The sequence below is a fragment of the Molossus molossus genome, unplaced genomic scaffold, assembly GCF_014108415.1.
Source record: "Molossus molossus isolate mMolMol1 unplaced genomic scaffold, mMolMol1.p scaffold_m16_p_23, whole genome shotgun sequence".
NCBI classification, from domain to species: domain Eukaryota; kingdom Metazoa; phylum Chordata; class Mammalia; order Chiroptera; family Molossidae; genus Molossus; species Molossus molossus.
In genome coordinates, this window is record NW_023425359.1 from 2,511,663 (window position 1) to 2,564,284 (window position 52,622).

Below are 52,622 nucleotides of genomic sequence, written 5' to 3' on the forward strand. Positions count from 1 at the left end.
AGTCGTTTTTAAGAACCAATCCAGCATTTCCGAGAGAACCGCAGCTCTTTCTCCGGAGAGGCCGCGCGAGTGTGCGGGCGTGGCCTTCCCTTGGGTAGCGCTCGCCCCGCAGGTCTTGGGGGAACGAATGCCAGAGAAGCCACGGTACAAGTCACTAGCGTGTGCCGTCTTGCAGCGGCTCGGTCTTCCCCGAGATCGGGACGCTGTGTGGCCGCGAGCGCCCGCGGGCATCTCTGCCCGGGCCTGCGCGCCGGGTGTCCCGGCTGGCGGACAGGGGCGGCTGCGTGGGTTTTACGGTTCACGTCCTTAGCCCGCCGGGGACGCAATCGCGTGAGCTCGGGGACCTGCCCCGGGACCGGGACGCGGGCAAGAGGGACCGCGGGGCTTGGAGGCACGGGCACCGGGCCGGTCCCCGCGCCCGGCCCCGCCCGCCTGTCGCAGGAGGAACCCGGGCCCGCGGAGAAGGGTCTCCGCTGGCTGCCGAGCAGGAAGTGAGCGCGAGGCCGGGCGGAGGAGGAGAGGAGGACGAGGAGAGGGAGGAGGAGGAGGAGAGGGCGGAGGAGGAGGAGAGGAGGAGAGGGAGGAGCGGGAGCCAGAGCTGGAGGCGGGGCGCAGGGCCGGGCGCGTGCTCCGCGCGGCCGTCCCGCAGGCTCTCGGTCCCCGCCGTGCGCTCCCTCCGCCCGGAGGCTGCCAGCCCCGCTCGGGCGCTCGTCTGCCCACCCGCCCCATGGCTTCTCCGGACGACCCTCTGCGCGCAGGTAAAGTGGCACCGCGCCGCGCGCTCACGTGGAGGCGCCCGGCCGCGGCGGGGGGTCGGGGCCAAGCCTCCGGTGACCCTGAGACGTGCCCGGCCGGGGTCCGCTTGGGGTCGGCAGGGGACAGTGGCACAAGGTCCCTACCCCCACCCGACCCTTTCCCCATCACCCACGCGTGCACCGGGCGCCCTTCCGCTCTCCACCTCCCAGCGCTTTTGTTCGGGACTCCTCCGCCAGGTTGGGACAAGTCCCTCCAACCTCTGGCAAAGAGCGAAGGGGTGGATTCCCCTTGTCTTCCAGGCTCTCCTTTTCCCTCTCCTGGGCCCTTGTTTCTCCTCGTCTCACTTCACTTGGAGTAAATACGTTTGTGCTAAATATTGGCCCTCGAGCTATTTCATAAACTTCCCCAAACCAAGAGCCCCATCCACCTGTGGAACCCACCTGTGGGGTCTCCGACTAGAGGGCCTCTAGTCCTGTCCTTACTTTAAAACACCGTGTTTGTGCCTAAGGCCAGAATCTGGATTTTCTCCCGTCTCACTTGAAGTTTAAAATTCTCTTCAGGCCTCACCTCCCAGGAGTCCTCTGCCCTTGCTCTCCCACAAGGTGGGCCCAGTCCGCAGTGAATGTTTGAGAAACACAGGAATGAATGAGCGCCGGAGGCTTGTCTAGGTTTGTGGAGGTTGAAAAGGGTGGGGGAGACCAGATACCCAGATACAGAACCGCATGTAACTGCTTAGGTAAATGTATTTCATATTCTGTTTCTTGGGCTTGGGCAGGGACAGAGACAGAACTTGAATGTTTCATCATTAATTTGTGGCTTGAGCAGTTAGGAGGAAACAGTTTCTGGAGATGACAGCCACATTGGCATGGTGACGTGCTGGGTTTGAACATTTTAAAGAACTAAATTCTTCAAGTGGGAATGGTAAACAGTTTATCTATGGGAGATGTAAAATAAATACACTGTCTGAATGGCCTTCCCCTCCCTCCATACCCATTGTTTGGAAAAACAGAAGGGACATAAAGGGAGAAACCCCCCACTCCCCACCTCCACATCCACCTCCCCTCTGAGAACCTAATTGACATGGTGCACGAGGTCTTAGGCCAGACTTGACTAACAGTGGTCTCAGGTCTCATTAAATGATGATGGTGAGAGGAATTCAAAAGGATCTTGATAGGGTTGCATCAAATGGGGATAAATGTAAAATCTGCCTGCGCCCTCTACCCCCCAATCAAAGGCACCGGGGAAGGTGGTGCTGGGAAGCACAGCTTCATCTGCACACATGTATAAAAAGCCTCAGTGAGTCAATAGTGTAATGAGGCCACCACTGTGGAATTTAGAGTCTGGGATGGTCTCTGAGTGGCCTTGGCCCAACCAAACGGGGGCTCCCAACCTGGAAAAAGGGGTTTGGAAATCCCAGCACCTGTGGCATGATGGCAGACTGAGGATATGATGATAGCTGGGTGTCTACAGAAGGAATGTCTCCTTGACTTTGCCAAGCAGCGCCTGGAGGTGAAATCTTTGCCTCCTAAGGTAGAGATATCTTGTCACTTGCAGAGAGTGAAGAACTTATTCAGGCATCTGAAAGATGTCCTCATGCCCATGCCCACTCTGGAATTTATCAATAAGATGAGGGTTCCCCCATTTTAAAAAGATTTAAAAATTACTCCCCCTCAAACATCTCATTTAGTGTCTGTAACCTCCAGGACATACCCACCTACCCCTTCCACTTTTGTAATGAAGCCACAGGGGTGCCAATACGTGGAACTTGGTACCTCCCCATCCCACACTAGGTTTCCATCCTCCCTCCCCTGATTTCCTACACTCATCTCCCAACTGGGGTTTCACACCCACTAGTGCATTCCGTCAACTCATTCACCAAAAGGTGGGCAGAGTGGCTTTTCAACACAACTCAGAGCCTGTCATTCTCTACCTAGAAACCTGCACCGACTTTCCAACAAATCCTCTGGCTTAAATTGCTTCCGTACCTGTGAACTGGCCTCTGTCCCTGCCGCTCCGTCCTGCAGCCTCACTGCCTCCTTGGGTTTCCTGGAGAGCCCTTGTACCTCTGCCTCCTGGCTTTTGCACAGGCCGTTCCTGCTGCCTGGAAGGCTCCCTTCACCTGTCCCCACTCCAGTACCTCCTTCAGCTTTCAGCTCAGAAGTCACATAGATCAGGCCTGTGATACACACGCTCGTGGGCCCTGGACCTTTTCTTTGAGCTCGTGTCAGTTCCTAACCATGATTATTACGCACTGCCTCCCCCGTTGGACGATATGCTCTTGGACAGAGTGTGCATCTGCCTTGCTCCGCAGATACCTGCCACACCTGCGCAGCACCCAGCACGCAGTGCTGGCCGGCTCCCTGCCTCAGTGAGGGAGAGAGTGTGACCACTTGTGCTTCAAACTCTGGGCGCAAAAGCTCTTCCCATCCTGGCGCCCTGGAAGGTTAGATATGGGGACTGAAGTTACCTTGTATAAAAAGATGTTTAATAAAGGTGTGTGTATATGGTTATACTTTGTTCTGAACGCAGTTAAATCAACACCTTTTTACCAAGAACACTGACAGGATTGCTGAGGTCACATGGGAGGAAATGCTGGTCACAGTGTGGCTGTCTCACTACACCACTAGTCAACAGTCCAGCACGGAGGGAGTCTGTCAGATGTGAATAAAGGCTGGGTTGTGTTCATACAGAAGTTAAGACAAAGAAAAGGCTTTGAAAGGCTGGGCTGAGGGGTGGCACTGTTCACTGCCTTCACTGCGGTGAGCAGAGGGCCTGGCCGGAGCAGCATGCCCTTTACCCCTCCCCCAGCCCGGTTCCAGAGACCAGCTCAGGAGGGCCCTGGGGTGGCAGCTCAGCTCTCGGCCCTCCCACCCCTCCTGTGTGCTCAGATGGGTCCGAGGTGCCACCTGCCCCCTCACACGCTGCAGCAGCACCCTTCGGAACGCGGGACAGCTAGTTCTCCAGACCACCGCTCGCGAACCCCTCCCTCCCCGTGGGGTTCTCCAGTGCCCACTTCATTTCTTTTTTGTTCTTACAATGCCTGTTTTCTCCTCTCTACCCTTGTCTGAACCTCCTCCTGTGACCCATTGTTCCATCTTTCTCCCCTGCCCCTCTGAAGCCCCATGGACATGACTGACACACGGAATGTTAGAAGCCTCCTGGCTTGATCCCCGGTCCTTTCTCGGCTCGTTCAGCCCCTGCTATGAGGTCCGAGGATGACAGACGGCTGCTGAAAACAGGAGGAGGAATAACTTAGTGTCAGCACCACCCACGGCGGTTCTGCCTCTCCGAGGGCTTTGGTAATCCTGAGTGCGGTTAGCACGCTCCGAGTTTTATAGTCAGTAATGCAAACAGCTATGGGTCAAAAGAAAAGCTGTCGTATGCAAAATAATAACAGGAGAAGTAAATTAACTCTGAAATCACTAGGTCAAAGAATCAGCTTTAATTCTTCATCAGAAAGCATGAAGGCCCCCTCCCTTTTGGCTCAAGATGCTGGGAATTTGGGGAACTCGGACATGCTTCCCTGTTTTCTCTGAAAGGACACCATTAGAGCAGATCTTTGAACTTCCTTGAAGAAACTGTCCCAAGGAACTATTGGCCTTTATGCAACGTGACTAATAAAGGCAGATGTCACAACTCGACAGTGCGGCCACGGGCGCATGCGATGATTGTTCGCTGCGCGGTCCCGGGCTCCTGAGAGGTCCCGTTCCACAGGTGATGAGATGTGGGTCTTCGAATGGATGATGAGTAGATGAGATTGTGGATTTAGGGTTGATGCTGGAGTGATTCTGGGGATGTCAGATGAATGTATTTTACATGTGGGAAGGACATGAATTTGGGGAGACAGAGAGTGGACTGTTATGGGTGGAACAGTGTTCTTCCCCCAAATTTTGTTGGCATCCTAACTTTCAGTACCTTAGGATGTGACCTTATTTAGAAACAGAGTCTTTACAGAATTCATCAAGTTTAAACAAGGTTGTTAGAGTAGGCTAGTACCCTAATAAAAAGGGGACATTTGGACACAGATTGTCCCCAGAGAGTCTGTCAGGTGGGCTGTACATGACGGTCGTGGAAATAGGCAGCATTTCAAGCTAGACAGTCCCAGATCCAAATTCTGGCTCTTCCTTTGCCCTGTGACTTCGGACACTCAGTATGTAAACAGGGGGACACTTGTACCTTTCCCAGAGTCACCCTAAGGATGAACTGAGACTGTGAACTGCACAGCGCAGGTGGGCACCAGCTCAGTGGGAGCTCTGCTTGTCATCGATGAGATTTGGGTCTCTCAGTGGGTGACAAGTGCTGTGAACCGGGCTTCTTCTGTCACAGTGGCCTTCAACCTGAAGGTGCCCTCTTACCTGCCAGGCCCCTGCTTCTCACCACTCATGGACTTCTTTTTTTAATCCTCACTGGAGGATATTTTTCCATTTATCTTCAGATAGAGCAGGAGGGAGAAAGGGGGAGAGAGAGAGAGAAACATTGATGTGAGAGAGACACATCGACTGGTTGCCTCCCACATGACCCGACCAAGGCCGGGGATGAACTGCAACCTAGGTACATGCCCTTGACCGGAATCAAACCCCTGACTCACTGGCCCGCAGGGCAACACTCCAACCGCAGAGCCAACTGGCAAAGGCCACTCATGGACCTTTTTTTTTTTTTAATCCTTACCCGAGGGCACCTTTCCATTTTTTGTGCAGATAGAGTGGGGGAGAGAGAGAGGAAGAGAGAGAGAGAAACATCGATGTAAAAGGGACACATCGAGTGACTGCCTCCCGCATGTACTACCCAACCAGGGCCGGGAACGAACTGCAACTGAGGTACGTGCCCTTAGCAGGAACCAAACCCGGGTCTCTCTGGACCGCAGACCAACACTCTAACCGCTGAGCCAAGCTGCCAGAGCCATTCATGGACTTTTAAAGCTGGACAAGTATGTGGAGGTTCTCTGTTCATCCCTGAATACTACAAGCAAGGGACATGAGGTCCAGAGAAACAATGACCATGTGCTCTCACCTGAGGCCTCTGAGAGCCAGGCCAGGGGCCGGTTCAGGGCATCAGGTCACCGTGGGTGGGTTTCTCTCGTGCCTGTTGAGGAACTCCCCAGAAGATGCTCATGTGGATAAACATCACTCTCACTGCCGTCAATGAGATCCCCTTGGTCGGCTGCCCACTACTTTGGGGTGATCTATGCATTGTTTATTTCTTCATATTTTTTCTTTATTCTCGTAGACATTTGGGTCTATTTCTAGATTCTCCATTCTATTTATTCAGTCTATGCTAGGATCAAACTTTTTTTTTTTCTTTTTTTTTTTCCTCACCCAAGGAATAGAGTGGGTGGGAGAGCGAGGAAGAGAGAGAGAGAAACATCGATGTGAAAGGGACACATCGAGTGGCTGCCACCCGCACGACCAACCAGGGCCGGGGACAAACTGCAAACTGAGGTACGTGCCCTTAGCGGGAACCGAACCTGGGTCTCTCTGGACCGTAGGCAGATACTCTAACCGCTGAGCCAAACCGGCCAGGGGGCTAGCCTCAAACTTTTAATTGCTGTAGTTTATTTTTGAGAATTTACTGGTTTATTTTTCATATGAACTAAGAACTTGTCTGTCCCTACCCCCACCACAGAAGATCCAGCTCTGTGTACCTACCTGCCTCTTGCGTAGTTCGTAGCCAGCACGGCTGTGAACAGGTTACATTTACAAGTAGTGTGAAAACAGCACCTTCAGTTTGTACTCGTAACCAAGAGCAGCATGTCTTCCCGTTGGTGTCAGCCAGGCTCTGCAAAACGGCCGTCACACCGCAGCAGTGCTTCCCGGCTTCCGGGGACCCGGCCACCCTGCAGTTCAGCTCTGAGCCAGTTTCTCACCACTGGATAGTCTGGATTAATCCTGCTCAAGTTTGGGCTTTTTTCTTTTGACCTTTTGACTCCTTTGTTTAGAGTGACCCGTCCAGGAAGTAGAGGCAGCTTAGGGAGCAAGCTGTTGCCCGAGACAGCAGAGCTGTGGCCCGGAGCAGCCAGAAGGTCCCCTGTGCCCCCCGAACCCGCTGCCCCTATCCCCCGAACCCGCCGCCCCTGACCCCCAAACCCGCCGCCTCTGCCACCTGAACATGGTGCCTGTCCCAATGGCCTTCTCATTTGGCTGTCATGATTCAGAAAACAGGAAACTTAAATTCTTTGTTCTTCCCAACTGTGCCTCCATTTATTCTAGGGGATCTCAGACCAGAGCAAGACTCTGGTGCCCCCAAACCCTGCTGTCATCTGCTTGTGTCTTCCCGGTCAGCTCAGAGCCCTCTGAGACATGCCCCGCTGTCAGCGCTCGGTCAGCTTGGAGGCCACTGGAAGTTCATCCCGCCTGGTAGTTCCCAACCCTGACCAGAGTGACCGTGATCAGCTGGGTGTGGGCCCCAGAGACCGGGACCTCTCACCTTACGGAGGCAGAGCCTGAGGCTGCAAACCCTTCCCCCAGCCAGCCAAGGTCACACCGCTGGGTTTGTCCCAGGCCAGACCACTAGCTTTCAGTAGCATGCAGAGAGGACGCAGGCAGCGCCCCAAGCCCAGTGTGTGCCTTCCTGTCAACTGTCCTGCTTTCGTCCTCTCTGCACCTCCGCTGCCGTCGGCCTCTCTAGCCGTCTCCCCCACTGTCCTCCTCTGCGTCTCTTCTCTTCGCTTCCTCACCACGCTCCTTTGTGTGTAGGAAACAGGGCTAGCTTGTCATGAACACAGGATGCTGCCCAGGTCATTTAGAACCCTCCCCCCACCCACCCAGCACCCCAGTCCTGCACAGCTATTGACCTGAAACTCCATCGTTCATACCTGTTCCAACTGCTCAGTGGCGGGGGAGTGTTTCAAAACGGGGTCATCCAGGTACACTTCAGTGAAGAGGAGGTGGTTGAGATGAGGCTGTGATCGCAGAGAAGAAGGGCCTGAGGCTACTTAGTGTGGCTCCCACCACCCTCTGCCCAGCCAGGAGCCAGGCGGGAGAAGTAGGGAAAGAACAGCCCACGGGTGTGCCTGGCTGGGCCTGTCGAACCACACTAACTGCCGTGTCCGTTCTCCTTCCTAGCACTTTGCCTGTGCTGTTCCTCTGCCTAGAATGCTTTTCCTCCGACCTTTCTCCTGGCTAGCTTCAACACATGTGAAATCCTCGGCAGGCCCTTCTCCAGCCCTGCCCAGCCGTGCCCCAGGCTGGGCATCCACTCATCCTGTTTCCACGTCGTCAATCCAGAGTGCTCATGTTGTCCTCAATTGCCTGCTTCGTGGGCATCAGGAGTTCCGCAAACTCAGGATGGCGTTAACAACACAGCTTGTTCTTATTTTCTTTGTGTTGACTTAAATCCAAATCGGAGTCTATATTCCACTGGGCTGGCAGGAATTCCATTTCAGTCCAAATTGGGGGCCCGGCCCCCTCCTTAGGGTCACATAGGAATCTGAGAGGGTGATGTTGTGCTTGGAAAACGAGGGAGGGGTCTAGAAATTTTGGTGCATCAGGGTGGGAACCATTGTCTTCCTTGTCCAAGCTGAGGGGACCCTGAGATCCGGCAGCCCTCTGTTCCTGGGCAGGCACACGCCGTCACTGTCAGGCCTGGGACCGGAGTTAGCCCTCTGTGCGTTCCCTCCGGTGGCCGTGCCACCCCTGGGCTCTGCTCGTGAGGCTGCAGGCGTCTGCCCCTACTCCGTGAGAGGCCACTCGCTGGGTCCCCCCTTTGATCTCCCCAGGGACTGTAGGCTGTCACCTTTCACACGCTTCTCCTTGGGCGTTGTCAGGAACTGTGGAAAGGCCGCTCTCAGATAGGCAGGCTCTGCCCGTCTCAGTGGATTGTCCTGCTCTGCTCGTTTGGACCCGGTCCGGTGCGGTGTGCCCGTGGTGAGGATGGGGACAGTGGGAGTTGACCCTTGGCTGGCTAAGGCTGCCACTTAGAGTTTTGCAGGTCACACAGTGCAGATCTGCAGATCCCACTCAAACAGATAAGGTCATTCATTAAGATTTGTTTTTTTGGCAGATGTTTTGTGAAGTGTCTCGGAAAGGAGGAATTTTTTCTAATTTGCACAAATTCATAAGATCCAGTGGTAGCCTGTTCCTTTTCTAAATTTCCTCATTAAATTCCTTAACCAGTGATAAAACACAAGCAAAATATTGCAAAATCAAAATCACTTTTTGTTTGATAAAGATTCTGGGAGGTGCCCCGGCCGGGTGGCTGGATTGGTTAGCGTGTCACCTCATACACCAAAAAGGTTGCAGTTTCGATCCCCAGTCAGGGCACATGCCTAGGTCGTGGGTTCAACCCCTGGTCAGGGCACACACGAGAGGCAACTGATAGATGTTTCTCTCTTACATTGATTCTCCTTCTCCCTTCCTCTCTCTCTAAACTCAGTAAAAAATAATATATATCCTTGGGGTGATTAAAAAAATAACTAGTCTGAGGGTAGTTTTACTTTAGCAGTTCACATGAACCACGTTCAGATGCTTAATATTTTAATATGATAGAAACAGATTGCAGAAGAATAGGGGACGAAGCAGAAATCTGAGTTAAATGATTTCCACTCCAAGTTACAATCAGAGCCAATATGTAAGGGAGTCGTTCGTGTCCCATCGGCACGGTTTGTGGTTATTTGTAACTCTGAGTACTTGTAGATACTTATACATAAATTGTTTTAAAAAATAAAGTGCGTCCTAATCTCTTTCTGATGCAGTCTGAACCCATCCCTTCTTACTTTGTCCCACTGATGACTGAAAGCAGGATTTCCTCAGCCGGACAGTGGCTGTCCGCACCCACACGAGGACAGTTTCCGAAGGGCACCGTGGTGCTCTTACAGCAAGGAAAATTCTCTGTGCTTGTTTTCCACAGATCGCGTGGCCGAGGAGCCCGTGGAGGACACGGACCCAAGCACCTTCTCCTTCACCGTGGTAGGTTACAGATTTTCACTGACGGTGACACCTCTTGTTTTTCCTTTTTTCCCTTTGTTATTTCTTTACATTTTTTACTACTTGATATTTACATAAATGTCAGAAACCCCCAAATGAGACTTTCTCAAGGTGAGTTTCTTTACCGTGGTAATTGCTGTGGCCATAATGAGCTTTGGGTTCCTCCAGGCTCAAAGTGGCTTTAGACTCTGCTCCTGTTTGGCACCGGGCAGAAGTGATCTTAGATCATGCAAGGCCTTGGTGTACTCGGCCCCCTTTAATACTGTCTCTGTTTAATGACCCCTTCTTCAAAATATCTAACTAGAGATTGAAGGAAAAAGTAGGAACAGCTTTCGGTGACTGAGTGCTGCCCATGTACCAGCTGGGCACCATGTTTAATCCCCACAGCTGCCCTAGATGGTGGGCACTGCCCACTGCATAGATGAAACTGAGGCCCAGGGAGCGAGGTCAGCTGCCCAACTTGGAAGCAATCCAGGAGGGACTCAGACCTGCCCCTGCTTCAGAACTCTGCCCACCCTCCCTGGCCACTCTGTGGACATCTGCCGCTTCTGCTTCAGACCCGTCTCTGGCCCTGGCCTTGCTCCACTGTGTCCACCGTCTGCAGTCACCATGTCCTTCCCCTCAGTCACCTAGTCCTAGGCACCCTCTAGGCCTGGTTCAGATGTCCATCTCCCCAGATAACCTACACTTGATGTTTAATTAACACGGAGTCAGAGTCTGGGACTCAGAGATTATAGTCCCTTCTCTTCTCTCTGAACAAACAGACAGTACTTTACAGAGAAGCCTGGGAAGTGTTGCGAGACAGGTGCTTTTTCTGGGGAGCAGAGCGTCAAGATTTAGTCGGGGAAAACTGTTTGACTTTTAAGTTCTCTGTGATTGGTTGGTTGGTTGGTTGATTGATTTCTTTTGTGGAAAGGGGCTGGAGGCTTCTAGAGGTCCTGAAACTTTACTGCCCAGCTCCAGAGAAGCTCCAAGGAAAGAAATTTAAAACAAAACCCTTGGTTTCATATTTGTTTCTTTTTCTCTTCCATCCAAGGAAGACATGGGTGAGGCCCGCGGGAGATTTGGTGTACAGCTTAGGTCTGGCTGGAGGACAGTGGACCCAAAGGCCCAGATGCCGGGCTAGTGGGAGCTGAGCTGGGTTAGGGACCGGATGGGGAAAGTTCTCATGTAAGTCTTCCGAGAATGACTGCATTGTATAATCAGAAGTCAGTGTTCCCAGAACTTTGGCCGCTGGCATGCTGTAGGTGCCAACAACGAAATGTGTCATTATAAGAGTGCTGCTGTTGTTGGGCCCGGTACCAGCGCTGGGAACTGCGGAATCGTGCTGGTGACTGATTTGTAGGCCCTGCTGGAGTAGGGTGTGACTTAATCCAGTGTGACTTCTGAATCCATTCTGGTCAATGCAGGACAGAGCCCTGGAACGGAGAATACGGCCCAGGACACATGCTTACTGACCCAAACAAATGACACAGAAATGGCAGGACAGAATGGGTCTGCACCCAGAATTCATGAAAACAAATGCTCCTCATTTTAAACTACAGGAAATAGGGAGGAAGACCAGCACAGCACACAAGAGAGGACATGTGGGGTAGTGGTCAGAGCTGAGAAAATTAGGAAGGCTCATTCTGTTCCCTGTTCCAACATTAACTTCTCGTCAACCTTGATTTCATTTCTATAACTTGAGAATACAAACAAGTTACGGGTCAGCCCTGATGATGAGTCCAAGGCTAAAAGCGTGCAACGTTTTAATTAAAATCATGACTCTCCCAAGACAAAGCTTTCTTTTTACTTTGATCATATAATTGACTGTGGTGTTTAAAAATAACTTTCCTCTCTTGTTGGTTTCTGCAGTCAGACAAATATCCTATTCAAGACACGGGACTCCCTAAAGGTATGTACAGTTAATATAAGTCCTTGAACTTGTGATTATTTTAATATCCTGAATGAAGCACTAGTCAAAGTAATTTTTTATTATTTAAAATTGTGAAACAGAAACATACCAATCATTTAGTTCATGGCTTTTTGGATGATTGTCTCAGGCATGAATTTACTTATTAAAATCTGTAAATTATAACATTATATTTAAAATTCCTACCCTGGCCGGTTTGGCTCAGCGGTTAGAGCATCGGCCTGTGGTCCAGAGAGACCTGGGTTCGGTTCCCACTAAGGGCATGTACCTCGGTTGCAGTTTGTCCCTGGCCCTGGTTGGTCATGTGGGTGGCAGCCACTCGATGTGTCCCTTTCACATCGATGTTTCTCTCTCTCTCTCTCTTCCTCTCTCTCCCTCCCACTCTATTTGAACAAAAAATGGAAAAAAATGTCCTCAGGTGAGGATAAAAAAAAAAATTCCTGTGGTGCTTTTTTCGTTTTGTTTTTTGGTAATCCTCACCCAGGGATAACTTGTTCATTGTTTTCTAGAGAGAGAAGGGAGGGAGGGAGAGGGAGGGGGAGAGGCACTTCAGTTGGTTGCCTCTCATGCTCTGCTCAGGTTCTCCCCATGTGGTGGGAAAGATGGTCCCCAACACCTTTAGCTTCACCTCGCGCTGCTGGAGATGGTGGAGAGAGGGACCTCCCCCCAGCACCCACAGCACAATTGCAGGGACATCTGTTACATGAGCAGTTTGGCCACGCAGCCATCACTGAATTGGTTGTGGTTACCAGGACGCTGGAGGACTTTGGCTGGGGCTGAGCCTTGAGGTTGGGTGGGTGGGGAGGGTATACAGTCATTTCCGCCCAAACCACAGGAAAGTCCGTTCTGTTACCAAGGGAGGGATGCTTGTCAGGCCCCAAGGCAAAAACAGCACTCTCTCCCAGCCCATAGATGCTTGGGGACGGTGCAGACCTCAAAGGGGGCTGAGCCTTTGTCTGTCCTAGTGTCCCCTGCAGGGCAGCCTGTGGGGCTGTGTCCCTCCTGGAGGCCAGGCTGCTGGCTGTCACACTGGAGCCTTTACCTTTACCGTGTGTTCTGCTGACACCCCAGAGAGGAGGGGAGGGGAACAATCAGCTCTGACCAACTTCAGAGCTGCCCCTCTTCCCCCGCTTCCTGGAGAGGGAGGACTTCCCTCTCCAGGAGGGAAGCACACACTGTGGGTGCCCAGTGAGGTCTGCAGTACTAGGTAACTAGGGTCACTGACAAGGTGGGCAAGAGCTCCTGCCAGGGCCCACCTGTGCTTAAGTCGGGAGCTCTGCCAAGTTTCCCCTCCCCTCCAGTCCCTGCTCACCAGACTCTTCCCCTGCTCCCTGAAATTACACCTCTGGAGTTTTATTCCGTGTGCCTCCTGTGCGTGTCCCAGGAATGGTGGTAGGCTAGGAAAGACCAGGTGTGAGCCCCACCTGGCTATTAGGGAGGCTCTGCGAGCTCACTGCCCTCCCCTCTCCAGGGATGACTTTGAATGTCCCGAATCCCCCAGCCTGTGGTTCTCTGGTTCTGCAGGGGACTGGACGGTGCAAGCCTGGACCCCAGGCAGCTAGGACTCAGACCTGGGTGGCACTGAGGACTTCAGGGTGCGGTGAAGAATCCTCATGAGCCCTGGCCAGTTTGGCTCAGCGGTTAGAGAGACCCGGGTTCGGTTCCCGCTAAGGGCATGTACCTCGGTTGCAGTTTGTCCCCGGCCCTGGTTGGGGTTGTGTGGGTGGCAACTAGTTGATGTATCTCTCTCACATCGATGTTTCTCTCTCTCTCTCTCTCTCTCTCTCTCTCTTCCTCCTGCTTTATCTTAAGATAAATGCAAAAAAAAAAAAAAGTCCTCGGGTGAGGATAAAATAATGCAGACCTTGGCCTCGCTGCTCTGAAATCATGAGGGTGGGTCTGGGGTCAGGCCAGGTAACCTGCATGTTCACACTTACCTAACTGGCTGGGACCCAGACCTCACTCTGAGAGCCAGACTGAGAAGCTTCAAGAACTTGCTATGCCTGCCATTTAGGCGTGCAGGAGAGAGACCAGAACTCGGCCCCGCTCCCAGTGGACCCAGTGGTGACTTCAGCCCGGGGTCTCAGTTTCCTGTCTGTAGTGCAAGGAGGACATGTTAGCACCCACCACCTCCCAGGGTGCTTGTCAGTGGACCGAGTCCAGGACGGTGCCTGACATACTCAAACATCAGAAGGGTACAGGGAATCTCGCAAAAGAGCTGTGAAGATCAGCGTTGAAGACTGTTGAAAGCTTTCTTAGCAGAGCAGCAGAATGGGACTATATTAGACAAAGAATGAGCTGCAGAGACTCCAGGAATGCACCATCATGGTTTGATCTATCTAAAGATCTTTTTTTTTTTTTTATCTTCACCCGAAGACATTTTTCCATTTTTTACTCAGATAGAGCGTGAGGGAGAGAGAGAGAAACATCGACGTGAAAGGGACACATCGAGTGGCCGCCACCTGCATGACCAACCAGGGCTGGGGACAAACTGCAACCGAGGTACATGTCCTTAGCGGGAATGAAACCCGGATCTCTGTGGACCGCAGGTCGACACTCTTAACTGCTGAGCCAAACCGGACAGGGCATATCTAGAGATCTTTTTTATCACCCTTGACCAAGACTTCCTGTTTTGAAAGAAAAAGATTGTTGCTTAGCAACCTAGTACTACAGCAACTGTACTATTGGGTTCCTCCTAGAATTTGATTTTATAAAACCTTAATTAAAATGATGATGAGTTGACAAGTAACATGACAGTAAAAGCCATACACTAGATCTTTCTTCTGCCTTTATTTACGGGGAGAAGTGTTGTTAGGCACATACTTTCTTATCTCCAAAGCAATACATCATCTTACATATAATGAACCATATCCAGAAGTCTAAACACTTACTCCAATATTTGCATTCAATAATTTAACAATTTAATGTCTACTAGTATTTTTTTAATATACCATAATAGGGCCAATATCATCATTAAATGTTTCTGGTAATTTTCTCATTGATGTTTTTAGAGAGAGAAAACCCATATGAATTAGTGAAGAGACTAATTTATAGATTTAAAAGTAAATGTAATCAGCCCTGGCCGGTTTGGCTCAGCAGTGAGAGCATCAGCTCTTAGACCAAAGAGTACCGGGTTCGATTCCTGTCAAGGCCATGTGCCTTGGCTGCAGTTCGGTCCCTGGCCCTGGTTGGGGTCAGGTTCATGCGGGAGGTGGCCAGTCGATGTGTCTCTCTCACATCGATGTTTCTCTCTCTCTCTCTCTCTCTCTCTCTCTCTCTCTCTCCCCCTCTGTCTTTCCCTTCCACTCTGCCTGAAAATAAATGGAAAAATATCCTTGGGTGAGGATTTAAAAAAAAGTAAATGAAATCAAATTAAGTACAAACTCAGACTCCAGCATTTAGATGATTTTAGGGGGGGGGCCTACTTATTTAGTAAATGAGTCCTTTGTAATTAGGTTTAGCAATTTCCATATGGTTAAGAAGTCCTCAAAATTTATTTTCTTAAACAGATTAACATGTTTTCACAAAATCTTTATTATACTGCCAGTATATTCCTACTTATTCATCGACAGTAGAAAGCTAATTCCTTAACACGGTCCCAACTGGAGTGGTTTGAGTAATGCGGTTTGATCGTAAATCAGCTGTGGAAATGGAGCACGTTTAGTGATGAGCATGTTTTCAGGTGGAGTGTTAGAAGGCCTGTTTCCTCGCTGGAGCAGGTGTGTGGCTTCTGCCCCCACGGGCTGTGCAGACTTCAGGGCTCACGCTCTCAGGACCCTTCCTGGTAGGACATGTGTCCTGTGACTGTCTGAGGCCGAACTCAGGACTAATATGAGATCGGACAGAATTCCTGGACCCTCACAGAAAATGCTGGCTCAGGGGTTCTGAAGGGAATGTCACTCCACATTTTGAGAGAAAAATGTCTTTGGAAAAGGAATTCTGATTTTTGAGCCACTATTCATAGCGAGGGGAAATTGCACGTAAATGCATCACAAATCCATCAGCAGTCTATCATCTTCATTTTTGCTGATGTTATTGCTCTTTTCTTTCATTTTCAATTTTACAGTGAATATAAAGTTAAAAGAGAAGTAGACTGATTTTATTTTTAATAATTTTGAGGAATTTGAACTTAAGCATAGATGATATTTGGGGGCCTTTAGAACAATTTGTTAACTAAATGTAGAAGTAGTAGTTCAATTTGAAAAAGTTAGGAGAAGGTAAGCAGGTACTAAGGAAATCACTAAAATAATTCAGAAGTGAAAATGTGCCCTCAAACGCAAGCTGACCTGTGGTGTTTACATGCTGTCTTACCTTACACAGTGACAGTATTTTGTTAACAGGTTTTCTTGTTCACACTTACACTGAACACCTGACCACCTGCATGATTTTCTGTGCATCCCTGTCCTGCTCATTCCATACCTATGCTCCCTCCCACCCACCTTGACCCAGACTCTCTTGGGAATCTCTTGTTATAATAAACCCAAAACTAGCCCTCCTCCCCAAATTGTGATCTGAATACAAAGATGACCATTCTGCAATTTTTTTTTCTTTTGCAGAGAGCAAGGGAGAGGGTACCACATAAGAAAAGTTTCTATTTAAATTCAAGTTATCATTATATTGGGGGGAAATGCCCCAATTTTACAAAACTGTGGAGTTGACAGTCTGACATGAGCCATTGTGAGAAGTCGAAGGACTTAAAATCACAGGTCCTTGGCTTTTACTGTGGACCACAACTCGCACGTTAGTCTGCATCAGGATCCGCAGGGTGCTTGTTGGATGTCAGAATCCTGGGGCCTGATATTCCAGGTTAGGCCTGGGGTGGAGCCCAGGACCCACTAACCCCATGAGGCCTGTATCTCGAGAAACACACGCCTAAGCAGGGTCTCCACTGCTCTAGCTTAAAAGATGCCGCATAGAATCTCAGAAAAGGACCACGTTTACTTAAAAGTTCTCAGGTAATACCACTAAGGAAAGAACCCTGTTCTCTAGTCAGAACTATGCAGGAGGCCGCGAGTACAGCCCTTATTTGAACAAACCTGCAGCCAGCCTAGCACACAGTAGGTGAATGAACGAATGTTAACGAAGGTAAGAAATAAACAGATGGATCAATCTTTCATTCACTTTTCACTTTTGAACCCCGAGTTAAATGATTCTCTATTTAGGGCTTTATAACTCTAAAAATGTACATGACACGAAACATTTCTTTTATAACACTGCATTTCTGTCAGCTCTCAAGTTCAGGGCACTGCATGGGATTCTGAGCTTAAAGATAAAAAGCGATGGAGCACCCTGTCTGGGTGGCTCAGTTGGGCAGAGCGTTGTCCCGTACACTAAAATGTTGGGGGTTCAATTACCAGTCAGGGCACAAACCTAGGTTGTGGTTTTGATCCCTAGTCAGGGTGCTTATGGGAGGCAATCAACTGATGTTTCTCTCTCACATCGGTGTTTCTCTCTCTTTCTCTCTCCCTTCCTCTCTCTGAAATCAATAAATATATCCTTGGACGAGGATTTAAAAAAATCTAACGTAGCCCTGGCCAGTTTGGCTCAGCAGTTAGAGCGTCGGCCTGCGGTCCGGAGAGACCCGGGTTCGGTCCCGCTAAGGGCATGTACCTCGGTTGCAGTCTGTCCCCGGCCCTGGTTGGTCGTGCGGGTGGCAGCCACTCGATGTGTCCCTTCACGTCGATGTTTCTCTCTCTCTCTCCCTTCCTCTTTCTCCCTCCCACTCTATCTGTATAAAAAATGGAAAAATATCCTCGGGTGAGGATAAAAAAAAAAAAAATCTAACGTAGCAAAATCTCCCTCCTCCCCCACTTTTAATACATCTGTACAACTGTCACCGCATGTTGGGGACCTGTGACGTTAGCACGTGGAAGACGGACGACCTGAGAGTGGGAGTCCCCCTAGCTGTGAATTTTGAAAGGGGTTAGACGGCTCCAGCTGTCGTGCTCCTTGGACCTCCTGGCAATCAGTCCCAGCTTCACAGCAGAATTCAGATGGCTGGGCGTGACTTCCGGGAGGTGAGCTGTTGAGACAAGTATAAGCCCCCTGTCTGCTATCCAGAGGGCTCAGTAGAATGTCAGGCAGACGAATGACACAGTGAATTTGACATATAATGCCCGTCGGAGGGGAATGTGTGCCTCCTAGTCACCTAGTTTTTTTTTTTGGTTTTTTTTTTATTTATCCTCACCCGAGGACATTTTTTTCCATTTTTTGCACAGATAGAGTGGGAGGGAGAGAGAGGAAGAGAGAGAGAGAGAGAAACATCGATGTGAAAGGGACACATCGAGTGGCTGCCACCCGTACGACCAACCAGGGCCGGGGACAAACTGCAACCTAGGCACATGCCCTTAGCGGGAACCGAACCCGGGTCTCTCCGGACCGCAGGTTGACGCTCTAACCGCTGAGCCAAACCGGCCAGGGCTAGTCACCTAGTTTTTGAGGGAGAAGCCCTGCCCTGAGGTTATGGACATGGCCGCACACAGCCCCTGGCACTGGATAGCCATATATGAGGCACAGCTCAGCCTGGGGACAAGGACACTGCATGCACCCAGGGCCACATGGGGCTCCCCTGGGGACTGAGTGACCAGCCAGGCACTGTGGGAGACAGGCCTTGTGTCAAGAGGATGTGGTGCCCGTGGTCCCCAAGGGAGGACAGGACAGTGAAAATGCCACCCTAAAGGAATAATGAATAACGGGGGCTGAATAAAGTGGGCTGGCCGGGAACAGGAGCCCACCACGCAGGCGTAGGCGGGGCGTGCTGGTGTCCTGGTAAGGAGCGTGGCTTGGCGAGGGGCCCTCGGTGGGGCGGAGTGCCAGCCAGGCCTCCTGACTGATGTCAGGGCAGCATGTCCTACGGAGCGCTCACTGGGCCTCTCACCACGGGCTGTGCCTTCCTTTATCAAACTTTGTGTCTTTTTTCCTAGTTGAAGAGTGTGATCCAATTCCTTTGAACTGCCCAACAAATTCTGATGTGCAACATCAGGTAAGAGTCATTTCAATTATATTTTTATCCTCAGGTATGTATAATCTATTTTAAGATAATAAAATAGGTTTGGAAATTATCTTTAAGCATCCCAGTATTGTAGTATATCCACAGAACTTACGTTACTTGTCACTGTGGTAGCTTGAATCCATTCTGTCAAATAAAACTTACCTAAAACTTACCTATCTGCCAAAACAATCTGTGTTCGTGAGTTGAAAGGAGAGTTGCTTTCTCTCACAAGTAGTGGATAGGGACTTTATTGATATTTTTCCATTGATTGTTTTTTTTTTTTTAAAGAGAGTCGAAGGAAGAAAGGGAGAGAGAGAGAGAAACATTGAAATGAGAGACACATTGATTGGTTGCCTCCCGTATGCGCTCTGACCAGGGATCGAGCAACCTGGGTATGTGCCCTGACTGGGAATCTAGCCCCCAGTGTATGGGACGACATTCAACCAACTGAACCACCTGGACAGGGCCAAAGTTAAGTTTTACTTTATTTTTTAATCCTCAGCCGAGGATATTATTTCATTTATTTTTCAGACAGAGTGGGAAGGAGAGAGAGAGATAGAGAGACAGAAACATAGATGTGAGAGAGACACATCGATGCTGACCAGGGCCGGGGACCAAACCACAACTGAGGTATATGCCCTTGACCAGAACCGAACCCACAAGTTTTTGGTCTGCAGGCCAACATTTCAACCACTGAGGCAAACCGGCCAGGGCTGAAGTTAATTTTTAACAAGACAAATTTGAAGTTCTGTTTAGTCTGACTTGTAATAAATCATTAGTAAGGATTAGTGTGTAATAAATCATTAGTAATGACATTTGTGGGTAGCCAAATTACTTCTGTAAATAGAGTTATTCAATACAGTTGATAAAATACGCAATTCTGATTATAAATACAGCTCTCTTGAAAGTTGTCAGTGATGTTACTTTCACTTTGATCTGGGGGTCTTCAGTCACCCACTGAATATCTTACTCTTATTTGTTAGTTTCCAACTCACCTTTCCTTGGAATGACCGTCTGATGATCGACTTTGACGCTAACTGTGAATCGTTCTAGTAACCTAATGTATACATTTTTCCTTTCTTACACTTCTTCATTTTTTTACAAAGTTTTGTTCTTCCCATGTTTTGTGACATGATGTAGGGTCCCTTGAAGATACAAGAATGCCAGCTATATTGTTTAGTTTTCTTTTAGGGATTTTCCAAAACCATTTAAGATTGGGTACAGAATATACATTAGAACACTGTTCAGGGTTTTTTCTAATTTTTGTGTTATAGTTCTTTCTATGTGAAGTAAAGACTGTCCTAAAAGATGAACATATATTTATCAACTAAAAAAAGGGGGGGGGGGGACCTATTTGATTTTTTTTTCAGTTCTGTTTTTAAAAAGTATGTTTTATATTCCTACAAAAACTAGGCCTGTACGTGGCTCCTTCAGGTTATTTCTTTGTCTAATCCACAGGATTTGTTCTAACGGCTGGATAGCCAGAAAGAGTCTTTGAAACCAACTTGGCAGTCAGAACAAAGGGAACTCACTAGGGGAGAAACGTTTAAAACAAAACAAAAAAACCCACACTCCATTTTCTTAGCTCTGACAGTAAAAGCAAGCTGAAAACATGCTCTTCAGAATATTAAATATTTGCTGTTTTAGTGATTTTTTTAAATCCTCACCTGAGGACATTTTTCTGTTTATCTTCAGTTGGAGTGGGAGAGGGAGAGAGAGAGAGACACTTCGACTAGTTGCCTCCCGCATGACCCCGACCAGGGTTGGGACCGAACTGCAACCAAGGTACACGCTCTTGGCCAGAATCAAACTCGCAACTCTCTGGTCCACGGGCTGACGCTCTAATCACTGAGCCAAACTGGCCAGGGCAACTTTCTAATGATTTTTATAACAAAAAATAAAATCCTCCATGAAGACTGACTTTTAGCTGCCTTGTTTGAATGATGTAAAGAAAAAACATTTGGGCGTCAAAAATTACAGTCTGACATCTCAGACAAGATTTTATAAAGAACCCTTTACTTTTAGTAATTTAAAACCAATACCCGTCTACTAGGACTGTCAGACTCCTCTGATTTATTACAACCGGTATGTATGAGCCCTGCGGCCAGCTGGACGGTGTTTGGACGTTGGCAGAGCTGGAGGGAGGGAGACGGGACCGGCCGAGCTCCCGGGCTGGTTGAGAAGCAGTGCACACGTCTGAGTCTTGTATTCAAAAACTCCAGTGGCACTTCACATGAGAGAAAACATTTCCCAGAACCCTTATCAAACAGTAGTTTTTACTGCTTTACCTAAGTGCACAAGTATACGGCTAATGATAGTAAAACAAACCTTGTTCCAGTGTAGCCAACATCCCACAGCAAGAGGCTGAAGTTATAAGAAAAACAGTAAATAATTGGATACTAAGTTGGAGTTAGAGGTTATGGAAAGAATGACATTTCCTCTATTAATGTTGTTTATTTGGTTCTTCTACCAACCTAATGTGTGTGTGTATGTGTGTGTGTGTGTGTGTGTGTGTTTTAAGTTTTTAAAACCACATTTAATTGTGATAAAAGTACAATACTAATGTAAGATGTTAATAAGGGAAACTGGGTGGATGATAGACTGTCTATACTCTCTTCTCAAATTTTCTGTAAATCTAAAACTATTCTAAGAAAAAAATTAACTTACAAAACCACACTAAATAAAATTTAGAATCTAGGAAAATGAAAAAATTCACCCACAATTCCACTACTCCAGTGCAACTGTCTTTGTCATTTTGATGTATTCTCCTGTCCAGTTTTATATGGATAATTATAAAAACTGAAAATAATTGTCTGTCTTGCTTTTGTTATATAAAATTATCTCACAAACAGTTCATGCAGTTTGCTCCACGGCCTCGCCCTGGAGTGGCCGCATCGTAACATCGCTGCCAGTCTGAGCTTGGCCTGAGTGATGACATGTGGAGGGCGGGAAAGGAGGGAAGGCAGCAGAGTTATTAGGGATGAAGAGTTTGTTCTGTTGGTCCAGCAGGGAGGCCTCAGGCCTTGGAGAACTAGGCTGTGGCGTGATAGTGCTCGATGAATTGGAAATTATTACAAGAAGAGAGAGGACGAAACATCCACGCATCCATCCATCCACCCATCAAGTAGCTGAGAGCCAAGACTGTATTAGCCCCATGGCTCAGGTGCCGGGACACAGTGGCGAGTGCTCAGAGCTCAGGGTCCGGTCCGGTGCACGTAGCGCTAGTCTCCGCCGAGCCGGAGTGGGGGTGGATGCTGGAAGAACAGAAGCTCCATCGCAAGGAAGCTGAGAAATGCTTCTCATTCCTAGGGAGCTCAGCACATGCGCATGAAGGACTCAGTTCCTTCCCCAGGGAATAGAGACTTGTTTCTGCCACCCCAGGGACCTGTCAGCCCTGCATCCAGTGCTTCCTCTAAACCTCAGGGGTGTGGACTCTCATGGAAGTCTGGAGGGCTGCGGGCTTGATCCTGAGGCCCTAGGAAGTTTCTGGAGCCTTCCCATGGGGCGATGGGGTCAAAGGGGTGTTCTAGGAAGGTTGGCCTAGCAGTGGCTTGCCCAGGGTGTGGGTAGGAAAAAGCCTGAGGCCAAGAGACCCCAGGTGGCTGTTAGAGTCACCCAGGAATATAACCCGAAGGGCCTGGAGGCAGGCGCTGGTGGGAGAACGAACAGGGGCCAGTGTGGTGCAGACACTTTCTTTTCTTTAAAAAAAAATTTCTTTTTTATTATTGATTTTTAGAGAAAGAAGAAGGGAGAGGGAGAGAGAGAGCAACATCAATGAGAGAGAACATCGATTGGCCGCCTCCTGCATGCCCCCCACTGGAGATCGGGCCCACAACCTGGGCCTGTGCCCTGACTGGGAAACAGCCGGCGACCTCTTGGTGCAGGGTTGACCTCAACCACCGAGCCACACGGGCTTGGACAGACACTTTCATTGGGGCCTCGGCTACAGAAGTGTCTTGTGTCCCAGTTCTGAGCCTGTGAGTCAGAGACCCAGGTATCAGCAGGCGGCTCCTTCCCAGGCCTTGAGGGGAGTCAGTTCCAGGCCTCCCCCCTCACATTGTGGACCCATCTTCTCGGAGCCCCTAATGTCGCCTTCCCTCTGTGCGTACCTGTATGCACCCAGCCTTCCCCCTTTTCTCGGGACACCGGTCGTATTGGTTTAGGCCCCCCCTTGGGACCTCGCTTTACCTGGACTACAGTCACACTCTGAGCTGGGGGGGAGGGGTGGCTTTAGCGCATCCCCTTCTGGGACACAGTTCAACCCCAACAATGTTTGAAATCAGAATAAAACCAGAACCAAACAGCAACAACAACACCTTTTGAAGGAGAGATGGAAAGGATTTGGGCTGACAGGACCTGGGCCGCTTCAGAGCATCCCAGCTGGTGGCCAGGCGCCTGGCCAGGCCACTGTCACAAACAGGACAATAGCCTATCAGGGCAGAGGGGGAAAGTGGGTTAATCTGCTGTAAGCTCTTAAAATGCACTTCACACTTGCTTTGTGGGTGTGTAACCTGGACAGACCTGTGGGTGCAGGCGTTCCTGATGGTGAGAGCGCGGGCGGCCGGGCGGGGTGCAGCGGCCGCTGTGCTGGGGCCGGGCGGCGGGCAGGCACCGGGGCACGGCTCGGGCTTCGGAAGGCTGAGGACAGCAGTGAAGGGCATCGGTGCGGAGAGTCCCAGGAATCGGGCTGGGCCCCTCGGTTCACCAGCCTGGCCTCTTCTGCCTCACAGGCCAAGTTGGCAGTGTGGTCTGCAGGGCACCCACAGGCCAGGTTCCTCCCTCCAGAAGCCCACAGGCCCAGAGATGGGACACACCCGACTGTGGGGCTCCCCCAGGCACAGGCCAGGGCTCTCCGGTGATTTGGGGGAGGAGGGGGCAGGCCTCAGAGAGAGACCACTGTGCCATTGTTGAGGGAGGCAGGTGAGTGTAGGGAAGGAGAGGCCAAGTTGTAGGAGCTTGAGCTTCTAGAACAGCAGGAAGAAAAGCTGGGCTGGTTTGAAAACCTCCCAGGCGACTCTGATGTACCTCACTCCCTCCCCACAAATAAAATCATTGAGTGGGAGGGATGAAGTGTGTGGTCATGGGCTAGATTCACCATCTGCCGCAAGGTTGACAGTGGGAATAACTTAGCTAATGTGAATTACAGTTGAAGCTATTATGAGATTCGTCTTCGTCCAGCCTCTTGGCCACTTTGGGATGATCCACAAGCCTGGCACCTCATGTGCCACACAGAAGGTGCTGGAAGGGGCAGGCCCTCCCTGTGGCTGCTGTGGTCTGGCACCACAGACCACGAGGAGAATTCTTAAGGACAGATTTGAAAAATAGCCCTGGCCAGTTTGGCTCAGCGGTTAGAGCGTCGGCCTGCGGTCCGGAGAGACCCGGGTTCGGTTCCCGCTAAGGGCATGTACCTCGGTTGCAGTTTGTCCCCGGCCCTGGTTGGTCGTGTGGGTGGCAGCCACTCGATGTGTCCCTTTCACGTTGATGTTTCTCTCTCTCTCGCTTCCTCTCTCTCCCTCCCACTCTATCTGTACAAAAGATGGAAAAATGTCCTCGGGTGAGGATTAAAAAAAAAAGAAAGAAAGAAAAACAGAGAGAGCCCCTGTTAGTGGCCCACAGAAAACATATTTAAATTTTCTTACTGAAAGTTATTACTGCTCATCTGTGATTGGCTCAAACATGGTTCTGGATCCCGGGTCCCACCCCCAGAAATCCGAGCAGAAGTGGTCTGGGGCAGGCTGCAGGCCTGTGTTTGCTCCCTGACCCGGGACTGCTCCTGCTCAGCCGAGTGAGGAAGGCAGGGTGAGACCGTGAGTCCGCCCGCAGGGAAGGAGAATCCAGACGCGGCCCACACCGACTCTTCATGGCCACACGTGCCAGTGCTCCCTCCTGCCACCAGGTGTGGCCTGGTGGCTGAAGTAGAATGGGGCAGCCAGGCCCTCGCTGCGGCAGAGCAGGCATGGGGACAGCCTGCTGCTGGTGACGAGTGTGGGCAGGAGGAGCCTTTGACACCCCAAACCCCTTCTGTACCTCTTAGGCCTAATCATCCAAGGAGCACACATTGGGCAGTGCGGACGTCGTGTTTCTGAACGAGAGTTCAGGCTGTATGAGTTCTCCTTCGCCTAACGTGCACTTTGGATAGACGGCACGCAGACTTGCACGGGCTGTATCATTTGATCCATTTCTCACTTTAAAGAAAGAGGTTTCTTTCCTTTTCAGAAGCGATGTGCACATCACATGCATGTGTTTCCTAGGGCAGCAGCGGGGCCTGCTGTGCTGGCTGTCTCTGGTGTTCCGCGGGTTACAGACGCGCCCTGATTCCCGCCTGTGTCTGCACATGGCGTTCTCCCTGCGCAGTCTGTCTCCAAACTTCCCTTCTGTAAGGACACAAGCTGTGTTAGATTGGGGCCCACCGTGATGACCTCATTTGAACTTGATTACCCCTGTAAAGACTTATTTCCAAATAAGGTCACATTCTAAGGTACCGAGATTAGGTCTCCAACATGTGAATTTGAGGTCAGGAGTGGGACACAGTTTGACAATGACTTGGCGTTGACTGTATTGCAGCGTTTATCCTGGGACCTAATGCTCAGCGGGCCTTTAGGAAGTGGCGCGGTGGATGGACAGGGAACTCCGAGCTTCTGGGCACTGTGTGCTGGCAGTCAGCCTGTGGCAGAACGCACCGTTTACATTCCTCTCTGAGCGGAATGCCAGGGCTCTGCCCCAAGTCACCTCGATGCTTATGGATGCGTTTGCTTTGTCGGTCACCCATTCTGCCTGTGTAGGTCACATGCACTCCTCTTCCTGCACATGCGCTGAGGTTCTACTTGCCATCTGGGATACAGCTGGATACCTCTGCTCATCTGTGCCAAGTCACAGTGCCTTACATGTGATGGCACTCATTTTCTGTTCAAAATGTTAAACGTGGCTGTGAGCTTGGGATAAAAAGTTCTTTGTGTTGAAAGATTACTTTTCCGTAATAGAAGTAATGTTCTTATTAAAAAAAAAGATAAGGGGCCCTGGCCAGTTTGGCTCAGCAGTTAGAGCGTCAGCCCGCAGTCCAGAGAGACCCGGGTTTGGTTCCCGCTAAGGGCGCGTACCTCGGTTGCAGTTTGTCCCCAGCCCTGGTTGGGTTGTGCGGGTGGCAGCCACTCGATGTGTCCCTTTCACGTTGATGTTTCTCTCTCTCTCTCTCTCTTCCTTTCTCTCCCTCCCACTCTACCTGAACAAAAAATGGAAAAATGTCCTCGGGTGAGGATTAAAAACAAAAAAAAAATAAGGGACATATTGTTTCCTTTGCATGGGAGTAACTATTTTTTGTGTAGTTGTAATCACATTGTGTAGACATGTCATAGCACTTTGTATAAAGAGTTAATATGATGTAATCAAAATAACAATAAGTATAGTTAAAATTTTTAAGGCTAAGTGTTGTTCCAAGCACTTACCTGTATGACTAACTTAATTTTCAAACAACTCTCTGCAGGGTGTGCAATTATTATGCCCGTTTTGCAGATGCACACCGAGGCACAGAGAGGTTGGATAATTTGGGTAAGGTCACACAGCTATGGAGTAGTAGAGCCAAGATTTGAACCACACAGGCAGTCTGACCACAGACTCCTGCTTGTAGATGCTTCAGGCCTCACTGTGAGCGATGGACCCGAGTTCCACCACTTAGCTGTGTCACCTTGAGCTAGTCACCTAACCTCTCTGTCAGTTCTCTCCTTTGTAAAATGGGTGTAATAATACTAGTCTCCTAGCACATAGTAGGTGCTCAATAAATATTTGCTTAGTAAATGCTATGAATTCCATACAGTATTTAAATCTCTCATCCAGTTCAAAGCTTCTCTCCACACCTCAAACTCAGGCCCGATTTGAAATTTTGATCATGTGCAGAGGTATTCGGCAGGGTCCTTTCAAGATGCTGCTGGTCCACTTCGCCGTGGACGACTTGCCCCTTTGTCCACCCTCAGGGACAGCAGCAGCTAGCTTCTCGCTTCCTCGTGCACACAGGTTAGGGTCCCCCAGTGGCAGAGGGCTGGGCCTGGAGTATCTGCACATCGAGAGGCCTGTAGCTGAGGGTGCAAGGCTGGCCTCCCCTTTCTGGCATGCACCCCAGTGTGCTCTTGCAGCCCCTCACCTGTGTGGGTGGGGGCCAGCCACCCTTCCTCCTGATGGACAGAGGAAGGAATGCGGCCATAGCTCTCATTTCTTCCACTGATCCCTTCAAAGAAATCCTTTCCTCTTATGTAAGGTACAGGTGGAGTTGGGCAAGGGTCATACCACCACTTCGGGCCCCACTCAGTCTCTTAGCTTTCCCCAGCACCTCTCTGGAGTGTGTGCACACACTGTCCTCTGCTGGGGGCCCCGTCGGGACTCTCAAGACACTAGGAAAACACCTCATCTCATAGCCTGTTCTCCTTTATTCTGTGCCAGAGTTACTTAAAAAGTGTCCCTATTATGGGACTTTGAGATTGTCCCAACCCTTTTGCTGTTCTAATTACTGCTGTGGTGAAGGTCCAAGTGCCAGTCCCCACTCCCACCACGTAAGGCTATTTATTTCTTATTTATTTATTTCTGCAAATACATTTCTACTTGCAGACCAGACCCAGTGGGCCAGACTGCCCTTCGTCCTGGCACCAATCGAGCTGAGAACTCGGTCGGACCCTGGCGATAAATGCCACCGGATCAAAAAACAAAAGATGCTATTTTATCTGCTGAAGGCCTGCTAACAGCTAACTGGCTGCTTTAAAATTAAACAAGTCTTTCAAAAATAAAGCTCCACATTATGGTACCCGGAGTCAGTGGGGAACTGGGTGGCACACGGGTTCCAAGCCCGGGACTCCAAGCACGCTGGTCTGTTGATAGTGTTACGGGAAGTATAATATGGAGGCCAAGACAGGACTTCTCCGTCTCTTGAAAGCCAGATTGTGATCTTAGTTAAGGATTGACGCTGTAGGAGCAGCCGAAGAAGTTGTGACTCATTCTGTATCTTGTTTCCAAGGACACATATTTAATGTCTTAGGTGGGACTCTCCCGTGGCCTTGACCTCACATGCCATCTGTACCTCCTTTTTGGATCTCTGGCTTCCCCGCCTCCTCCCAGCTCTCCACACGCCCTGACGTTCCGACAGAGGCCTTATCTCCTAAGTTCGGTGCCACTGTCCCTCCATCAGAGGGCAGCTTGGCATTGCTTATCCTGACAGCTGAGAGAGTGGCTTTGGGCCCAGATGCCCGCTTGCCCACTCGGCGTCTTCAGAGTGAAGGGGACTGGAGAAATCATACTGTCTGTGACCTCAGTGGCAGAAGCGGGACCTGGGACCCCGTCCAGCATCACTCCCGGATGCCCCGTGCTTCTGTCAGTAGCGGTTGGGTGGTACCAGTTGCTGCTGGACCTCTTGCTTTGCCTAAATCTAGGGAGATTTTAGGTTTTTCTACATTCTAAAGATAGCAGCCTGGCAGGCTAGCGAGGGCAAAAACACTGGGACAAAATCGGTGAGTGGAAGGTTGCTCTTTTTGTGCATTGGACCGAGGGGCAGTCAGCAGAGCGCGGTCCGGCAGCCTCACTGCCTTGCAGCCAGGTGATCTGCAAACCTGAAGTGGCCTGTGGTCCTCGGAACAGCAGGGGAGGGACCCGCGCAGCACTTGCTGTGGGTGATATCTGGTGTGAGCCAGCCCAGCAGGCCCCTGCCTGCCCCTCTGGGTGGTGCCTGGCCCTGCAGGCCCCAGCACGATCTGTGTGATAGATCGGCGTGTCCTGCACTGTGCTGGCCCTGCGAGGGGAAATCAGGTAGTTCTGGTTTTAGGGCATCCTCGGTAGTTCCTCGCTTCTTCCCTGACATGATGTTTAGGAATGTGGAACCAGGGCAACCAGGGAAAAGTAGGAAGCTCCCCAGAGCCTGCACGTGGAGTCTTTAACTCTGCCAGTCGGAACAGATTGTCAGGGTTCTTGATCTGGGGCTGTAGGAGCGTTTAGAGGGGAGCAGGAATTCCAGGCGTGGTCTCGCTTGAATGGAAATCACCTCTTCCGTCCTGTAAACTTACCCCTAATGTCTCTTGGCCTGTGCTCCCCACTCTTCCTGCCCTGTGTCTTCTCCTTCATCCGTCTTTCCATCAGTCTGTGGAGCTGTCCATGTCACCTCCAGGGAGGTGATGGACAGTGCCTCGTTAGAAGAGGTGAATAGATCCACTAACCACTAGAACGTTAAAAATAGGTGTGGAGTCCCAGGGAAAGTTAAAGGAGGGTCTTTAAGAGCCACAGATCTTTCTTGTCTGTGTTTCGACGCCCTAGACAGTTTTGCCTGAAACAGGTGATAACCTGGTTCTGTCTCCCTTTTGGCACATCACTTCCTCAAGTTGGGACATCGCCTCTCTCTACACTAGGCTCACTTACCCCAGGCGGTGGCCTTACTGCTCTCTGCGCGAGCCCTCCATGCCCTCATAGTCCTCATCCCCACCAGACCCCCACCCAGGCTCTCAAGTCCCGCTCTGACCCAGCCTCCTGCCTCCCTCCCTCCCTCTGTCCCCGCCGCCCCCAGCAGGCATTGGTGGAGCTCTGCTGATTTGGGGTGGAACCTGCCTTGCCCAGCTCTAACCAGGACCACCTGCGGTCTGTTTTTAATTTTTTTAGGACTTTTTAAATTTACTTTTTTAGAGAGAGAGAAAGGGAGAAGGAGAGAGAAACATTGATGTGAGAGCAAAATACTGATCAGCTGCCTCCTGCATGCCTCCTACCGGGGACTGAGCCCAAAACCTGGGCATGCGCCCTGACTGGGAATCGAGCCCAGCAGCCTGTGGTTCACAGGACGACGCCCAGCCGGCTGAGCCACTCCAACCACAGCTGCAGTCTCTGGTTTTGATTGTGAGAGAAAATAACAAAATAAACGCTGCCTCCTCCAGAGTCATGCTGCCCAGCTGCAGTCACTATCCCAGGGCCTTGAGCACTTTTCTCCGTAACGAACCTCCCAGAAATGGAATTGTAAGAGAGGAATCATGGTACTCTGGTCTGATGTCATCTATTAATGCCTCTGTCCTTGACTTTGTGCTACTTTGGGGCCGAGTCAGAACGAAGTCTCTGGGAAGACATGTACAGGTCGCAGGGGGTGCCTGCTTGCTGCACATCACAGCTTCTCCCCCAGAACAGCACAGCAAGGCTGTCATTGCATCGTACAGTCTCGTTAGTGCTCCACTGACTGTACTGCCCTCGAATTTCCGGGAAACGTCGGGTCGGCGTGGGGGTCAGGGTGCAGCCACTTCACACACAGCTGAGGGTGTAAGCTGGTACAACTTCCAGAGGGTTATTTGGCCTCTGTTACTCACGGATCAGCAGTCCCACTTAAGGACTCGGTCCCGTGGCAGCATAGCGGAGCGGGTTCGTACCGGAGAAGGCCCCTCACCTGCGCAGCACAGTCGGTGAACGAGTGTCGGAACTGCGACAGGTGCCGTCTATGACACCTGGAAAAGGCGTGACCACCGACTTCACATTCACAAAGCAGTATTACCAGTATTATTCAACAAATAAAACAGGTTGTAGATTCCTGTGGTTTGGGGTTAAAAATGTCTCCATAGAGGTTCCTCTGGCTGAAGAGTCAGCAAGGATGTGCCCCAGACTAGAGCCAGGAACCTCTGGAAGGGAGAAGGGACCAGAGATAGAGAGAAAAACACTTTCACACCTCTTGTTGCTTAAAAAAAAAGTATGATTTTGATCAGTGTGTTTTTGGAATGTTTTTCAAATTTAAAAAAAAGTAGTGGAATAAATGATCCAAACATTTAGATGGCATTTATGCTCAATGAGCTTTTCATGTTTTGGCATTTGAAACCCAGTATCTTTGTTCAGCTCACATAATTATGCACCGCAGGAAGATCTAGACTGAAGCAGTGAGTTAGTTCATGGGCACGTCCTCATCCGCACCTTCCTTGGCTCCGGGCACCAGCAGCGCCGTCTCCTGCGACCTCAGCTCGTGAAGGAAGGACACGCAGGCGGGGACTCCTGCCTCTGTAATACCCACACCCTCGTGCCGGCTTGCCTTTGCACAAGCAAACCATAATCACCTGCAAAGTACTGGCAGTGTTTCTGAACAATAACCATGATCCTTCACACACGAAGGGAAACCGCCACTTTCATCTCTGGAACCTGAGCAAAGGGATGAAATTACACCTGAGCACAGCCTCGTAGGCCAGGAACAGGGGGTGCATCTGACCCCCACTTCACCTCCAGGCGCAGCAGGGCTTCCTGTAATCGGATAGAAAACTCGTTGAGGAGAATGAACCGAATGTACACAAACCTACAGACTTGCTCTCCTCCTAGCAAAGCTCTGTAGCGTTTCATTCACGTTTGTTTTCCCATGTCGTCTGTCATTTTGATGAAACGTGTCCTGTTCCCTGAGGACACACTTGAATCCTGGCTCGCCTCTGTGCCCCCTTGGCACCTTTCCATGCCCGTGTAACACGTTGTTCCTGTGGCATCGATATCTGAGCGCAACTTTGTCCCATTGGTGGACTGTAACCTTGAGGCAGCCCAGATCTGTCCCCTTGGCCCCTGCAGTCCGGGCCTAGAACGGCCCCTGACAGTAGTGCTTGTCCTACATCAAATTCATTTCTAAAAGCCAGATTCTGCAGCATAGTTCTAGAGAAATAGGTACGTCCAGCTTTCTATGGTATTCAACTGCAATCAAAAGTAAAAGTCACCCTGGCCAGTTCGGCTCAGGCTAGAACATCAGCCCGAGGACTGAAGGGTCTTGGACTTGATTCCCAGTCAAGGGCACGTGCCTGGGTTTCAGGTTTGATTCCTGGCCCTGGTTGGGATTATGCAGGAGGCAACCAACTGATGTGTGTCTCTCACATTCTGTCTCTCCCTCCCCCACTTCTCTTCCACTCTATCTAAAAATGAATGGAAAGGTATCCTCAGGTTAGGATTAACAACAACAAAGTAGAAATAAGGGCAAACAGTTATTACAGTAATAGTAATTAATTTTCAGAGAAACAACTGTATAAATTGCTTTAGAAAAACCTGACCGGATACGCACAGACCAGCATGGGTAATCGAGAACAGTTCGGAGAGCTACGCAGAGGCCGGGCCCCCTTGGGATCCCTGCCAGAGAGCTGCCGAGTGTCGCTGCCGCGGGACGGCAGAGAGCTGGGGACATCGGCGCTGGGACAGCAAGTCCCGCTGTCCGAGCCGTTTCTGTCGCACACTGGAGCATCTAAACTCCTATCTTGAGAGCCACTTGCTGACATGTTTTCTCAAAGCAGAGAGGTCAAGCCTCAGTCTGGTGGTTCTCGTTTCGGCTGAGACTGGCCTGTGGCCAGCCCCTCGCCTGTGGCGTCGTCCTCAGGAGGCACGTCTCCGGCTCTTTGCCTGCAGTTTCTGTTGCTGCCTGCTTTTGGTCTTCATGCTGGTTTCCGAGCAGACTTGGATTATAATCAGGTTAACCAGCCTGTTTCATTCTCTCCCACTCAGCTACCCTCCTCTTAGTTTGCAAAATGGTCAAGGTGGAACCCTGGGTCAGTTAGCCAAGCATGGAGACGGAAGAAGGACCTGGACACACGAGCGTGGTTCACAGGGAGCTGGCCCTCAGTGGGTGGGGTGGCTGCCTCCCCCAGTCCCAGCGTCCCGGCCCTCAGCCCCCCACAGGGACTGCACATGGAGCACTGTTCACTCCGGGTGCAGAGTGACCCCAGGGTGTTTCCTCGGCCCTGGGGTCCCCCGGAGCCTGGTGGGAAGTCACCAGGTGTAATCTCCGGGGGGGGGGGGGGCGCCAGCACCCAGTGCTGTCAGCTCCCTGAGCAGAGATGGGACCTGACCACAGCTGACGACCTAAGCAAAGGGCAGAACCAATGTTACCAGCCACTGTCTTTCTGCTCAAAGAATTTCAGGCAGCAGTTCACACATTTCCCCAAACATCAGGTAATTCCCTCATATTTGCAACGGGAAAGTTTTACAAGAGGGGGGTTGTCTTCAGCCTACTTGAGCGTATAAAAGAGATTTGAATGTTTGCGCTGTGGGGAAAAACACATGACACGTGATTACCATCTCAGCCATTGCTCAGTGCACAGCCCTGTGGTGGGCACCACGATCATCTCCCGAACGTCCTCGTCTTCCCGAACTGAAACTGTCCCCATTACCCTCCAGCCCCCTCGCCCTCTCCCAGCTCCGGGGAGTCACTGTTTTCCTTTCTGTCTGTTAAGAGTTGACTCCTTAGGCACTGCACGCACATGGAATCATACCATAGCTGTCCTTTTGTGTCTGGCTGATTTCACTTCGCAGGATGTCCTCCAGGTTCCTCCACCTTGTGGCCTGTGTCACGAATTCCTTCCACTTTAAGGCTGAGAAGTGTGGCAGTGTGTGGACCTATTCATCTGTTGATGACATTTGGGCTGTTTCCATCTTTTTTCTTATCTAGACCTTTCTCTTTTGGCACACAGACCCAACCATGCCCAGAGACTATTCTCTCCCACAAAACCAAGGTGTAGCTGGGGCCCAGCTGAGATCTGATACGAGGTCTCATAAATGCCTGGAGCAAGGCTGGTAGAGAGGAGCTCACCCGGAGCTGAGGGCTGGCCCGGGGCCCACAGCCCGCAGACAAATCCAGGCTGTTTGTAAATATCGCTAACATGCTTGTACGACTAAGTGGACAGGATCCAGGTGAGACCAGAGGATGAAGTGGGGGTGGAGGCCACACAGCTGGTGACAGGAGCTGAGTGCAGAGAGCAGGGTGGAGGGACGGAGAACGGCAGTCCCCCCCAGATGTGCACTTGTATTCCGTCCTCCCACCTCCACTCATCCTCTGCAGGTGTGAGACGTAACCTGTCTCGGGTGTGCACATCCCCACAGTGCAGCAAGCACACGATCCTTTGCCTGTAGTCCAGAGTCTGGAGCAGAGGAGACTTTAAACCTCGACACCCAGTGGAATCAGCGCCCTGTGGTGGCACATGCAGGAGACTGTGGGAACACTCTGGCACACGGCCCAGACTGGGACTTTGGAGATGGTCTCCAGAGCTAGTGCCTAAGCTGAAGCCTCAAAGATACAAGGAAGTTCCAGAGAGAGGCCTGGGGAAGCTCTCATCCAGCAGACAGCTGCGCGTGTGCTCCGGCCACCTCCATGTCCCCCGCCCACCTCCATGTCCCCTGCCCACCGGGTGGGAGCCAGCCAGGACTGCTTTCAGAAATCACCACTCACCACCTTACCAAATCTTGTCTCCATGTGGCCCTCAGAGCCCCTGACCTTCCCGCAACTATTGACACCGTCACCTCTTGCTATGACCTCCTTTGTCTGCTTTCCTGTCTCTTTCCTCCCCTGCCACTGAGGGTGGGTGTTTGAGTGTCCTCTGGGCTGTGCTTTCCCATCTGGCTCACCACCACCTGTCCGTCTTCCACAATCACTTCACCATTTCCGTCTCCTGCCCTGGCCTCCCACACCAGCACCATGATTTCAACTCGTAGACGTGCCATCTAACCCAGCACCTCTTCAGACCTGCCCCGCACCTCACCGCCCTCCCTCCCCCCGTGGCTGTACCTCTGCAGCCCTCCAGCTTTGTCCCTTCCTCTCCCAGGACAGTGGTTGGGGTCACATCCACCCTTGCCTGTGAGTGAGTCCTGCTTTCCCCACCGGCCTCCACGCTGTCCCTGACCACCCGGGAGTCCCCACCCGTAGCCAGGCCAAGTAGGAGACTGAGGGGCGCTGAGCCTGGCCAGCACCCTAGTGCAGGACATCCCCTGGCTACAGTGCACAGCCTCTAGTGATGGACATCCCCTGGCTACAGTGCACAGCCTCTAGTGATGGACATCCCCTGGTGACGGTGCACAGCCTCTAGTGATGGACATCCCCTGCCTACGATGTACAGCCTCTAGTGATGGACATCCCCTGGCTACAGTGCACAGCCTCTAGTGATGGACATCCCCTGGCTACAGTGCACAGCCTCTAGTGATGGACATCCCCTGGCTACAGTGCACAGCCTCTAGTGATGGACATCCCCTGGCGACGGTGCACAGCCTCTAGTGATGGACATCCCCTGGCGACGGTGCACAGCCTCTAGTGATGGACATCCCCTGGCTACAGTGCACAGCCTCTAGTGATGGACATCCCCTGGCTACAGTGCACAGCCTCTAGTGATGGACATCCCCTGGTGACGGTGCACAGCCTCTAGTGATGGACATCCCCTGGCGAAGGTGCACAGCCTCTAGTGATGGACATCCCCTGGTGACGGTGCACAGCCTCTAGTGATGGACATCCACTGGCTACGATGCACAGCCTCTAGTGATGGACATCCCCTGGCTACAGTGCACAGCCTCTAGTGATGGACATCCCCTGGCTACAGTGCACAGCCTCTAGTGATGGACATCCCCTGGCTACAGTGCACAGCCTCTAGTGATGGACATCCCCTGGCTACAGTGCACAGCCTCTAGTGATGGACATCCCCTGGTGACGGTGCACAGCCTCTAGTGATGGACATCCACTGGCTACGATGCACAGCCTCTAGTGATGGACATCCCCTGGCGACGGTGTACAGCCTCTAGTGATGGACATCCCCTGGCGACGGGGCACAGCCTCTAGTGATGGACATCCCCTGGCGACGGTGCACAGCCTCTAGTGATGGACATCCCCTGGCGACGGGGCACAGCCTCTAGTGATGGACATCCACTGGCTACGATGCACAGCCTCTAGTGATGGACATCCCCTGGTGACGGTGCACAGCCTCTAGTGATGGACATCCCCTGCCTACGATGTACAGCCACTAGTGATGGACATCCCCTGGCTATGATGCACAGCCTCTACTGATGGACATCCCCTGGCGGCGGTGCACAGCCTCTACTGATGGACATCCCCTGGCTACAGTGCACAGCCTCTACTGATGGACATCCCCTGGCGGCGGTGCACAGCCTCTACTGATGGACATCCCCTGGCTACAGTGCACAGCCTCTACTGATGGACATCCCCTGGCGAAGGTGCACAGCCTCTACTGATGGACATCCCCTGGCTACGATGTATAGCCTCTACTGATGGACATCCCCTGGCTACGATGTATAGCCTCTACTGATGGACATCCCCTGGCTACGATGTATAGCCTCTAGTGATGGACATCCCCTGGCTATGATGCACAGCCTCTACTGATGGACATCCCCTGGCGGCGGTGCACAGCCTCTACTGATGGTCATCCCCTGGCTACGATGTACAGCCTCTACTGATGGTCATCCCCTGGCTACGATGTACAGCCTCTACTGATGGACATCCCCTGGCGACGGTGCACAGCCTCTAGTGATGAACATCCCCTGCCTACGATGTACAGCCTCTAATGATGGACATCCCCTGGCTACGGTGCACAGCCCAGCTCCTGGCACAGGCTTGTAGGTCTCAGTCTGGAGACCAGCGCTGGGCTTTGACGTGCCCAAGGTTGTGCAGCATCTGGAGGAAAACCCGGCTTTTGACCCAACTCTAGAGTTCTTCTCGATCCTGTGGGCAGAGGAGTTGGTTAGCTGCTGATGGGGGTTTGAGGTGTAGACAGATGGAATTACCATGAGCAGACAGACGGGGCTGCTCTGCTGAGTCCTTGTGCAAACACCGCACACACCCCAGGACCGAGCCTCCCCTCCACGGGTGGGTCCTGTGGCCTGGCCTTGACTGTGAATAGAGCCCTGTCATGTGGGCAGAGACACAGCTACCTCTTTTGGATGCTGCTTTTTTATATATATATTTTTTTTTTAAATCCTCACCCGAGGGTATTTTTCTATTTATCTTCAGACAGAATGGGAGGGAAAAAGAGAGAGAGAGAGAAACGTTGATGTGAGAGAGACACATCAACTAGTTGCCTCCCATATGACCCCGACCAGGGCCGGGGACCAGACTGCAACCAAGGTACATGCCCTTGACCAGAATCAAACCTGCGACTCTGGTCCACGGCCGATACTCTAACTGCTGAGCCAAACTGGCCAGGGCAGGGTGCTGCTTTTTTAAAAAACAGTTTCTCTCTGTTGCTTTGTAATGTATACTTAAAAAGTATGAGACATAAAGGAAAAAATTGTAACCTGGACTGACATACAAGCCCACCAAGAAGTACATGAGAAACAAAATAAGGAAAATAATCCATAAAGTGAAAGAAAAATAAAACAATAGCACATTGTTGCATGTACTGATACATTAAAAAAAAAAAAAAAACTAGGAAAAGTAATTCATTTGACAAACCTTTGCTGAGTGTGTCTGTGGGCCGGGCAGTTCTGGGCTCTGAGGACCCAGCCCAGGGAGCAAACAGACAAAAGCCCCAGGCTTCCCAGAGCCTATGTTGTGGGTGAGACACGGAGTTCACGGCCCATCAAAATATCATTCTCAAGATCCATCACCCCCACCCCCAGGTTTTGGTGGAAATCTGACTAAATTGGAAAATTGATAGTATCTCCATTCATACGTGGGTATGATTTTAGTGACGGTCGCTTCTTGGTTTCCAGGGAGAAGAAAACGGCTTTGCGGACAGTGCTGGAGACCCCCTTGCAGGTAACGATCAGCTCTAACAGTGGCTTCAGCGAGAGCTAGAGCGGCTGCATTGAGATAATTTCAGACTATGTTTATTATTAACTTTAAAAATCTGTTACAGAGAGGGACTTTCCAACTATATGGCTTCAAAGAGTATTCTCTCTGAGTTAACCCTGCATTGCTTGTGAGGGTCTCGGTGGGGTTCTCAGTTGAACAGGTTTAAGGTTGGGCAGTGGTCACCCCAAGCACGTAGGAACACCCAGTTTGTTATCTCAGGTATATCAAGGTACACACTGAGTCACACTGGGCCCCGAGCTGCACAAACACAGTGCAAGCCTAATTCCTTGAGATTGTGGGAGAGGTCGAGTCTCTGACTCAAGACCTCCAGGCTCTGTGGACTGTCAGACACTTAGCCGGCTCCCAACAATCCCCCCACTTTGTTAGTGTAAAACAGAAATTTTAGCGATGTTTGGATTTCGTATTAATCTTGGGGGGAAATATGAAGTGAACATTAAAATAAGCTATTGAAATAGTAATGAAAACACTTTAAACCTCACCATTTTCTGTATCTTTAAAATAACATATTGAGCCCTGGCCAGTTTGGCTCAGTGGTTGGAGCATCAGACCACAGACCAGTGAGTAGCGAGTTCGATTTCGGCCAAGGGCACATACCTCTGTTACAGTTCGGTCCTCAGCCCCGGGTGGGGTCGTGCGGGAGGCAACCAGTCGATGTGTCCCTCTCATGTTAATGCTTCTCTCTGTCTCTCTCCCTTCTCTCCCCCTCTCTCTCCTTCCCTCCCACTCTGTCTGAAGATAGATAGAAAAATGTCCTCAGGTGAGAATTGAAAAAAAAAAAACACACATATTGAATGACCTGTCAGGGCTTTGTTTCTTTCTTTCTGAAGTGGGGTGGGGTACCCATAAAACCCTCAGGACAATCTGTCACGAGTCCCAGACTGTGCCCAGGAAACTGCTGAACATCAGACGTACAGTGCATTGTCGACTGTTTTCCCTTGGGAATGTGATGTTGGGTCAGGGTGGCGAGATTCTAGGTGATTTTTTTTTTAATTGAACTGATTTTTTTTTTTATCCTCACCCGAGGACATTTTTTTTTCCATTTTTTGTTTAGATAGAGTGGGAGGGAGAGAGAGAGAGAAACATTGACGTGAAAGGGACACATCAAGTGGCTGCCACCCGCACGACCAACCGGGGCCGGGGACAAACTACAACCGAGGTACATGCCCTTAGCGGGAACCGAACCCAGGTCTCTCTGGACCACAGGCCAACGCTCTAACCGCCGAGCCAAACCGGCCAGGGCCTGATTTTTATTTCTTAAAGACCCAATGTGTGCCAGGCCTTGTGGCACAAGTATAGCTATGGGAGACAGAGTTGCATTCTGATTCCAGCTCAGCCACTGCCCGGCTGTGATTAGAGAAACCAAGGGAGACATCGGGCTAGATGGACCTCCAGCAGAGCCCTCCCATCAGGTCTCATGGGACAGACCCAGCAATCGGGATCCCATCCCATATGCCCTGGGAACTTGCCTTCCTTGGGCCCCTCCCTGGCTTCCACAAACTCTGCAGTGAACACAGGCTCAAGTTAGAAACACTTAGCAGGGTAACCTGGAGGAGAGGCAGCATCTTTGCATATAAGCAGAAATAATTTTTATTTCCTTTCCACTGTTCGATAGGGATCGAACCTGCAACCCAGATACAAGCCCTTGATTGGGAATCAAACCTTCAGCCCTTTGGTCCACAGGCCAATGATCTAACCAGTGAGCAACCAGCCAGGCCCTATACAGTATTTTTAAAAATTCTAACACGAATGGGTAAGAGAAAAATCTGCCCCCTGAAACCTTAATCTATACTACAAATGTATATATATACCAAATGATCAGATGTAGGAAGACACACACATCTCTAAAAGTCTGTGACTGGCCTTGTTGGTAGGAGCATGCATTTTTTTCCCATATGCTCATCTGAATTTTCAGATTTTCTATGACAAGCACATATTACTATTCTAATTTAAAAATCTATATTTAGCCCTGGCCAGTTTGGCTTAGTGGTTAGAGTGTTGGCCTGCAGACCAATGAGTCGTGGGTTCGATTCCAGTCAAGGACATGAACCTGGGTTCTATTATTTTTTTTATTTTTATTTTTTATCCTCACCCGAGGATATTTTTCCATTTTTTGTACAGATAGAGTGGGAGGGAGAGAGAGAGAGTAAGGGAGAGAGAGAGAGAAACATCGACGTGAAGGGACACATAGAGTGGCTGCCACCCGCACGACCAACCAGGGCCGGGGACAAACTGCAACCGAAGTACATGCCCTTAGCGGGAACCGAACCCGGGTCTCTCCAGACCGCAGGCCGACGCTCTAACCGCTGAGCCAAACTGGCCAGGGCTGAACCTGGGTTGTGGTTCTCCCTAGGCCTAGTCAGGGTCGTGCGGGAGACAGCCAGTCGATGTGTCCCTCTCACGGCGATGTTTCTCTCTCTCTCCTTCTCTATCTGAAGATAAATGGAAAAAGATCATCAGGTGAGGATTATTAAAAAAAAAATCTATATTCAAACTTTTTGAAGACTAACATACACACACTAATATAAAACGTCAGCTAAAATGAGAATGAATAGTCTGTTGTTTAGGACTATCTCTAAACCCTTCAAGGAGTCTCATAAGTTAAGGTCATTATTAATGAATAGATTAACTTTAACCACATTTCAGACTGTCTCAAAAAATGTTATCCGTGTCAGAATGAAATGGAAGCCTTTCAGAGAGAAGGAACTTCCCACCACAATGGCAGGTCGCCTTCCTGGGAGCAGGCCCTCCCTGTCCCCTCTCCCCCTGCAGGGCTGGTGTCTGTTGTTTGCCGGGTGAACTGGCTGAAGCAGGTCTAGGTCTACCCTGTCTTTGAACGAGAGTAGCAACTTAAGTAAGATTTTTTTTTTTTTTATGTGCAAACACTAATTTATGTACAAACACTTTACAAATATGCTTTTTTTTTTTTTTTTATCCTCACCTGAGGATATTTTTCCATTTTTTGTTCAGATAGAGTGGGAGGGAGAGAGAGGAAAGGAGAGAGAGAGAAACATCGATGTGAAAGGGACACATCGAGTGGCTGCCACCCGCACGACCAACCAGGGCCGGGGACAAACTGCAACCGAAGTACGTGCCCTTAGTGGGAACCGAACCCGGGTCTCTCCGGACCGCAGGCCGACACTCTAACCGCTGAGCCAAACTGGCCAGGGCTACAAATATGCTTAGATGACAGTGCTCATTACTCTCTATGTGTGGGTCCATTCATTTCCTCACCAGGTGCAAGTGGAGGGAACAGCCTGGGGCATGGGCCAGAGCTGGTCATCAGGCCCTGGGTGGGATTCCAGCCGCGGCCCCGCCCTCAGCCCTCTCGCAGCCCCCACGCCAGGCTGCCTTCCTGGCCAGTGAGTCACCTGTACAGCACACACTGAATGCTTCAGTGTCATCAGGGGAGGTCAGATCCCAGCAGCCTCAGTCTGAGTCTGCAGCTGGAATAAGCCACAGTCCAGCCTGCCCCCCCAAAGCATCTCTGAGCTGCCGACAGCCTTTCCCAGAAGCTTGCTGCTGGGAGAGGCCCTTGGCCTGGCTTTGACCAATTCAAGGAATTTGAAAACCTTAGTTATCTGAGATCCACTTTATAGCTGACTAAGTAAGCGGGATGAGAGGATGCAGGCACTAGACAGAAGGAGGGCTACTCAGAAGAAATGACAGCTGACAGCTGTAATCAGGAAGAAGAAGAAAGCAAGTCAGGCTCGCTGCCACTAGGAAAGCAGAGCCCCTCTGTGCAGCCATTGGGTAGAGAAGCAAGCACCAGGGGCAGAGCACCAGAGAGGAGGTCGTCACATGGTGCCCTGGGTTCGGACACCACCACCACCACATGGTGTTCCCCATGCCCTGGGAAGAGAGACATTAAAGTTTTACAATGTTGTCATGGAAAGCTTCAAAATGAAAACATTTGGACTTTAAAGGAGTAAGGCTCAGTTATTTAAAAACATACCCCAAATTGGAAAACATGAAACCTCTTCTCGTACCCCCTGCTGACAGTGGCTATGGCACGGACCACAACACTTTCTGCACCTGTTCTTGGCAGCTGCCAGTTTTTCGGGAATGGTTTTCCGACAACCATGTGTAATTCAGCACTTGCCTAATCGAAACCAATTTCCCTACAGAAATGAATGTAAAATAGAATTTTCATTTGTTTCAAATTAGGACCATAAAGATACACTGTGTTAATATGTTTGTGTCCCTAGCCAGTTTGGCTCAGTTGTTGGAGTGTCGGTCCACAGACCAGAGAGACACATGTTCGGTTCCTGCTAAGGGCATGTACCTCGGTTGCAGTTTGTCCCCGGCCCCGGTTGGGGTCATGTGGGTGGCAACCAGTTGATGTTTCACATCAATGTTTCTCTCTCTCTCTTCCACCCTTTCTCCCTCCCACTCTATCTGAAGATAAATGCAAAAATGTCCTCAGGTGAGGATAAAAAAATACATAAATATATGTTTGTGTCATTTAATTTCACATAAAATTCTGTGCTGAATTTTAACCTGGGTCCTTTCTTATGAAAGAGTTTGTTTGCTTGTTTTTCTGTGCCTTCCACATTCCACTTTTGTTTGATGATAAAATTGAGACTCAGCTCAATTTGTTAGATGGCCCATGCGGCCACCGGTGCGGTGTCTCCTTAAAAGGGAGTTTTAGAAAGAGAAAATGAAATCATATTGTTTTTTCGTGTGGGTTGAGATCAAACACCCACCAAAAGCCCTTGGGTCAGTTTCTTAGTAAATGAAAAATAATTCTTTATCATTTTCCAGCTCCTAGCATTTAACTGCCTACCTCTGACAAATATGTGGTGTGTGTGCACCCTAGTGATTTATCAAAGTCATAAACTGGCATTTAAAGTTTATTTCCAACCACATTGGAAAGCACACAGAAAGAGACCTGAATTTGCACCCTTAACAAACGCAGCTGCAGAAGCACCTGGCTCCCGCGTGTGCTGAGACCGCGGGCTCCACAGTGGACAGTTTGTACACACTGGGATAGAGTTCATTTCAGCACCACAATGTTTTGCTATTTGCAAAGTTGCCAGTATCAAATGTTTACTATTTAATTGTTTGAACAAACTTGAGACCTAGCTATTCTGGAGAACATTCTTGTAAAGGATCCGAGAGCTGAGCCCATCGGAGGAAAACACCGCGTGGTAATAGCCCAGTGTACAAGATAGAACGGCACCTCCCCTGCGGGGAGACCCATTAAGTCAACCTCTGATCCACTGCCAGCGCCCTGACTGGAGCCAAGCTCTGGGCTCAACTAATCCCAACCTTTGTGAATTCTGAATATTGTTCCAGTTCATAATTAACTGTTAATTGACCAGTTGCTTATAATCTGCCAGCCCCAAACTTAATAGTGAGGTGCCATACCAATGGGCTGTTTCTTACAATTGTTTTCATGACTTAGACATCCCTTGTCAGAGAGCCTGCTTGAGCCCTGGCCGGTTTGGCTCAGCGGTTAGAGCATCGGCCTGCGGTCCAGAGAGTCCCGGGTTCGGTTCCCGCTAAGGGCACTAAGGGCACGTACCTCGGTTGCAGTTTGTCCCTGGCCCTGGTTGGGTTGTGTGGGTGGCAGCCACTTGATGTGTCCCTTTCACGTTGATGTTTCTATCTCTCTCTTCCTCCCTCACACTCTATCTGAACAAAAAATGGAAAAATGTCCTCCAGGTGAGCGTTTAAAAAACAAAAAAGAGCCTGCTTGATTCCTGCGCTCTTCTCGAAAGTCTAAGGTAAAAGGTGTGTGAGAGAGAGAAGATGGAGAGGAGCAGACACGGCCCAGGAAAGTCCACTCATCTGTCCAGCACATATGGCATCTGTCATAGAAGTCACTGGAATTCCAGAATCCGATTCTGGCAGGCCCTCTAAGAACTTACTCTGTAGATGTTTTTAAGGAGGCGATGGTTTTCAACTCCAGCTGCACATTAGAATTCTCAGGGCAGCTGCTAAAACTCCCCAATCCTGCCTGCCCCGCAGACCAATGGAACAAGTGTCTCAGTGGGTGGGATCCGGCATCAGGACTCAGCCAGGGCGAGAGCCACAGCTTTCAAAAGGCTCTGGGTTGGGGTTCCTCACCTGCAGCTACAAATTCTTGGTTGCTTGCTCACCGTGCACGAGGATGAGGCTTTAATGGATGACCTCATTTAATCCTCTCAACCACCAACTGTCCCTATCCCTGCTTAGAGTGAGGACGTGGCCTTACCTAGCTCAGTAACCTGTCCACACTGCACACCTGCGTGGTGCTAGCAGGTGCCGACGGTTGGCAAGCCGCCAGCACTCCTGTTGTTGATCTTGGTGGTGCATAGTGCACGCCTTCTCCATAGCAACCGGCAGTCTTCTGCTTTGTGTGTTCTCAGCACTAAAAAGGTCCAGTGGGTTTGAACATTTCTAGATAGTTCTTCATAGGCTGCCCAGAAGTTTCTGATTTGACTATTTTCCTGTGTCACACTCTTCATTCATTTTACGTACTGAACAAATATTATCGAGCGCCTACTGTGTGCCTGGAATGAGGCAGTGACATCAGACATTAAAGTGCCTTTCTTCTTGGAGCTTAGATACTAGTTGGGAGTGACAGACAACAGACAAAAACTAACAAGTAGGTAATTACATACGGTGATGGGTGCCTTGAGGAAAATAAATTAGGGTAATGGGACTTTGCATGGCAGGGGCAGGCTGCTGCTTTAGCTAAGAAGGCACACAGGGACCTAAGTAATGCAAAGGAGACGCCATGTGGACAGCTGTGGAAGGAGGACTCTAGGGAGGCTAGCTGGTGCAAAGGCCCTGGGGCAGAGCTGAACTTCATGTTGTAGACACAAGTGTGGGCAATGAAGAGCAGTAGGGAAGGAAGTGAGCTGGGAGATGTGAGCAGTAGCCAGACTACATGGGTACTCTCTTCTTCCCATCTCCTTAAAAATGTAAATATAAAACCTAACATCTTCAAATAACATTTACATCAGACTTGACAAAAATACTTTCACATCATTTATCTAATTTAGTTAATGAGGTACAGGAATTATTATCATCGATTTTATTTTATTTTTTATTTTTGTTTATTGATATGAGAGAGAGAGAGAGAAACATCAATTTGTTGTTCCAGAATTGATGAGCCCCATGTGCCAGATCCAGAACGGGGTGATTCAGGGCCATGCATGTGAAGGACGCAGTGCAGGCTGGTTATCCATTAGGCACTTGGTACGGGGCACCTACTGTGATGATGAAAGCCTGTGAGAAATCTGGCCCTTCCCCTCATCAGTTCTTCCTTCATTTAAGCCGGTACTCACTGGACCAACAGGGAACAAGTCCCTCCAGGGTTTGGCTCTAACATGAGACGTCATTGTGAACAGCGGTGCGGGTCGTTCCCCCTTTGCATCCATGGAGAATACACAAGTCAAGTGCCAAAATATGCCAAGCAAGGACCCTAATTATTAGGGAATCTAAATAGATTTTTGTGCATAATTAACTTCTTTTTTTTTTTTTTCAATAACCCTCTCCTTTCCTTCCCAGATCTAGAATCAATCCATCTTTTTATACCTTAAAACCAATTCTGTACTATTCCCCACGATATTAGTTTGCTGCCAGCAGATATCAACAACATTCTCCTTCTTTTCCTAATAATTCTCTATTCAGGTTCTGGAAGTCACCAAACAATAATAGCAAATCTCCTGTCTCCTACGGAGTCAGCCAGGTCCCGTTCATTCAGACAGCAAACAATTTTGAATTTCTCTGCACAGCAACCGTGTACGTGTCATGTGAGAGGCATCAAAGAGTCCCAACCACCCCTTTCTGATGAAAGCCTCTCTGGTCCTAAGTCTCTCTCCCCAGGATTGTTTCTTCCTTAAGGCATCCTCCACGTGTGCTGTGACATGACAAGTGTTGACAGAGGACAGGACCAATGTGTTTGACAGGAAAGAAACATGTTTTCTTGCTCAAGTCCTCCAGAGAGCTCATTACAGTTCATGATTCAAAATTCAGTTCATTGATGTTGGCAGTTTGTGTAGATTCCGATTTGGTAAATGGAGTCATTTGTGTTGTTGGAAATGCAAAAGGAAAGAAAACATGAGCAGACTTTGGACATATCTCATTGAGGGTTCTGTCAGTGCCGTTGTTCAAAGACATACAACCTGTCGTGCACTCGAAGGTTTAAAGGAGCTTCAGAGAAATCTTCCCGGTGTTTTCTTTCTTATTCTTGAGACAGGAGGACAATGTTAGAGCGAGGTTCAGACACCAGTGCGTTGCATTCTGGACTCAGAGGCTCTATCCTACTTTACTTTCCTGAGACATTTAAAAAGTACTTTTAGCCCTGGCCGGTTTGGCTCAGCGGTTAGAGCGTCGGCCTGCGGTCCGGAGAGACCCGGGTTCGCTAAGGGCATGTACTTCGGTTGCAGTTTGTCCCCAGCCCTGGTTGGTCGTGCGGGTGGCAACCACTCGAGGTGTCCCTTTCATGTCGATGTTTCTCTCTCTCTCTCTCTCTTCCTCTCTCTCCCTCCCACTCTATCTGTACAAAAATTGGAAAAATGTCCTTGGTGAGGATAAAAAAAATAAAAAAAATTAAAGAAAGAAAAAGTACTTTTAAAGTATCCAAATAAACACAATAATTATAAAAAATTAGGAAATATCCATTTTTGTTACACATACCTCCAGATTTTTCTCTGTGCCTATGGAGGTGTAGCTAATATACTTTTCATGAATATGAATGACTATTATTTGTTTTTATAAAAACTGAATTATATATACTCTTCAATAATCTGATTTCTTTCCCACTTGGCAGATATAATACATTTGATCCTATTTTTAAATAAGAGCAAAGAGCCCTGGACAGTTTGGCTCAGGGGTTAGAGCATCAGCCTGCAAACTGAAGAGTCATGGGTTCAATTCCCAGTCAAGGGCACGTACCTTGGTTGCAGGTTCAATCCCCAGTCCTGGTTGGGTTGTGAGGGAGACAACCAGCCGATGTGTCTCTCTCATATCAATGTCTCTCTCTCTCTCTCTTCTTCCCTTCCTCCCTCCCACTCTATCTAAAAAATCAATGGAAAAATATCCTTGGGTGAGGATTTAAAAAATAATTTTAAAAAAGAGCGAAGAGCCCTGGTCAGTTTGGCTCACCGGATAGAGCATTGGCCTGCGGTCCAGAGACCCGGGTTTGGTTCCCGCTAAGGGCATGTACCTAGGTTGCAGTTTGTCTCCGGCCCTGGTTGGTTGTGTGGGTAGCAGCCACTCGATGTGTCCCTTCACGTCAATGTTTCTCTCTCTCTCTTCCTCTCTCTCCCTCCCACTCTACCTGAACAAAAAATGGAAGAATGTCCTCGGGTAAGGATAAAAAAAAAAAAAGCAAAGAAAATTCATAATTTTCCTTATATACCCCACTTTTAATTTTTTTTTCTTCTTTATTGATTATAGAGAGAGAGGAAGGGAGAGGGAAAGAGAGAGAGAACATCGATTGGCTGTCTCCTCCACTGGGAATCGGGCCCACAACCTGGGCATGTGCCCTGACCGGGAATCAAACCAGCAAACTCTAGGTGCATGGATCGACGCTCAGCCACTGAGCCACACCGGCTGGGTATACCCCACTTTTAGCAAGAAGCTTCCATCGCCATTAGTAGGTTTTTTTTAGATCAATGAACTCTGTCCACCATTCAGCTGGAGTTTTCTTATTTACACACCATTAATGTAGCTGAAGAATGGCTCTCCGTGTATTATGTAGAAATGCAAGCGTTTAAGGTAGAATACGGAACAGGAAACAGAATGTCTCTTGCAGAGTCACGACATGCAGACATAGCAGTGGGATCCACAGGAGAGGGGCTCTGAGGTGGGTTTGATAGGATGGGCGAAGGTCACCAGTGGGCGGGAAGTTCAACAGAACCAGTTCAGCATGAGGGACAGGGAAAGAGAGGAACCGGGTCAGCGGAAACACTGGAAAAGACACGGAGGCAGAAAAATATAAGGTATACGTTTTCTACCTATGAAGTTGACAGAGTTTTTAAAACTAAAGCTAGGTGCTGAGCAGGGTGCAGTCAGAGAAGCACCCTCGCGCGCTCTGGCTGGCGTGTTTCTGGTTCTGGAAAGCAGTTGGGGCAGAGGCATTGATAGCCTTGGAGCGCTCGTGACTGTGGCTAAGAATCCCGGTACTGGTGAGATGAGTCAAGATTTGGCCCAGAGTCCCTGTGCAGGAGTCCGCCCCAAAGTGTCACTCTTTGTCATGAAGTCGCGAAACCCAAGTTTGAAATAGTTTATATGCAAAATCCATCATATATGATTTCTGAATTTTCTATGCTGAGCTTATATTAATTTTTTATTTAATTTAATTGAGCTTTTAAAAAAAACGATGAGGCCCTGGCAGGGTAGCTCAATTGATTGGAGCATTGTCCCAATACACCAAGGTTGCAGATTCAGGGCTCATACAAGAATCAAATAATGAATGCATGAATAAGTAGAACACATCAAAGTTTCTCTCCTTTCCTCTCTCTAAAATCAATCAATATTTTTTAAAAAAAGAAGAAAAATGTTGTGTGTTCAGGGAACTGAGTCGCTTAGGTAGTCTGAGCACAGGTGATGTTGAAGGAAGTCATGGGAATCAGACCGGAAGAGGGGCCTGGAGCCCCCCGTGGGATCTGAGACAGTGGGAGCCAGTGGGTTGGAGTGAGAACTGTGGTGTAAGTCGTCGAGGTGCTTCCGGGGAACAGGGGGAGAAATTCAGTATGATTTTAGGCCCATTTAGTGGGAGATGCCATCTGGACCTCCCGAGGGGCCTTCCGGGCGTCGGTTCTGGAGCCCTCGAGAGCCCGCAGGGCGAGTCCTTCGTTCATTCCTCGCTCGCGCTCGCGCTCGCGCTCAGCAGACTTCGGGAGCATTTTCTCTGCGCCACAGGCTGTGCTGGGTCCTGCACGTGCAGAAAGGAAGAAGGGCCCTAGTTCCGGTGGGAGAGCCTTTCCAGGTTGCTGGGAATGGGGGAGAGGATCCCCCCCATGGAGGGGAATCTCAGGGCTAAGGACAGGCTGGAGCGCCTCCTAGTTACTCCTGAGGACTCGGCCGTGAGACAGGCTGGGATCTCAGGGTGTCTGGGGGACAAGGGCGGGACGTGGCCAGGGCAGGGCGATGAGCCTGGAGGGCGGGGCGGGGCTGTCAGAGGAACCATCAGGGAGGATGCAGCCTGCAGCGAAAGGAACAGCGTCCGAAGGGACCACAGATCTTGGCCCAGTTCCAGAGGCAGCAGTATCCGGAGGAGCTGGTGTGATGGGGACATTGTAGCAGCAGGTCTGGTGATCCTCGAGGTCAGGTGGGAATCCGCTTCTTTGCCCTGAGTTTCCGGCCCTGTCAGACTGCACTCGGGCCAGCAGTTGGGGTGCAGGGAACTGGGGCCAGTATCCTCGAGGTTTACGGGAATGAGGCTGGTCAACGAAGATGAACCTGGAGAAGCATCAGAGGGGCAGGTTTTAAATTCTCCCTCTAGAAGTTCAACAGTGAATTAAAAAAGAGGAAGGGGCCCTGGCCTGTTAGCTCGGTGGTTAGAGTGTTGGCCCCCACACTGAAGGTTCCATTCCTGGTCAAGGGCCCATACCTGGGCTGCAGGTTTGAACCCCAGTCCCGGTCTGGGTGTATTTGGGAGGCAACCAACTGATGTGCCTCATCTCTCTCTCTCTCTCTCCCTCTCTCCCCACTTCCTCCCTCTCTTCACTCTCTCTAAAAAAATCAATGGAAAAAATATCCTCATGTGAGGATTAACAGAAAAAAAGACAGAGGAAGGAAAAGTGATTTCAGCAAGTTATGAAACCAGAGGAGGTAGTTTTGAGGTCCTTAATTTTTACTCTAGAGGAGCCCTTATACATATTTATATATAAAGGAAAGAAAATCAGTAGAGATGTGGGCTGGAGATGAGGGGAAGAAAGATGTTTGATAAAACCAATCTCTGGGCTTGGCCGGTGTGGCTCAGTGGTTGAGCGTCACTGGTTCGATTCCTGGTCAGGGCACATGCCCAGGTTGTGGGCCTGATCCCCAGTGGGGGGGCGTGCAGAAGGCAGCCAATTGATGTTGATATTTCTCTCTTATCAGTTCTATCTCTCTCCCCTTCCTATCTCTCAAAAAAATAAAAATCAGTAAAAACATTTTTAAAGAAACAATCTTAGTGAAGGCAGGAGGGAGGCTCAGGGGTGTCTGTGAAGCTCAGCAAAGAGGGGGGCTCTGCACCGATCAGTCTGTCAGTTGTCTCTGCACGAAGCTAAACACTGTACTTGTTACAGTAACACATGCTTTTGGTTGTCACAGAAATATGACACCACTAGAGAAAGTTCAGAAAGTAGAAACACAGTCCTGCCGTATCAGTGCAGTAGCCGCTATTGACTTTGTGCATTTCCTTGCATGGCGTATGAGCGCAGTTTTCCCACGTTCTAACCACAGAGCATGGGCTTGCTCGCCACTGGCGTGTGTCACTCCCCATTACAGCACCCACATGTTCTAGGCTGCCGTCTAGTCTTCATAGTCACTGCAGTCATGTTCCATCGAGGAGTGCAGTCATTACGTGTAAGTCAGACAGGAATAGAAATGCTCACGTGTGCATGTGTTTCAGATGGTCTCAGGCTGGACTCACAGGAGGTACATTCCTCGGTCAAAGGACAGGCGTGTCATTTTTATGGCTTTTGTTACCTATTAATATGTACTTGCCCCAGAATTGCTGGTTCTCAACCTAAACCATCAACGAAGTGAATTCTTCGTCCCAAATTCTTTACTTTCCTAAATTGGGACACCCACAGCTTAGTGTAGTAAAGATCATTTTAACTTTCCAGAATTTTCTGGCCTCAGCTGTTAAACTCCCCACCAGAGGGGTCAGGAGGCAAGTTGCTCAGTTGCCCCGCTGTGCAGACACCGCTCACAACCTTCTTATAAAGGACTTGCCAGCTCCGCCCTCCGGACGTGCTCTGAGCACTGAACCGAGGCTGCAGCCGCCTCTGGGCAGGGCCGGGCTCTGCCCACCTCCCTGCTCACAGCTCCGGCTTTGGCTCCACTTCAGAGGCAGCCTGCTGGGTGAAGAAAACACAGATAAAGGCAAAGGGGTGATAAGATGGCCATACATTTTTAAAATACGCTTTCTGGCATTATCAATTACCACTCACTTTTAAATATGTGTATGGAGTGGATATTCCAGTGTTCAGTGCGTGTGTTTAAAGGCCTTTTAGGGAAGTGTGCAGTCCTTTGCCCAGTGCGCCGTGCCTGACATTTAGCAGCTGCCAGGGCTGACCTGCAACTTGGAGAGGATAAGGGTTGCTTGCGGGGCTGCGGTCTGGCCCGGCTGGACTGGGATCTGCCCACCGAGGCTGTGCCACCGGGGCTCTCACTCTGGCCAGCAGATGCATTTGTAAGACACAGAGTCTCGACTGACGAGGAAATGGGCTTCCAGCACAGCAACCTGTCCTTGACTATCGAGAGCCCGTTTGGGTGAGGGCAGACCCTGAGGCTCGACGATTCAGATGGAAAGGGAGGGACTGAAGAGATGAGGCTTCTTGGGCGTCTTGCTGACACACGATGTCCTGTTTGTTCCGCAGATGTCAGCAAGGTCAGGTCCTGCCAGGACAACTGTACTTGCTCCTCCTGCTCGCTGCGGACCCCCACCATCAGTGACCTGCTCAATGATCAGGACTTACTGGATGTGATCAGGATAAAGCTGGACCCGTGTCACCCAACAGTCAAAAACTGGAGGAATTTTGCGAGCAAATGGGGCATGCCCTACGATGAGCTGTGCTTTCTGGAGCAGAGGCCCCAGAGCCCCACCTTGGAGTTCTTGCTCCGGAACAGCCAGAGGACGGTGGGCCAGCTGATGGAGCTCTGCAGGCTGTACCACCGCGCTGACGTGGAGGGCGTCCTGCGCAGGTGGGTGGATGAGGAGTGGCCCAAGAGGGGGCGTGGAGACCGCCCCAGGAACTTGTAGACCTCTGCTCCTTCTCCTCGGCCTCCTTGGACATTGAAACAACCCAGGCCAGGGAGCAATGCGAATTGTTCTTTTCCAGGAATTCAGGATAAGGATGTGGAACAGCGGGCATTGGTTTTTCCCCGAGCTGGCAGTTTTGGGGAAGGGTAGGTTTTGTTTTGGTGGCGGATTTTCGTTTTAGTTTTGCACATGTTTTAATTTAATATTTGCGTCTGGAATTGGAAGAAATATTTTGTAGGCCAAAGCCTACGATGGGAATGGATTCATGCCACAATGTAAATAAAACTATCCTCTAAATACTGCTGAAGATTGAAGTAGGAACTCAGACTGTGACAGCCCCAAACAGGCATTGTCCACGGGCTCCTTCGTGACCAGAGGTCCACAGCTCAGAAGAAAGTGGCACAGAGGAGTCAGCCTGTGGGTCTGTTTGTAACTTTTGTTACAAAGTACTTAGGTGAACTAATGGGATACTGGTGTTATGCAGTGATCCCTTTCAGGTCACATGTGCCCTCTTTTCATTCAATTGCTTTTATAATCTGTGCACGATCAAAAATGTCATTTGCTCAAGTATTTTTGAAAGAAATACAAAAACCGATGGTTACTGGGAGGACAGAATCAGGAATTAGTAGCAAAGGAATATGGGACAGGTGTTGACAGAGAGGATGCAGAATGCCCTTTGGTCACCCATGACTTTTAAAAAATTAACTTAAAACTTACTTTTACATTTTTCACGTAAGGCTGGCTGCCTCACCCCTGAGGTGAAGCTCTGGTAAGAAGGAAATACTAATCGCCTGGCCCGTAGATGAGACGCAGCCCTCCGCACTCACCACCCCAGCGGAGAGCAGCCCACAGCTCTGCAGGGCAGCGGAGCCAGGGAGGGTCCCTTGAACGGTGATGCTGGGAGGGAAGACATGTGTTACGGTCTGAATTTTAAACCAAGTGAAAAATTGGGTCCAAAGAGTATCTGATGTTCTTATTTGATGAAGTTGTGGAGGACACTTCCCAGAAGGGTTTCTTTTTTTTTTTTTATCCTCACCCGAGGACATTTTCCATTTTTTGTTCAGATAGAGTGGGAGGGAGAGAGAGGAAGAGAGAGAGAGAGAGAGAGAAACATCGATGTGAAGGGACACATCGAGTGGCTGCCACCCGCACGACCAGCCAGGGCTGGGGACAAACTGCAACTGAGGTACGTGCCCTTAGCGGGAACCGAACCCGGGTCTCTCTGGACCGCAGGCCGACGCTCTAACCGCTGAGCCAAACCGGCCAGGGCCCAGAAGGGTTTCTTACTGGAGAAACCAAATGTTCTAGGATTCAGGGGGGGAAACCTTGGTTTGCTTGACAATTTCATAGAAGTGCTATTTGGGTTTGGCTGTAGGTTTAGAAAATTAAGGTACTTTGGGAGGGGAGGGGATTCTGTATTAGTCCCTCCCTGATTAAAATAAGCAAAAAATGATGAGTTAACATTGATTGGAGTACAAGATTAGTATTAGCTCAAAAGAAAGTTATTTTCTAAGTCAGCATTTTCCCTCTAATGGTTACAGTGGTTTTTGTTGGGTTGCAATAATATAAAGCTGGCTTCATCATCAAATGTGAGCTCT

At 49.9% G+C, this 52,622-nt stretch overlaps 1 protein-coding gene across 1 annotated transcript; it reads left to right on the forward strand.

Annotated features, from left to right (window-relative positions):
• The first annotated feature begins 727 nt into the window (after positions 1 to 727).
• Positions 728 to 51,060, forward strand: EDARADD (EDAR associated death domain). The gene is made up of 6 exons (XM_036277751.1): positions 728 to 758; positions 9,601 to 9,659; positions 11,532 to 11,571; positions 18,513 to 18,571; positions 37,013 to 37,058; positions 50,642 to 51,060. Exons 1-6 carry the CDS (start codon positions 728 to 730, stop codon positions 51,022 to 51,024), a joined length of 618 nt encoding a protein of 205 aa, XP_036133644.1. The 3' UTR covers positions 51,025 to 51,060.
• The last annotated feature ends 1,562 nt before the right edge of the window (positions 51,061 to 52,622 follow it).

Coding starts and splice junctions, on each gene's coding strand:
- EDARADD (XM_036277751.1), top strand. CDS start 728: ATGGCTTCTCCGGACGACCCTCTGCGCGCAG. Junction 18,572..37,012: donor ATTCTGATGTGCAACATCAG/GTAAGAGTCATT, acceptor CTTGGTTTCCAG/GGAGAAGAAAACGGCTTTGC. Junction 37,059..50,641: donor TGCTGGAGACCCCCTTGCAG/GTAACGATCAGC, acceptor TTTGTTCCGCAG/ATGTCAGCAAGGTCAGGTCC.